Here is a 72,089-nt window from a genome sequence, read left to right on the forward strand (position 1 = left end):
ATCGTTTGTGTCGTAAGAACAATTAAATGCTATCTATAAAATTTAATAATATATTTAAGCTATATATATATATATATATATATATATATATATATATATATATATATAAGGTAAATGTAGAAAAAAAGTATAAAAGGATAAATTTTGAACATATTTTAAAAGACAAAGGACCAATGTTATAAGTTTATGAGGGCTCATTTCATTTACGTATTGATTTAGTGGGCCAGGAACCCTATTTCTACAAACTCATTCAAAACAACTCCATTTCTACAAAGCTTTTTGAAAATTTCCCTCTTTTTGCAAAAAAACTCTCAATACAACTCCTTTAATGCTACCAATAAATCATCACAGATACATAAGCTCAAAATACACCATGGAATCTCTTATCAAATCTCCACTTGCACAAATACTTCATTGTAATTATTAGATTCGTAATATAATAGTTTAGCACATACTAAACAGGTAGAATAAGTTTATTAAGGTGATAATATTTGACAATACTTGAGAATAAAGCCAATTTTTTTCCTAAAATCAAATGTAGATGTGAAACAAAACCTGATATTTCGACAAAATAAATGAAAAGGCAAGTCAACTTTCCATTAAATTGGGCGATACTTTTTTCATATAAAAAGAGCCTAAAGGGATTTGAACTTACAACCCAAGGGATAGGGGTTTGTATACTCTTGAAATATATAAGTTGTGAAGAGCTTATCTTCAATATATAACATGTCTTGGAGGATCTCAATGGTCATAGTTAGAACCTAACCATTCCTGTTGATGGAAGAATATCTATTCAAAAGCCAACATTATCTTCACCAATTGTGTCACTGTAGAAGCAGATGAACTATAAAGGAATTAAAAAGAATGTACTTTTATTATTTTTCTTAGATGGAGTAATGGTTGGTACCAAAACTTACAGAATTTCTAATTAGATAATGTTGTAATCTTCTTCTTCTAGCTACTGTAATAGCAGCTGCAGTGGACATGTCTTCTTAAGACATGGAAAATACTTTTATCAATAGAAAGTTTATTTTGACATTTCATCGAATACCTCATATGCATGTAAAAGAGAAATAGCAATAGTAATCTTTCAATGAAATGGTGAATGTGCCAACAGAGTCGATGTTTGCAACTGGACAAGGTAAAAAAAACATCAACATTAAGGAAAACAAAGATGGAGAATTTTCAGATGTTGAGGGATCTATGTTAATCAAGTTTACTCTGTCTAACAATTTGCTTGCTACAAATGGAGAATTAGGGACCGTTTAAGCAATTGATTAACATGAATTTGTAGTGTATATGTAACATACACGTTCTATTATCGTGTATTGTAATTTATTAAAAGTAAATAATATTGTGAAAGTATTATGTGAAATTAAATGTTGAGTTCTAACAGATAATTTTTACTAGAAATGAAGTAAAACTATGTTTAGAATCACTCATAAAATATTAGAAGTCTTATGAGATTCAAATTAAAAGCCAAATAGTGAAATTTAGCGAAAATATAAAATTTGAAATAAGTAAATTTTATTATTATGGGTTGTAGAGAATCTCGTTAGAAACATTTAGGCGAAAACCTCGACGAAATTCGAGTTATAACGAAGAAGTTATGACCAATCGAAGATCCGCGATAAAACCGACAAACACTATGTCGCGTAAAGAGTGAGTTTCCGATAAACTATTTTTTAGCCTTAGTGATTTAAATGAAAGTTGTAGAACTCGTGAAATTAATTAACTTTCATATAAAGAACTTTTGAATCTGACTTCATATGAGGAAGTTTTGATTTTTCCAAGTTTCAGCTTAGCAGTAGAAAGCTAAAAACTTGAATTTTAGAACGAGCGATATTTAGCCAACACAACCTAAACGAGAATCGAAGGTCTCGTCAATAGTAGTAAAGCAGTAAAAAGTCTGACAAAAACGGATGTCGGATGACGAAGTTATGAATTTTTAACGGATTTTCGTGTCCCGATCTGTTAAAAATGATAATATTAAAATTAAATTCAAAATTAGCCGACGAAGTCTAAACAAAAGTTGTAGAGCATAATTTTAGCTACGCGTGCATATAACAAACGTCAAAAACGGAGCTCGTATGCGAAAGTTATGGATTTTAGAAGTTTTTGGCTCAAAATCCGAGAAATTATGGATAAGAACCGAGAATTTTCGCATGAACAGTAGCCGCTCTACCCAGAACCGATGCGTGTCGCATGCTGATTTGACCGAGGGTGCGGTCCAATGAACTTCCGATGCGCCTCACACGCGTGTCCGAACCTCACCCCTCTACCGCACCGCCTCGCATCCGGAGCCGAGCCTCGCTGGACCTCGCGTCTGGCTGTCACCGAGCTACTTCGCTGCTGACTCACCCCCCCCCCCCCCCCCCACTTGCGTGCCTCTCTCCCTCGCTGCCATCTGTCCGATCTCGGCCGACCTTCGCACCCTATAATAGGGAGGCTGCAAGCCTTCCCGGGTAAAGGGAAATTTTTGCTATTTTTCACCCAAAAATCAATATTCTTACTATTTTGACACCCCCAAAGCCCCGGTGTCAATTTAGCAACCGAAACACGTCACAAAGTGCCCGGAGAGCCCAATAAATTTATCTTTTCGGTTTGAAGATCTACCTTCGTAGAGCCCGGTTTTCAAGAAAACTCCTGGTTTTTATAAAAGAAAGTTATCTATAGTAACGAAGTGCTGCCCAAATTACTATTTTAACCCCGGTTATTTCAAGGTGAGTTCAATATATAGGAACAATTGTATGTTATGTGTTATATGTGCTATGTGCTTTTCAGTGTTATTATTCCTGGTTATTTTCCCGTGATATTCTGGTATTGAATTTAAGTCTTTGACCATGTAGAGCAAGTCTCGTATTGGTAATATACCTTTGATCATGTAGAGCATGTCTTGTAATATTTTTGGTACTGGCTTTGTGCCTTTGACCATGTAAAATGACTCGTATAACTTTTGATATTCGTAATGGGCTAGGTAGGGCTAAAAGCCTGTATATGCTAGCAAAATGATAATCAGAAATTTATATGTCTTCTATGCCATTTGGGCTGAACTTTATTATGTATATAAAGCATTGAAAAGTATATCTTTGAATAAAGACTTTGATTGATATGAACGCCTGTCACATATGTCTTTGTTGTTATTATTGAACTCACTTAGCGTTGTCGCTTACCCTTTCAATATTTTAATACATTGCAGGCAATAAACATCAAGTATAGCCATATACTCTCGGAAGAATTAGAATAGTTTCTATTATTACTTTTGTATTTAAGTTTTAGTATGTATAAAATTACAATATCCTGGGTAGTTTTGTAATAAACTTAAACTTAGTCGGTTTGTATACAATGTTTTGTAACAAGACCATCTTGTATAATAAAATATTATTTTATGAATATTCATGTAGCATGTTTTGGAGTAATGAAGTATATAATTCATGAAAGTATCGAGGAGGGTCTTTCAATCATGGTATCAGAGCGGAAGTTTAAGTGAACTAAATTCTAAGGATTAGTATTTAGACTTAAACTATTGAGAGTTCAATATATGAACTAATTCATTGTTAGTATACGAATACAAACCATAGGAAAGACTTAAGTGAAGTATTAGGTAATAATAAATCATAATATTATAAAATTATTATATTACTCCACATTTTCAGAGTAATGGCTGAAGCAGTAAGTAGTCATACACCAGAAGTTGGTGGGGATCGTCATCTTGATGAGGCAGAAACTCCATTATCCCCTCGTGAGGTGTGAATCATGGATAAACTAACTGGCGTTATCCGACAAACTCTTGAAGAGCACAGGAAGGATAATAATAAAGGCAAAGAGAAAACTGTTGGAGAATCTTCAGGAGAAAAGGCGAGACATCCCTCTTTCAAAACGTTTAAGAGCAGTGGATTCAGAACACAGTACAGAGTTTGCCGGTGTCCTTAATCCTATAGTCGTTCTTACATGGATTCAGAACACAGAGAAAGTATTCCGTATTTCCCATGTGGATAATGAAGACAAGGCTAATTACGCATTTGCAATATTAGTTGATGAAGCCTTGGTCTGGTGGGAAGCAACATATGAAGCTCTCAATGGTTATGACCAGGAGAACTTGTCCTGGGAGATGTTCAAGACTCGTCTGCTAGAGAAGTATTGTCCTCTGGACATGAGGATAAGGTTAGAGAAAGAATTACTAGAACTCAAACAAGAAGGGAAGACGGTGAATGAGTATGAGACTCAGTTCAATCAACGAGCATGAGTCGCTGCAAAGTACATACCAACTGAAAACGATAAAATTCAGTTGTTCTTGGAAGGGTTACGATATAAAATTTGTGATTTTGTGATAAATCGGGATGTTCTATCGTTTGATAAAGCTATAGAGTATGCTCGAAAGCGTGAGCATGACTTGGAGATACATTGTGCCACTCTTTCTGTTTCAAAACTGCCACGTATTGAACGAACTACTCCTGTTTCCTCTATGCCACCACCTCAATGTGTTCGAGCCAATTCAAATTCAAGGATGCAATCTCAGAATGCATCTCGTGGCCGTGGAAGGTCACAATCTTTTTCTCTTCAGTCACCATTATGTAGAAGATGCGGAAAGAATCACCAAGGCCAATGCAGAATAGATAAAGGATCAGTGATATGTTATGGGTGTGGAGAAATCCGTCACGTAAAACCTGTTTGCCCGATGAAGAGTAATACGTGCTATTCTGGCCACATAAAACTTTTTTGCCCTACTCTTACTAGTCAGATCACGGGAAGTCAAGCTTCTGTTCAACAACCGGAAAGAAGTCAAGTCCCTGTTCAACAATCAAAGGGTACTCCAACTAAAAAGGAGGAGGTGCCAAAAGCTAAAGGTCATGCATTCCAGATTACTACAGAAGAAGCACATGAGGACCCGAACGTTGTGACGGGTACATTTCTTGTCAACTCTAGACCTGCTCACATCTTATTTGATTCTGGTGCTTCAGATTCTTTTGTGTCTCATGAATTTGCACATTCTTTTGAAATTGCTTGCTATGCAATTGCACAACCATTTCATGTAGATACTGCGGTAAGTATATCATTACTTGCTGATAAAGTCTATAGGGATTGTGTTATAGAAATTGAAGGCTATAATTTTCTTGCTAATCTGATCCCTATCTCCTTGCCCAATTTCGATATTATTCTCGTCATGGATTGGTTGTCAAGGAATCATGTTGAAATCTTATGTTATGAAAAGATAGTATGTATTCCTATCGAATGGAAGAATCCTCTTTACATCTACGGTGAACAAAGACCTAAAAGCTTAAAAATATTCTCTTTCTTAAAAGCTCGTAAGTTCATATCGAAAGGATGTTCTATCTATCTGGCCTATACAGTTGATACCTCGAAAGAGGAGAAGAAAAGTGTAAATGAGGTTCCCGTTGTTAACGAGTATCCTAACGTTTTCCCCGATGATTTGCCTGTATTACCTCCGGACAGGCAAGTGGAATTCCGAATCGACCTTGTGCTCGGTGCTGCTCCGATTGCGAAGACTCCTTATCGTCTTGCGCCAGCTGAAATGAAGGAAATGATTATCCAACTGTAGAAATTACTTGACAAAGTCTTTATTCGACCGAGTACCTCTCCCTGGGGTGATCCAGTATTGTTTGTCAAGAAGAATGATGGATCAATGCGGATGTGTATTGATTACCGTGAGCTTAATAAGGTGACTATCAAGAACAAGTATCCACTACCCCGCATTAATGATTTATTTGATCAACTTCAGGGTGTTAGCTATTTCTCGAAGATTGATTTGAGATCTGGCTATCATCAGTTTAAAGTTCACGAGCAGGATGTACCGAAGACCGCTTTTCGTACTGGATATGGGCATTATGAATTCCTTGTCATGCCGTTCGGTTTGACAAATGCTCCTGCTGTATTCATGGATATGATGAATCGCATATGTCGCCCGATGCTTGATAAATCTGTCATCGTATTCATTGACGATATTCTAATTTATTCGAAGTCTGAATATGATCATGCCATTCATATTCGTGCAATATTGGAACTTCTTCGAAAGGAGAAATTATACGCTAAATTCTCGACATGTGAATTTTGGCTTCGCCAAGTTCAATTTCTCGACCATGTTATTTCTGGTGATGGTGTATCCGTAGATCCTACCAAAATCAAAGCCATTCAGAATTGGGAAGCACCTCGCAATGCTTCCGAAATTCGAAGTTTCATGGGTCTTGCGGGTTATTACCGGAGATTCATTAAAGACTTCTCTCGTATAGCTGTACCTCTCACTAGTCTTACTCGAAAGGACGCAAAGTTCGAATGGGGTGAAGCCCAAGAAAAATATTTCTCGACTTTAATAGATCTTTTGACTCATGCTCCCATCTTATCACTTTCCAGAAGGTGATAATGATTTCTTTGTGTATAGCGATGCTTCTAGGTTGGGACTCGGTTGTGTGTTGATGCAACGTGGTAAAGTGATAACCTATGCCTCAAGGTAACTGAAAGATAATGAAAAGAATTATCCCACACATGATCTCGAACTCGCTGCCGTGGTATTTGCCTTAAAACTTTGGAGGCATTACCTTTTTGGTACAAGATGCCAACTGTTTACCGACCACAAGAGTCTCAAGTATATATTCAGTCAACAAACTCTGAATATGAAACAACGAGTCATGGAGCTGATCAAAGATTATGACTGTGAAATCCTATACCATCCTGGAAAGGCCAATGTTGTTGCCGATGCACTTAGTAGAAAGGTTTATCGTAATAGTATGTGTTATACTATTACCCACACTACAGTGAAGTTCACTATCCTAGATGAACTAGAGAAATGGCAAGGTGAGGCCTTAAAGCCAGAAAATGTGAAGAAGGAAGGGATGGTACGTTATGCTGATATTTTACTTGATGATCCACGAGGATTAAAAGTATTTAAGAACCGGCTATGGATTCCAAAGATTGGTGATTTTAGATGAAGCTCATAAGTCTAAGCTATCAATACATCCTAGTACAAGTAAAATGTACTATGATGTAAGAGCTGATTATTGGTGGCCTGGACTAAAGAAAGACATTGGAAGATATGTACAGGAATGCTTAGTATGTTTACAAGTTAAAACAGAGCACCAAAAACCATACGGAACCCCAAAAAGTCTTAGTGTTCCTGTATGGAAATGGGAAGAGCTGTCCATGGATTTTATTACCAAATTGCCAAAAGCTGCTACACAGCATGATAGCATTTGGGTAATCGTTGACCGCCTGACTAAGAGTCCACATTTTCACGCCATGCGTGAAATTGCTCCAATGGAGAAATACGCACAAGTATACTTAGATGAAATTGTTGCAAGACATGGTGTGCCGCTAAAGATCATTTCCGATCGCGATACTCGCTTCACTTCTCACTTTTGGGCGAGTATGCAACATGAATTAGGATCTCGAGTTGCACTCAGCACAGCTTATCATCCCCAGACAGATGGTTAGACGGAGGGAACAATCCAAACAGTGGAAGATATGCTTCGTGCATGTGTCTTAGAGTTCGGTGGTAACTGGGACAAATACTTGCCTCTTGTCAAATTTTCATATAATAACAGTTACCACGCTTCAATCAAAATGCCACCATATGAAACATTAAATGGTCTCAAATGCTGTACGCCGTTATGTTGGCGTGATGTAGGACAAAAGATCCTTGGAGGTCCTGAAATGATTCAAGACACTATTAACAAGATTCAAATCGTACGAGAAAGAATGAAAGCGGCCCAGGATCAACAGAAGTCCTATACAGAAAAGAGGAGGCGACCCATAGAATTTCAAGTGGGTGATTTTGTAATGCTGAAGGTATCCCCATGGAAAGGCCTTATGAGATTTGGGAAGAAAGGAAAGTTGAGTCCCAGATTTGTTGTACTTTACAAAATCATCCAGAGAATTGGAAAGCAAGCATATCGCTTAGAATTGCCTAAAGATTTGGCAGGTATTCATGATGTGTTTCATGTGAGTTATCTGCATAAATGCTTGAGCATCTATGACGAGACAGTTCCATTATCCGAGGTGAAATTGGATAATAAATTAAGATATGTCGAAGAGCCTGAAGAGATCGTGAATGAAAGAACAACTAATCTACGCAACAAAGAAGTAGAATTGGTTCTTGTCAAGTGGAAAAACCATCGAGGCCCAAATTATACTTGGGACAATAAGAATGAGATAAAAGCTAAATATCCCCATTTGTTTTAATCAATGTAATTTCGGGGACGAAATCCTCAAAAAGAGGAGCTATTTGTAACATACACGTTATATTATCGTGTATTGTAAATTATTAAAAGTAAATAATATTGTGAAATTATTATGTGAAATTAAATGTTGAGTTCTAACAGATACTTTTTACTAGAAATGAAGTAAAACTATCTTTAGAATCAATCATAAACTATTGGATGTCTTATGAGATTCCAATTAAAAGCCAAATAGTGAAATTTAGCGAAAATATAAAATTTGAAATAAGTAACTTTTATTATTGTGGGTTGTAGAGAATCTCGTTAGAAACATTTAGGCGAAAACCTCGACGAAATCCGAGTTATAACGAAGAAGTTATGACCACTCGAAGATCCGCGATAAAACCGACAAACACTATGTCACGTAAAGAGTGAGTTTCCGATAAACTATTTTTTAGCCTTAGTGATCTAAATGAAAGTTGTAGAACTCGTGAAATTAATTAACTTTCATATAAAGAACTTTTGAATCTGACTTCATATGAGAAAGTTTTGATTTTTCCAAGTTTCAGCTTAGCATTAGAAAGCTAAAAACTTGAATTTTAGATCGAGCGATATTTAGCCAACACAACCTAAATGAGAATCGAAGGTCTCGTCAATAGTAGTACAACGGTAAAAGATCTAACAAAAACGGATGTCGGATGAAGAAGTTATGAATTTTTAACGGATTTTCGTGTCCCGATCTGTTAAAAATAATAATATTAAAATTAAATTCAAAATTAGCCAACAAAAGTTGTAGAGCATAATTTTAGCTACGCGTGCATATAAAGAACGTAAAAAACGGAGCTCGTATGCGGAAGTTATGGATTTTAGAAGTTTTTGGCTAAAAAACCGAGAAATTATGGATCAGAACCGGGAATTTTCGCATGAGCAGTAGCCGCTCTACCCGGAACCGATGCGTGTCGCATGCTGATTTGACCGAGGGTGCGGTCCAATGAATTTCCGACGCGTCTCGCACGCGTGTCTGAACCTCGCCCCTCCACTGCACCGCCTCGCATCTGGAGCCGAGCCTCGCTGGACCTCGCGTCTGGCTGTCACCGAGCTGCTTCGCTGCTGACTCACCCCCCCCCCCCCACTTGCGTGCCTCTCTCCCTCGCTGCCATCTGTCCGATCTCGGCCGACCTTCGCACCCTATAAAAGGGAGGCTGCGAGCCTTCCCGGGTAAAGGGAAATTTTTGCTATTTTTCACCCAAAAATCAATATTCTTACTATTTTCACACCCCAAAGCCCCGGTGTCAATTTAGCTACCGAAACACGTCACGAAGTGCCCGGAGAGCCCGATAAATTTATCTTTTCGGTTTGAAGCTCTACCTTCGTAGAGCCCGGTTTTCAAGAAAACTCCCGGTTTTTATAGAAGAAAGTTATCTATAGTAACGAAGTGCTGCCCAAATTACTATTTTAACCCCGGTTATTTCAAGGTGAGTTCAATATATAGGAACAATTGTATGTTATGTGTTATATGTGCTATGTGCTTTTCAGTGTTATTATTCCGGGTTATTTTCCTGTGATATTATGGTGTTGACTTTAAGTCTTTGGCCATGTAGAGCAAGTCTCGTATTGGTAATATACCTTTGATCATGTAGAGCATTTCTTGTAATATTTTTGCTATTGACTTTGTGCCTTTGACCATGTAAAGCATGACTCGTATAACTTTTGATATTCGTAATGGGCTAGGTAGGGCTAAAAGCTTGTATATGCTAGCAAAATGATAATCAGAAATTTATGTCTTCTAAGCCATTTGGGCAGAACTTTATTGATGTATATCAAGCATTGAAAAGTATATATATTTGAATAAAGTCTTTGATTGATATGAACGCCTGTCACATATGTCTTTGTTGTTCCTCTTTGCTTCTACAATATTGATGTATATATATGGCATAACGTTATATTGTATCTACTATTGAACTCACTAAGCGTTGTCGCTTACCCTTTCAATATTTTAATAAATTGCAGACAATAAGCATCAAGTATAGCCATATACTGTCAGAAGAATTAGAATAGTTTCTATTATTACTTTTGTATTTAAGTTTTAGTATGTATAAAATTACAATATCCTGGGTAGTTTTGTAATAAACTTAAACTTAGTCGGTTTGTATCCAATGTTTTGTAACAAGACCATCTTGTATAATAAGATATTATTTTATGAATATTCATGTAGCATGTTTTGGAGTAATGAAGTATATAATTCATGAAAGTATCGAGGAGGGTCTTTCAATCATGGTATCAGAGCGGAAGTTTAAGTGAACTAAATTCTAAGGATTAGTATTTAGACTTAAACTATTGAGAGTTCAATATATGAACTAATTCATTGTTAGTATACGAATACAAACCATAGGAAAGACTTAAGTGAAGTATTAGGTAATAATAAATCATAATATTATAAAATTATTATATTACTCCACATTTTCAGAGTAATGGCTGAAGCAGTAAGTAGTCATACACCAGAAGTTGGTGGGGATCGTCATCTTGATGAGGCAGAAACTCCATTATCCCCTCGTGAGGTGTGAATCATGGATAAACTAACTGGCGTTATCCGACAAACTCTTAAAGAGCACAGGAAGGATAATAATAAAGGCAAAGAGAAAACTGTTGGAGAATCTTCAGGAGAAAAGGCGAGACATCCCTCTTTCAAAACGTTTAAGAGCAGTGGATTCAGAACACAGTACAGAGTTTGCCGGTGTCCTTAATCCTATAGTCGTTCTTACTTGGATTCAGAACACAGAGAAAGTATTCCGTATTTCCCATGTGGATAATGAAGACAAGGCTAATTACGCATTTGCAATATTAGTTGATGAAGCCTTGGTCTGGTGGGAAGCAACATATGAAGCTCTCAATGGTTATGACCAGGAGAACTTGTCCTGGGAGATGTTCAAGACTCGTCTGCTAGAGAAGTATTGTCCTCTGGACATGAGGATAAGGTTAGAGAAAGAATTACTAGAACTCAAACAAGAAGGGAAGACGGTGAATGAGTATGAGACTCAGTTCAATCAACGAGCATGAGTCGCTGCAAAGTACATACCAACTGAAAACGATAAAATTCAGTTGTTCTTGGAAGGGTTACGATATGAAATCTGTGATTTTGTGATAAATCGGGATGTTCTATCATTTGATAAAGCTGTAGAGTATGCTCGAAAGCGTGAGCATGACTTGGAGATACGTGGTGCCACTCTTTCTGTTTCAAAACTGCCACGTATTGAACGAACTACTCCTGTTTCCTCTATGCCACCACCTCAATGTGTTCGAGTCGATTCAAATTCAAGGATGCAATCTCAGAATGCATCTCGTGGCCGTGGAAGGTCACAATCTTTTTCTCTTCAGTCACCATTATGTAGAAGATGCGGAAAGAATCACCAAGGCCAATGCGGAATAGATAAAGGATCAGTGATATGTTATGGATGTGGAGAAATCCGTCACGTAAAACCTGTTTGCCCGATGAAGAGTAGTACGTGCTATTCTTGTGGTGTTATTGGCCACAGAAAACGTTTTTGCCCTACTCTTACTAGTCAGATCATGGGAAGTCAAGCTTCTGTTCAACAACCGGCGAGAAGTCAAGTTCCTGATCAACAATCAAAGGGTACTCCAACTAAAAAGGAGGAGGTGCCAAAAGCTAAATGTCGTGCATTCCAGATTACTACAAAAGAAGCACGTGAGGACCCGAACGTTGTGACGGGTACATTTCTTGTCAACTCTAGACCTGCTCACATCTTGTTTGATTCTGGTGCTTCAGATTCTTTTGTGTCTCATGAATTTGCGCATTCTTTTCAAATTGCTTGCTATGCAATTGTGCAACCATTTCACGTAGATACTGCGGGAAGTATATCATTACTTGCTGATAAAGTCTATAGGGATTGTGTTATAGAAATTGAAGGCTATAATTTTCTTGCTAATCTGATCCTTATCTCCTTGCCCAATTTTGATATTATTCTCGGCATGGATTGGTTGTCAATAAATCATGCTGAAATCTTATGTTATGAAAAGATAGTATGTATTCCTATCGAAGGGAAGAATCCTCCTTACATCTACGGTGAACAAAGACCTAAAAGCTTAAAAATACTTTCTTTCTTAAAAGCTTGTAAGTTCATATCGAAAGGATGTTCTATCTATCTGGCCTATATAGTTGATACCTCGAAAGAGGAGAAGAAAAGTGTAAATGAGGTTCCCGTTGTTAACGAGTATCCTGACGTTTTCCCCAATGATTTGCCTGTATTACCTCCGGACAGGCAAGTGGAATTCCGAATCAACCTTGTGCCCGGTGCTGCTCTGATTGCGAAGACTCCTTATCGTCTTGCGCCAGCTGAAATGAAGGAAATGATGATCCAACTGTAGAAATTACTTGACAAAGTCTTTATTCGACGGAGTACCTCTCCCTGGGGTGCTCCAGTATTGTTTGTCAAGAAGAATGATGGATCAATGCGGATGTGTATTGATTACCGTGAGCTTAATAAGGTGACTATCAAGAACAAGTATCCACTACCCCTCATTGATGATTTATTTGATCAACTTCAGGGTGTTAGCTATTTCTCGAAGATTGATTTGAGATCTGGCTATCATCAGTTGAAAGTTCATGAGCAGGATGTACCGAAGACTGCTTTTCATACTCGATATGGGCATTATGAATTCCTTGTCATGCCGTTCGGTTTGAAAAATTCTCCTGCTGTATTCATTAACTTTCTTTATTTATTTATCTAAATTATTTGTTTTAATTTAAAAGAGCAAAAAACACTTTAATTTTTATAATTCAATATTTTTTTTATTTTCTTATAAATTCATACTTCTCAAATCTTTATAATTTTTATTTAGGTTTTCTTTTAAATAAACTCATGTAATACATGAGTCTTACACCTAGTGTCAATATAAAGGAAAATTAAGGGCATAAGAGACATTAATCAAACATTATTGTTCATAAGGGCTGGTGAAATTATATATATATATATATATATATATATATATATATATATATATGAGATATGGGTACGCAATTGTAACCACTAATCTTGGAGATAAAAACAATTATAAATTGTTTATTATAAGAAAAATCCAAAACTTCTTTTTTTTTTTTAAATTATTTTCGTTATTAAATTTATCGAATAAAAAAATCACCGTTTTTTTGAAATATGAGTGAAATATTCTAATAAAATATTACACTGTAAATAATCAAATCAAAATTTTAGAATGTTAGAATATTTTAATATTCTATTAAAATTGGTAGATATGCTAAAATATTCTAATATTTTACTTGAATTGTTAGATTTGTTAGAATATTCTAATATTCTATTAGAATTTTTTTGAATATTTATAGTTTAATATTATAGTAGAATATTTTAACATTCTAAAATTTTGATTTGAATATTTACAGTATAATATTCTATTAGAATATTTCACATATATTTTGAAAAAAAAAATGGTACTTTTTTAAATTTCTTTGGATAAAATAAATGACGAAAATAATATTTTAAAAAAATAACAATATACTTTCATCTAACACTGATTATGTAGATTTTTCAATGTACAATGTTGTTATAGTAAGAAATGAAAATCGAAAAGTATATTCTAAGCAGATAAGTTAACTTTACCTGAGTAAAAAAACTCTGAATTTGATTTAGCCTCCCGAGAAACCATCATGTTTTTTCATAGCAACACTTTTTCTATTATTTAATTTATGCAAAATAAACCATTTTATATGAATTTTCACCAATCAATGCCTTAGATTCAATTCATCGAGTGAAAGTGAAGGCACTGTTTTTTGAGCTTCATGTTTGACAGGAGGTGGTAATTGTTAGATTACATATCCATGCTAAAACAATGAAATAGATTCAATAGCAATGTTCAATCACATTTACAACACTTCCAATCACAAGAAATCAGGTTAAAATAAGTTTGTATCCAACAATTCATCTTTTCCTAATATATTACATCAATGGTATATGAATAAACATCCATCTTGAACTGGATTCTACAATGAAGTTAGTTACCAAATTTCACTTGAGCATGTTAATACATATATCTAAGAGGGTTACAAAAAAATTGATAAAAAATATTAGTTTTTTTTTTTGAAAATATATATTTGCACAAAAAAATATGAATATGCATTAAAAATGTATTTTTTAGATTTTTTTTAAATCTTAATTTGGAAATATAAAGTATATTTTCACTTATTTGAAAAAAATTATTTATTTTTATTTTTTAAAATCAAAAAAGATATTCTTTATATTTCGAAATTAACATTTTAGAAAAGTTCAAGAAAATGCATTTTTAATGCATATTCACATATTTTTTTTGCATATTTATATTTTTAAAAAACATGTATGTATGCACATGCATATTTTTTTAAAATTTTTTTATGCTTCTATATGTACGCATAAGAGTAAACATATACAAATACATATACATATACATATACATATACATATGTGTAACATCCAAAAATATGGTCCCAAAAATTTTCAATTTTAATAATAAATAGAATAGTAATTTTCCATATCATCCAAACATTTGAAACAAACCAATATATCAATTTGTCATAAATCAGAGTAAAACATCATAAGAAAATCCTAATGGTGTGTGTGATGCAGTCATTCCGAGATCTTCCCTTGGAACCAAAGTACCTAAAACATAAACTGAAAACTATAAGCACAAAGCTTAGTGAGTTCCCCCACAATACCACATACTATACATATCATGCAATAATGAGATACGGGCCCCGCCCACACCCGGATAGGAATGAGATACAAGCCCCACCCACACTTATATAACCGGCCTCGCCCAAATGACATACACATATAAGAACGAACAAGTATCACACAGACAACAAGTATAACAATATGATCAAACAAGGGACGACCTTGGTGCCTTAGACCCGCAAAACCTAGTGAGGAAACTCACCTCGAATGTTGAATGATAACTGGATAAATCCCGACCCCGAAAATCAGCTCTACTCAACCCCTAAACAGAAACAATCCCTTAAATACCGATTAATAATTCAAAACCCCTTAAAGGTCAAACTTGGTCAAAGTCATAGTCAAAGTCAACATTCTGAGTTGACTTAACTCGTCGAGTTTCCGCATTAATCAACATAATCGTGAAAAGTCGATCCAACTTACCGAGTTTCCCCTTTAATCAGCAAAATCGGGAAAAATCGATCCAACTCGTCGAGTTCACCCATGAACTCGCCAAGTTTCTTCAGGAATTACACCTCTTAATCTATTAAGTTACCGATCTCAAAACTAAAAGGTCAACCACTCAGATCTAAACCAAAATGTCGAATAAAAGGGTAAAGTTTCCAACTTTACCCTTAAGAACCATGCTAATATGTATAGAACCCAAACCCTATGCTTAAAAGGTTAAGGCTTAAACGATAAGCACTTCTTCACCAACAAAAAGCCCCAAAACACAGATCTAGTCCTTAAAGGCTGCAAACACACGTAAACTTTCCAACTTTACTCTCAAGTATGCTTAGAAAAGGCTCAAATGATCAAAAGAAGCCATAAGATGGACTTAATGCATACATGGAGCTCTTAAGACCATAAAGTTGGCACGTTTATGTCAGAAGAGCTCAAGAGGACCATAGATCTGGAAAGATAGCACTTGGGACGACCTTCAACCCCACCAATCACCCAAACATGGCTAAAAGCATCTTAACTAATCCAAAAAGAGATCTAATCAAATATTAAGCAAGGTTAGAACTTTATACCAGAAATATGCTGGAAATGATGCAAAGAATCAAGATCTTGAAGGCTCCAACTTGAATCACCACCTTGCACCATGCTTCTCCTTCTTCTAAGGGATTTAAACACACTAAAATACACTTTCAAAGGGCTCACAACACTCAAAAAGGCTTTAGTGTTTCGAGATTAGGGTTAGGGACTAAGGAGGATAGAAATGAGGCCAACACCTAGGACTTAAGGTATTTAAATAGGGTGCAAAACCCTAAAATTAGGATTTCCTCCTGAGCGACCAACTTGCTGAGTTGGGACTCCTCAACTCATCAAGCTGCCTCATAAAATCTCACAGCCAAAACAACCTCAACACATCGAGTTGGGGCTTCCAACTCAACAAGTTCTTTAGGAAAAATGCAGTGCTTGAAATAAAATCTTACCAGAAATAAGGCGTTACAATTTGCATATACATATACATACGCATATGTATAAGAATAAGTACATGCATTTAGCAATTAAATACATACGATTGCGATTATGTGTATGCATATGCAGAACAACAAGTATATGATATATGCATATGCATAATAATAAGTATATGTCACACCCCAAATCGGAACGGCGGAAACGTTCGAGGGCGGAGGACATCATGTACAATATCATGACAATGCACAATATTAAAACAAGAAACAACATCTATTGCGTTAATAATATAGTTAATACATGTGTGTTCTGTGTATAGTTGTATGACACCAAAAATGTATAACAAGAATAAAAGATGAGTCTTGAACCTGCTCTGTCTTTTAAAACCTGATCCAGTGTACCTGTCTACTTGTTCCCTAAGAATACAAGTTATTTTTAAAGTGAGTATCAACATTTAAGTTGGTAATTTCATAAGTATTTTAGTGTCAAGTGTTTGCATTTGTTTCATGAAAATGTTTCTATTTTTCCAGAGAAAATGTTTGTTTACTTCCCAGAAAATCCTATACTTTCTTCTTAAATGAAAAGTAGTCTTTTACCCATGACCAAACTGTTTATATGTTCTGTTCTCTTGAAAATAGTGTAAAATATATGTTTGTACTTGAAATAGTATAAAACGTATGTTTTCCATATTTTTAAACCATCTTTATTAGAAAAATAGTATGCATTCGTCATGTGAGAATATCACTGTATGAATGTAATGGAAAATAAAGATTTATAGTAGTACTGAATAAAATACACTACTGATGCATTAACTGCCTTGAAACCAAATTGGTTAATTAAGGTTAAAATGTGATTAGGTTATAACCATGCTTGATCGACTAGTATAAAACACGACGTTCTTCAAGCGTCGAAAATGATATGACATTTGTCACCTGTATACCCGTAGGTCCCACTGTAGATAGCAGCAAGGTGTGGGATGGTCAATCCCGTATAGATCTATACACAAACTCACGCTCTCTCTCCATGAGACTCTGGTGACAAAACTTGACATAGAAAGAACATTGCTATGCCATGAAATAGTATCTTGCATTTTAGTTATCTTGTTCTTGTTATAGTATATAAGTTCCTTCTTGTTCTCATAAATGAATGGTATACTTTGTAATGAATAGTAACAGTATGCATGTATTGATTCATGTATGTTTCTATGTTCTAGAAAATAGTATGTATTGATCCTCTAAACTATACCTATTATAGTTTACTAGTATGTTTGTTTGAACTGTTATTGATTAGGAGAATAGACTCAATTGCCCAAAGTATGCAACTGAGTTAAGTATGTTCTTTAAAAATGGGGTTTAATATTCATGTATACATTTAGCATGTACAAATACGATTTAGCCAAAAGTTGGACTAGTGATCCTACCCTAAGTCCACAACCAAATAAGGAACATGAGTTACAGTATTTAACAATAGTCCTAAGTCTGTTAAAGCATACTTATACATAAATATATAAATGAATATGATTTTGATATAAACAAAAATCTAAATAGATTAAAAGAGTTTTCAAAAATGATTTTTGACAGTATTTAAGCATAAGAAATCCTTTTGTTTGTTTCCACATGTAAATGTTTAACACAATTAACTTATGATCTACTTGTATTCTCCCCCTAAAAGCATTTAAAAAGGGTAAATTATAGCAGTATGAACTCACCTTATGTGAGTGATTCGATTGAAGGTTCAATATAGGTAGTTATTTCCAAGAGTTAACTCCTGGGACAAAACCATGTCATAAATAGCAATTCACGCGATGTATTGGCATGAAATTAGTGAATATAACCTCAAAGGTGTTAAAGAAACAACCTAGGATGTAAAAATTACTTACAAAAGAAGTGTTAGAAGCGAAATCGAGTGAATGCTTGGAGTTCACGGCTGGGCTTCGATGTTTACGGCCGCAAACGGTTCATGTCCACTTGAAGATTCAAGTGTTTTCGGCTGTAAACTCAAGTGTGTGTTCTTGGTGAAACCAAGGAGATTCAAGGGTTTATGGCTGTAAACCCAGAAATGAAAGGTGATTGAACGATGAAAAGAAGAACACTAGATGTTCTTTTCAAGATCTGAAGGTGAATAAAATGATCCTCGGATGATAGTTGAGAGAAAATTTGGGTTTTCGGCTGAAGATCTTGAGAGAAAAGCTTGAGTATCGGTTAGAAAAGTAAAAGTGAGGATTGTTTTCAGATATATATATATATATATATATATATATATATATATATATATATAGGGTAGAGTTTTCGGTCTGAAGGAGTTAACGGTCAGAATTGTGTTCACAGCCGAGAATGTGGTTCTCGGTTGCGAGACATTTACAGTTGCGAAGGGGTTTTCTTTTCCTGCGAGGCTCCTCAGATTTTTTTAAATTTAAAATTTCCACACCCCTTTTTAACTATGTGTTTAATATTTAAAGGTTATTAATCTAACCTTAAGATTACATCTAAGCACAAGTTTGACTTTTATTGGATAATTTAAAGGTTATTAATCTAACCTTAAGATTACATCTAAGCACAAGTTTGACTTTTATTGGATAAGTTTGACTTTAGCTGACCAAGTTTGACTTTTACAAGATTGAAATTATGGGTTGTCACATCATCCCCCCGTTAAAGGGATTTTCATCCTGAAATTAAGTCATTATAGATACATATGCACTAGGGAAAAGATGAGGATACTTAAGTTTCATTTGATCATCCCACTCCTAAGTGAATTCAGGTCCTCGCTTTGCATTCCAACGAACCTTCACTATCGGAATACGGCTTTGTTTGGTTTTCTTGACTTCCCTATCCATGATCTCTACCGGTTCTTCCATGAAGTTGAGGCTCTCATTGATCTTGATTTCATCGAGTGGGATAACAAGAGTCTCATTAGATAGACACTTCTTTAGGTCTGATACGTGGAAGGTAGGGTGTACGTTTCTAAGTTCTTGAGGTAGTCGGAGTTTGTAAGCTACACGGCCGATTCTAGCAAGAATCTTAAAAGGCCCAAATGCTCAATGCACCTTGGATTTAGTTTGCCACGCTTTCCGAAGCATATCAATACCTTCCAGGGTGAGACCTTCAATAACTCAAGGTCACCAACCTGAAATTCCAACGGTTTCCATCTTTTCTCAGCATAGCTTTTCTGTTTGTCTCTAGAGGCTTTCAATCGTTCACGAATCTGAACAATCTTTTCTGTCAATTCCCGGATGATTTCCGGACCAGTGAGAGTGCTATCAGGAACTTGTCCTTTAGCTAATTGTGTGTCCACCTCATCCCAACATAGAGGGGATCTGCACTTCCGGCCATAGAGGGCTTTAAATGGAGCAACTTTGATACTGGTATGGTAATTGTTGTTGTATGAAAACTTCACCAATGGTAAATGGATGTCCCACGCTTTACCAAAGTCGATCACACAAGCTCGCAACATGTCTTCCAATGTTTGTATCGTCCTCTCACTCTGTCCATTAGTTTGTGGGTGGTAGGTTGTACTCATGTCCAACCTAGTTCCCAGGAACTTTTGTAGTGACTGCCAGAATCTTGAGGTGAATCTACTATCTCTATCAGTGATAATAGATATTGGAACACCATACAGTCATACTATTTCCCTAATGTATGCTCTTATCAAGGAGACCCTATTCACTATGAGGAGACCCTCTTCTACTTGATGTCTTATGAAGTGATATTTTATGTCGATGTGCCTGGATCTACCATGATCCTTGGGTTTCTTGGTTAAGGCAACCGCACCCTCCTTGTCATAGAAAATCTCCATAGGCTCCTTTACAGCCGGTACAACTTCAAGGTTTCCGATGAAGTCCTTTAGCCATATTGCCTCCTGCGATTCTTCGCTTGCTGCTATGTACTCTGATTCGCACATTGAATAAGCTACAATCTCTTTTTTGGAACTTTTCCATGTTACTGATCCTCCATTTAGGGTAAATACCCAGCTCGACTGAGAGCGAAAATTATCTCTGTCGGTTTGAAAGCTGGCGTCACTATACCCTGTCACTCTCTAGTCATCACTCCCACCGAGGGTAAGGACCCAATCCTTAGTCCTCCACAGGTACTTAAGAATGTTCTTTACTGCAATCCAGTATGCTCTACCGAGATTCCCCTAATATCAACTAACCATGCTCAAAGAAAAAGCCACATCAGGGCGAGTAGATGTCATAGCATACATGATCGAGTCAACGGTGGAAGCATATTATACTCAACTCATTTCTTCTATTTCGGTATCGGTACTCGGACTCTGAGTCTTACTCAGTTTGGTATTGCTTAGGATAGGAAATTCTCCTTTCTTGGAATTCTCCATGTTGAAACATTTTAATACGTTGTCCAAGTAGGTACTTTTACTAATTCCTATTAGTCTTTTACTCCTATTTCTCAATATCCTTATCCCTAGAATGTAAGCAACTTCTCCGAGGTCCTTTATAGCGAAACACTTCCCAAGCCAGGACTTAACCTCCTGCAAGGTTGGAATGCCGTTTTCTATGAGAAGTATGTCATCCACATACAACACCAGGAGGCTAACTATACTCCCACCAACTTTGACATATATGTAGGACTCATCTTCGCTTCTCGAAAATCCAAACTCTTTGACTTTCTCATCGAAACAAAGATTCCATCTGCGAGATACTTGCTTTAATCCATAAATGAATTTCTCAAGCTTACACACTCTATTAGGGTACTTCACATCTACAAAACGCTCTGGATGACTCATGTAGACATCCTCAGCGAACTTCCCATTAAGGAAAGCGGTTTTGACTTCAATCTGCAATATTTCATAATCATGAAACGCAGCTATGGCTAGCATAACCCTTATAGACTTTTGTTACTGGTGAGAAGGTCTCGTCATAGTCAACTCCAGGAGTTTGAGTAAAGCACTTCATAACCAATCGCGCCTTATATGTGTGTACTTTCCCATCCATGTCGGTCTTCTTCTTAAAGATCCAATTGCACCCGACCATCTTACGACCTGGTACATTTTCAACCAAGTTCCAAACTTGATTGTCATACATCGACTGAATCTCGATGTCCGTTGCCTCTTTCCACTGAGCAGACTCAGGGCCTGCCATAGCTTCCTTCTAGTTAGATGGCTCATCCAAATTTACTAGTGTACTATCACTGATAAATGTATCACCTTCCGTAGTAATATGAAAACCATAAAACTTCGGTGCCATCCTAACTCGAGAGGAACGTTGAAGAGGTAATGACTCGTCAACTGGTCCAACAGGAGTCCCATCCTCAGGTTGATTGCTAGTGTTAGAGGTTCCTTCATCGCTTAACTCTTGAAGCTCTTCAAGGTCAATTTGCCTCCCACTATCCTCTTGGCATATGAGTTCTTTTTCACCAAAGACACCCCTTTGCGCTACGCAGGCCACGTTCTCACTAGGTCTATAGAACAAATATCCAAATGATTTTTGTAGGTAGCCGATGAAAATACAACACTCACTATAAGGTTCGAGCTTGTCGTGAGACTCTCGTCTTATGAAAGCCTTGCAACCCCAAACCTTGATATGTGCTAATGAGGGAACCTTCCCTGTCCACATTTCGTGAGGTGTATTGGAAACCTTCTTAGTTGGGACTAGATTAAGGATATGGTCTGCAGTCTCTAAGGCATACCCCCAGAATGAGATAGGTAATGAAGCTCGACTCATCATGGAACAAACCATGTCCAACAAGGTTCTATTGCGCCTCTCAGCTACACAATTCAGCTGTGGTGTCTTAGGCGGCATCAATTGTGAAACAATTCCACATTTATTAAGATAATCGTGGAACTCGATACTAAGATACTCACCACCACGATCAGATCGGAGTATCTTTATCTTCCTGCCCAATCGATTCTCAACTTCTTGCTTAAACTCTTTGAACTTTTCAAAGGTTTCCTACTTGTGCTTGATTAAGTAGACATATCCATATCTACTATAATCACCGGTAAAGGTTACATAGAAGAGGTTAGCATCCCTTGTGGTGGATCTGAAAGGTCCACACACATCGGTGTGTATGAGATCCAACAGACCCTCACCTCTTTCACAAGTACCAGTGAAAAGGTGACTTGGTCATCTTTCCAAGCAAACAAGATTCGCACAACACTCCATCCTTTTGGAGTTGGGCTATGCGCTTCTTGGTGACATGTCCAAGACGACAATGCCACAAGCATGACTTATCCAAACCATTGGATGAATAAATATGCAATACATTATTTCCTAAGTTGTCTACAACCATCACAGTTTCATATATACCATTACAAGGCAATGCTTCAAAATAAATTTACCATTATAAAAAGCATTAATAGAACCAATTTCATTGTTAAACGAAAATCTAAAACCTTGTTTATACAAACCATGAAAAGAAATAATGTTTGTCGCCATATCTGATGAGTAGCAACAATTATTCAACTCTAAACCTAACATATTACTAACCAATAAAGAATAAACTCCAATCTTGGTGACAGACGACACTTTGCTTTTCCTCGTGATCAAGTTCATCTTCCCGTGCTCCACATCCCTGCTTCTTTTTAGACCTTGCAAATCAGAAAAAATGTGAAAACCACATCTTATATCAAGGACCCAAGAATTAGCATGTGGTGAGTTGTTAGATTGCGAATGTGGGATTTATCTTCGCATCCTTAATGTCCTGCAAGTATTTGGGGGCAACTTCATTTCCAATGCCCTTTTTCATGACAAGGGAAGCACTCTACTTCCTTTGGATTGGATGATGGAGCAACAAAACCACCTTTGGACCCACTAGACGAGGATCTATCATGAGACTTTCCCCTGTGATTCTTGAAAAGAGCTTTTCTTTTCTTTCCCTTCCCATGTCCAATTGCCAGGACTGGGGCAGCAACAGTAGGAGTGGGTATAACAAAATTTCCTTTTAAACTACTTTAAGCAATTCTGAGAAGACCTTGAAGCTTGCTTAGAGTGACTTCCTCCTTGTTCATATGATAAGTCATTCTGAACTGATCATAACAAGGAGGCAAGGAGTGTAGGATAATGTCAATAGCCAACTCTTCGTCGAAATTGACATTCAACTTTAACAAGCGGTCCACATACCTTTTCATCTATTGCAAGTGGGTCGTGATGGACTCTCCATCCTTTATTCTCGTTGTTATCATGGAGGCAATGATTTCATACCTTTCTTGTCGAGCACTCTGATGGTACCTTTCCATCAAGTATTGGTGCATCTCGAAAGGCCAAAAGTCCACATAGGACTTCTGAAGCTCCGAAGTCATAGTGGCTAACATGATACACGAAGCTTTTGTCACGTCCTTCATGAGCCCTATACTCAACTAGTTGTTCAAGAGTAGCAGTTTCTTCATCAATCTCCTTTAGCTCTTTGTCGAGGACATATTCCTTTTCCTCATAGCGAATGGCCATGCAAATGTTTCGAATCCAGTCATTGAAATTTGATCCATCAAAAATGACCCTCCCACATAAGTTCATGAGGGAGAAAGAGCCAAAAGCATTTGAGGTTGAAGCATTGTTTGAAGTAGACATCTGAAATGAAAGAGACAAGTTTCAGTAGATAGAAATTCTATAACACCATAAATTTCCAAACAAAAATTTTCATTTTAAAATCACATTAATTTCATTAATCACAACCATAAAACCCCCTTAAAATCGAGTTATCAAAACACATGTTCATAAATTGTTTAAAACACAATCTAGGATGCTCCAAAACATATCTCCAACTCGTGTGTGTACAATCAAGCCGGTACCTTCCCGTGATCCTGAGAAGTACCTGAAACACATCACACATAACATGGTAAGCATGAAGCTTAGTGAGTTCCCCAAAATACCACACATATCTCGTTAGCCTCTCATGGCTATACTCAAATAAGACCCTCTGTTCAATGTGTCTCAGTGGGACCCTCTGGTCCCACAACTCGGGTGGACCCTTCGGTCCTTACTCAGTAAGCTCAGAATAATACACAACATAAATTACAAAGACATAATGCAGGATATCACAATACTCAATATAAGCACATAAGACCCTTCAGTCACACACATAGTTACCACTCTAGGTATGTATAGTGAGAAGACTCAATGCGTAAGCATGCAAGGAACTAAATACCCCTCAAATAATCTAAACCCCCTACATGTAATAAGCATCTATAATTAACACTTAAAGATCACAACACTAAATAAAATCATGTTAGTCCCCTATTTAGCTCTTAGGATGGCTAAAAGACCATTTTACCCCTCCATGACCTCCTTCCCTCAAGTTTGACCAAACCCTAAAGTCAACAGAAGTCAATACTCGAGTCAACTGTCCATGTTGACCCAACTCGTTGAGTGCATCTACGCGACTCGTTGAGTCCCTTCGGTTCCTCAGAACCCTCATGAAGGTCCAACTCAACTCGCCGAGTTACAATGTGTTCAAACTCATCGGGACAAACTTTAATCGAATCGTCGAGTCAGCTGATCGACTCACCGAGTCCCTTAAGTCGAATTCTCATCCAGATGTTTTAAGGTAGAACTGATACCCCATACTCTGGATCTATCTTCCTAAGGCTCGAATATCATGTAAAGCTACAAGATTTACGTGCATGCATGGAACATTAGGCTCATAATGCCAATACAAGCTCCAACAAGGGCTAGATACACAGGAGCTTGCCTCCAGCTCAATAAAGCTCAGGTCTTTGGACTCATAAGGCTCCCTACAGTCCAGATATAAGGTTTTAACCTCAAGCCATGCTTAAATGACTTAATGACACAAGATGGATGGGAGAAAACCCTAAAAGTTCCGTACACCAAGATCTCATAAGGAAATGATCAAGTTAGCATCCTTTTACCTCCAACTGAAGCAAATCCATGAGGAATCTCTAGATCCAAAATCCTCCTCTTGATCCAATCTTGATGCTCTCCACTTCTCCTCCAAAAGATCTCAAAGATGCCCAAGATTAAGTTTTTTTCCTCTCTTAGCTCACTCTAGGCGATTAGGGTTTCATACAGGGGAGTTGGGTGGCTGGTGAGGCGGAAATAAGGGCTTAAGGCCCTTTAAATAGGACACAAACCCGAAGATTTAGGGTTTCCTCACACAACGCCAACTCGGCGAGTCGGCTCTCTGACTCGTTGAGTTGGCCATTAAACCCACGTGGCCAATCCGAATCTACTCGACGAGTCGGGCATACAACTCATTGAGTCACTCATTTAATCCCAAAAAATAAATATATAAATATTATACATGAGAGTCAGGACGTTACAATTCTCCCCCACTAGAATCAGACTTCGCCCTCGAAGTAATGGTCTGGAAACAACTGAGGGTACTGCTCGCGCATCTCGGACTCTGGCTCCCAAGTTCACTCAGATCCCCTGCAGTGCTCCCTCTACACCTTAACTAGTCACACCTCCTTGTTCCTTAGGATCTTAACCTTTCTATCAAAAATTGCTATCGGTCTCTCAATGTAATTCAGGCTAGCATCCACCTGAATGTCCTCTAAGGGTACTAGTGCCGTCTCATCTTCTACACACTTCCTCAACCAGGACACGTGGAAGGTGTTATGAATCTGGCTCAACTCTGCAGGTAGCTCCAACCGATAAGCTACATTCCTCACTTTGGCAGCCACTCTGAAAGGACCGATATATATGGGGCCCAACTTGTCCCGCTTCCTGAATCGGATCACCCATTTCCACTGGGATACCTTCAGGAGGAAAAATCTCCAACCTGGAACTCCAATTCGGATCGTCGTCGATCTGCGTAACTCTTCTGGCGACTCTGGGCTGTCAGTAACCTCTATTTGACCTGCTGAATCTGCTCAGTCATCTTGAGCACTATCTCAGTGTTACCTATCACCCTCTGCCCTACCTCTCCCCAACATATGGGAGTCAGACACCTCCTCCCATATAAGAGCTCAAAGGGAGGCATGCTAATACTAGAATGATAGTTGTTATACGAAAAATCAGCCCAGGGCAAATAAGTATCCCAACTTCCTTCGAAGTCTATAACACATGCACGCAACATGTTCTCTAGATTTGAATCGTCCACTCACTCTGCCCGTCTGTTTGTGGGTGGTATGCGGTGCTGAAGTGCAATCATTTACCTAACTCCTCATGAAACCTCTTCCAATAGCTGGAAGTAAAACGCACATCCCGATTTGACACTATCGAAGTCAGAACTCCATGACGTGCCACCACCTCTCTCATATAGATCTCAGCCAACCTCTCTGTAGAAGAGCTCTCACTAATAGCAAGGAAATGAGTGATCTTCGTCAAACGATCCACAATCAGCCATATTGTGTTGACACCTCGCGCGGTTCTCGGTAATTTGGTGATAAAATCCATGGAAATCTGTTCCCACTTCAACTAGGGAATCTCTAGAGGCTGTAACGGGCCATGTGGATGCTGGTGCTCTGCCTTAACCTGACAACATGTCAAGCACCTCTCAACTACCCATGCCATATCCCTCTTCATACAGGGTCACCAATAATCTCTCTTTAGATCCAAATACATCTTAGTGACTCCTAGATGGATCGAGAATCTCGATCTATATGCCTCCTCCATCAATATACGTTGAGCTCCACCTGTATAGGGCACCCAAATCCACCCTTGGAAAGTCATAAGCCCTCGACTATCCGTCTCAAACTCTGAAACCTGTCCAATCACTTGTTCCCTATAAGGTTCTTGGGCCTCACCGCCTCTACCTGAGCCTCTTGGATGGTATCTAAGACTGGAGTCATCACCATCATCCTCATACACACATCTCGGATCAGAGCACTTTCTACTTTGTGGCTCAAGGCATCGGCTACCACATTAGCCTTGACAGGGTGATATAAGATCTCACGGTTGTAGTCTTTCACTACATCCAACCACCTCCTCTGTCTCATATTTAGGTTAGGCTGATCCATGAGGTATTTTAGACTCTTGTGGTCCGTGTATATAGTACATCGGACTCCGTATAGATAATAGCGCCAGATCTTGAGGGCGAACACCACCGCCCCCAACTCCAAATCGTGGGTAGGATACCTTGTATCATGAGGCTTCAATTGCCTCGATGTATAAGCTATCGCATGCCCTCTCTGCATCAACACCGCACCCAATCCTGATATAGATGCATCACAGTAAACTACAAAGTCATCCACTCCCTTGGGAAGGGCTAACACTGGAGCTTCACACAATATCTAGTAAAGAGTCTCAAATGAGGCCTACTGCTCGGCCCCCCAGGAAAAACTAACACCCTTTTGGGTCAATCTGGTAAGAGGAACAACAATCTTGGAGAAATCTCTGATAAATATCCGATAGTAACCGGCCAAACCTAGAAAACTCCTGATCTCAGACGGGGATCTTGGCACCTCCCATCTCATAACTGCCTCAATCTTGGCCGGGTCAACCAATATCCCATTCTGATTAACAAGGTGCCCCATGAATTGGACCTCTCGTAACCAGAAATCACACTTGGAGAATTTGGCATAAAGCCTCTCCGACCTCAATACTCCAAGAATCTCTCTAAGGTGCTCCTCGTGCTGCTCTCTGGTTCTCGAATACACCTAAATATCGTTAATGAACACGATCACTGATTGATCCAACATAGGGCTACACACCCGGTTCATGAGGTCAATGAACAATGTCAGTGCATTGGTGAGCCCAAAGGCATCACCACAAACGTGTATTGCCCATAACGAGTCCTAAAGTCCATCTTCTGAATATCCTACTCGCAAACTCTCATATGATGATATTCAAATCTCAAATCAATCTTGGAAAACCAAGATGCCCCTTGCAACTGATCGAATAAATCGTCGATCCTCGGAAGTGGATAACGGTTCTTGACCGTCAGCATGTTCAACTTCTGGTAATCAATGCACATCCAGTGTGAACCATCATTTTTCTTGACAAAAAGGATTGAAGCTCCTTACGGTGAGATACTTGATCTGATAAACCCCTTCCCCAGCAGCTCCTGGAGCTCTGAGGATAACTGCTGCATCTCTGGTGGCGCAAGTCGATAAGGTGCCTTGGCAATAGGTGCCGCACCCAGAACAAAATCAATCTGGAACTCCACCTGCCTCTCGGGAGGCACTACCGACAAATCCTTGGGAAAAACATCCGAAAACTCGCACTTTATCGAAACCTCGGAGATAGAGCTCGGCCTCCCTGTAGCAACTCGTGTATCCATCAAATACGCCAAAAAGCCCATACAAACCTACTGTAGACTCTGTCTCGCTCTGGCAGTAGAGTAGAAAGTTGATCCAGATTTTGTACCCTCGCCATACACCATAAGCACTCCCCTACTAGGGTCTCGTATAGTCACCATCTGACGCTCATAGTCGATCATAGCTCCAAATTGACCCAACCAGTCCATGCCCACTATGACATAGACGTCACCCATCATGATAGGTACCAGGTCTATCGGGAACTCGACACCAAAAATATCTAGTACACATCCTTAGAATACATCAGTAGTGAAAACTACATGCTTGTCGGCTATAGAAACCCTGAGAGGTAGACTCAATACCTCACGTCGGATATTGATGTTGTAGTGGTGTTGATTATGATGGCATGTGCGGAATTAGAAAGATCTAGTAATTCATCATACAAATTCAAGAACACAAGGAGTAAATAAATCTTTGTTAGCTCTTATTAGATCTAGAAAGATTATACAAATGGGTTTGTATACAAATTCTCTCTCTAGTCTAACACTCCAAATTGACTCCTTTTTATAATGGGAGTCACTCACTTCCTATTTATAGGAAAGACTTAACCCATTTACACATACAAAGAGGAAAGCCTAAAACATTACATCCAAGCATGACTTTGCACCCTAACATTCTCCCCCTCAAAGTTAGGATTGGATGTCCGACTTTAATCTCCAACGAGCTAGCGCGATCAAGACCAAACTCCCCCTCGAAGTAACATCGGTCTTCAAATCCGCAAATGAATATTCGAAAAACCCGAGAAGCTTCGAATACCCATCATTCTCCCCCTTTTTATAATCAAAAAATGATTATAAAACCCACTAAGGATGAGAAGCGCCAGAGGAATAGTCTTCACAAAACTCCCCCTTGATGTGTACCAAAAATGAATCACCAAAAATCTTGCACGGAAAAACAATCATGAAAAAGCCATAAAAATTTTCAATTTATGAAATTTTTTGACTTTTTGGGTGAAAGTTGCAAGATTTTTCAAAAACCGGGTAGAAATTGTCACTTTCTGAAACTTGCAGGGACCCGTTGCTCCCAAAACAACAAAATATGCAAAACTCTCCCCCTTTTCCAAAGCTGGGTAGAAAGCGTCAATTTGCACAAACTGCATGGACCAAAATTGTAAAATTCTTCAATTTCTCAGAAAATTAGCCTAATTTCGAAGTTGGGTATTTTCTGCCAATACTTCGAAACTGCAGGGGCTAATAGAGAAATTCTGTCATTCTTCACAACTTTTGTCACCATTTTGAAATTGGACCATTTGTGTCATGTCTTCGAAACTTGAAATACCTATTTCCTTACTTCATTAATTGTGCAGGGACCCAATTCGAAAGTTTCATGTTCTTCTTCCCAATTCGTTACAATCGTACGAAAATTTTTCAGGAACGAAGACTTGAACCAGGTAACAAAAGTACTAAAATTTTTCACCAACACCCTTCACGAGAAACTTCATCTTCAAAACATACGAAAAAAAAAATTGACAGCCCTTCGTATGAAATTTTGTTACCCCTTCGTTAACAATAACCTAAACACACCCTTCGTACATTATCAGCTATTCCAAATCTTCGTTTTAAAAGAACAATACTCTTCGAATGATTCGAATTACTTTTATAATCGATCCCAAATAATCTTCAAAATCCAAACACATGGACCCTTCGATTCTTGTTGTTCTTCATTTTTTTTTTTACAAACACAGGAATCCTTTGTATCTTAATCACCAACACACCCTTCGAATCCTTCATCCCCAAAATCTAACATTTATTCGTTATCAAGTATTAACCCTTCGAAATCATAAGATGCGAACCAAAAATCGATTAACCCAAATTCCAAATTATCCACTTCGAGTTCGTTCTTCAATTCTTCGACTTTAACATCAAAACCAAAATCGATTTCACATCAGCAACCCAAAATCAAATATTCGTTCTTACAGTTCATCGCCGGAACTCTTAAAATTAGCCGACATCAACATCATCGACCACAAAAACGAACTTTCAACCATCGATTTCTAAATCTTCGAATCTTAACATTACAGAGACCACATCGACAAAAATCGACTCCAAACATTCGAAGAATTCGCCCCAATTCCAAAATCGAAGATATCAAGAATCCCAAATCATTCGCTTTTTCATTCACCCTAAACACATCAACAAACGAAATCAAGTAAACCCAGTTATCGAGTCCAACACTTTCGGAATTTTCAATCAATATTCATAGATCCTTGATATCGATTCCAAATCAAAATCAATTCCCAGTAACATACTCGTTATCAAATCTCAGTAACATCAAACTCGTTGATTTCAATCGGTCTTCTTCCCAAATCGATTATTCATATTCATCAAAATCAAAGAATTGATTTGACGATTTCTATCCTATGACTTGAAGCAAATCGATTTCATCATATACAAATCATTTGAAATCGAATCTCACAACCAACAATCATTGATTATTAGGAACAAAGAGATGAAAGCGGAACGCAAGAACTAACGTATAATCAAATGCGTTACTTGTACAATCGAAACGTACAACTCATATAAGCATATGACGATGATGCTTATCGAATGGATTTGAACTATCGACCAGTATCAATTTGGTTTACTCAATATCAAATTAGAATTGCCTACAATTCGAATTCAGTCAATCCTAAGTTACGAGATTTCCTGTTGCGAGACCTCAAAAAAAAAAAAAAAAGAAAAAAAAGAAGAACGCTTCTAGGGAAAAATATGAAATTGATATGAAAGAGTCACGATTTTGTAAACAATCAGCAAGTTATATTCATATCTCAAAGAGATGAAATCGAAACATCTTTTGAATTGAGAGCAAGGATAATCAAATATCAAGATGCGAATGAATTGATTTTGGGTCAAAACACATCTAATGGATTAACGATTGGACTAGATTTCAAATCAGGTATATCAACAGTAATGGATCGAAAATTTGGGCTTCAATTCAAAATAGATGAACAATGAGATGCTTATAAAATTGGATCACATACTTGGGCTAATGAACAGTAACTAATTATGTGATTAGATTGGACTCAAAATTTGGATCAAAATGATTAGATAACATGATTTGGCTTGATCTATGAAAGAAAATAGATTGGATCTACAATTGGGTTTGAAACAAATTCGATCCAACCGAGACAAAACGATCAAAAATGAAAAACGCAAAGTACGAATTGAAATCAAGGACATTTTGGGATCCATTTGAGAATTTGAGATACCTTTTTGACGAATCGAGATCCATTTTCAACGAACAAATCAAATTTGGAAGATCTTAGTTCTTTTGTCGGAATGAGAAAATCTCCAAATCGAACATTGTACCACCCACTATGCGAGATGTCCAACTCGTTCTTCGTGTTCTTTAACGATCCAAGAACATCTTCAAAAGAACCACCAACACATTTGGGTTTTGACTTCGAATTTAATGCAACCTTTGGAGATTGTTGCTTTAGAACCCAAATTTGCTTCACGGATTTCGGCTTCACAACATTTGACGATTTTTGTGAGTAAACCCGCTTGTTTTTGCGATTGATCTTCTTCTTCTTTTTCTTTCTCATCTTTTTGCATCTTGAAGACTTGAATTCATGAACAAACCCACTTTCCACAACATCAACTTTGTGAATTTGAATCAAATCTTTTGGAGTTTGATATTTGTGATTTTCTTGGATCACCGGCTTCCGATAATGAATCATTCCTTCAAACGAATCACAAGAACACAAAATATCATCGGTTTGAACTCCAATTGAGCAAAAAACTTTTTCATCTTGAGAATCAACTTGAACTCCTTTTTCTTGAACATCAAGAACATCACATTGAACTCCTTTTTCTTGAACATCATCATCATCAAGAACACCATCCCGAGCTTCACGACAATTTGCATAATATTCAAGTTTATTGCTTCCATATTTGCATTCAGCACGAGAAATTCCTTTTATGACTTCTCCATCTCTTCTATTTCTTCATCTCTTTTGATATGTTGTAATCAAACGATCAAACAAATGTTTGGTTCGAAAAATTGGACAACTAATTAATTCTCCAACTTCATTCTTTTCTCTATTTACAACAATATCACATTCACTTATCAATCCAACAGTTAAGCTATAAAGAAGATATTCAAATGAGCATTCACTTTGAACATCATCACTACGTATCATCCATTTCTCCATGATTACAAGAACTTGAAATTTTCTAGAGAGAGAAAGTGATTTTGTATGGATTTTCTAGAGAGATAAAGTGATACAAACAAATATTCTAGAGAGAGAAAGTCGAATTATGGATCAAATCAAGGAAAAATTCGACTTCTAGAATACAAAAACACTCTCTAAACACGAAGATCAATGAACAATAAGAATCAACAAATCAAAATAGCCATCAAGGATCAATTCTTGATGAGATTCAAGAACACCCGCTCTGATACCAATTGTAGTGGTGTTGATTATGATGGCATGTGCGGAATTAGAAAGATCTAGTAATTCATCATACAAATTCAAGAACACAAGGAGTAAATAAATCTTTGTTAGCTCTTATTAGATCTAGAAAGATTATACAAATGGGTTTGTATACAAATTCCCTCTCTAGTCTAACACTCCAAATTGACTCCTTTTTATAATGGGAGTCACTCACTTCCTATTTATAGGAAAGACTCAACCCATTTACACATACAAAGAGGAAAGCCTAAAACATTACATCCAAGCATGACTTTGCACCCTAACAAATGTGACGACTAAAAGCTAAAGATACAAAGGATCGACTCTCACCCGAGTCAGATAACACCAAAGTAGGTATAGAACTCACAAGAAAAGTACCTATAAATAGCACAAAATAAGCACAAAAAATCTCAAAATAATATAAATAAGGAAATACGTACCAACCACGACCTCAGGTGCTACACAGACCTCCTCCGCTGTCAGCTGAAAAGCTCTCCCACGAGCGCTTGGAGCCTCAGCCTTCACCGGTCGACTATCAGTAGCACGCAAAGTAGTAGGAGTGGAACCCTAGGCAGATCCCTGGACAAGCTAAGGGCACTCGGCCTTCCTATGGTCAGTCTGGTTGCAGTGAAAGAAAACTACAAACCCCTTGGGGGCAATCCTTCGCCACGTGCCCCTGATTGCCAAATTTGTAGCAAATCCCTACCCGACAAGATCCCTCGTGACTCTTGTTGCACTTGGCACAAGTGCGGCCCTTCTGGCCCCTAGCTCTCGCATCAGCGAGCTTTTCCCGCTTCGTCGCCGGCTGCGACTGTACCGGTCTCCGGTCTCTCCCCTGGGACTCCCCCTCCTCCCTGGCCTGTAACTCTAGCTCAATCTCCCTCCGTCGGGCATTCGTATGCAACTCGGCCAATGTCCGGTAAGAAGAGTTCGCCATGAACTCTCGTATATCCCTCCTCATAATACTCAGATAACGACTCACATAAACCTGCTTAGTAGACACGTGCTCAGGGCAAAACAACGCCCTCTCATGGAACATCCTCGAAATCTCAGTCACAGTTTCTGTCTTCTGCTTGAGAGACAGAAACTCCTAGGCCAACTGTTCCCTCTCCACCTGGGGAACATACTCATCTCGGAACAACTGCGTAAAACTCTCCCATGAACTTGCAACATGCTCTACAGGGGTAAAGCTGGCTTTCACAAACTTCCACCAGTCCTTCGCTCCCAAGCGAAGCTGGTTCATCACAAACCGAAATCTAAAATGCTCTGGGCATGAACACATGTAAAAACATCCCTTGATGTCGGAGATCCATCTCATAGCAGCAATCGAATCCTATGTCCTATTAAACTCTGGTGTCTATGTGTTGCTAAATTCCTGGAATAACAACGAGTCACCTCCATGTGGTCTAACAGCGGTAGCTGCAGCAGCAGTGGCCTTAGTAAAAATGGCATACCGCTCATCAAATGTCATGATCAGGGTGCTCTTAATAGACCCAAAGATCTATGGTATCGCCTCTCGAATGGCTGCATCCACCTCCTCATGGATGATCATGTGGATCTTCTCATCACCAACTCCACTTCTCTCGGGGTTGTGGTGTGTACCCATCATGATGTCTCTGAAACACAACAATAAAATCATCAGAGGCTCGCTCAAGCATACTCAAACTGGATTTCCCGCCCCTACATGCTCCTTAGTACCCTAAGGATTCTTACTTGGGCTGCATACAAATCCGGTGCTTTCAGTAGTACGGGCCCAATACTACCTTCCACACCAACATGTAGTCACCTCAAGTCCTCCTCCTAGGATTTCAATTCACAAGTACTCAATCTCTTACGGGTATTAGGCTACTCTCTTAGTAGACTCCTCATATACTCATCTAGATATCTCTCCTAGATTAACCCTGGACTCAAAACTCGTTTTAGGTGATTCCTGCTAGATACTCCTACTCAGCACATACTCAAGGAAACCACTGATAGCAGCAATTCCTAGGCTAAGGCATCACAAATCAGGCAACTCTATCCCTAAATATGAAATACCTAGCCCATCCTCTAACATGCATCCCTAACATCTCATAAATATCTCATAACACAAATAAGTAAGAGTATTTTGGGAAATCATCATTCGGGCTTTGGCTGATTGTACACATTGCTCCAACTCGTTTTTCTCTTAAGACTCTTATTCGTTTTTAAAAAATCATTTCTTTTGAAAATTTTCCTCAAATCCTCAGTTTGAGTCCAGACACACCCGAAGGTATCCTTTAAACCAAGGCTCTGATACCAACTTGTAACACCATAAATTTCCAAACAAAATTTTCATTTTAAAATCACATTAATTTCATTAATCACAACCATAAAAACCCCAAAAATAAAGTTATCAAAACACATGTTCATAAATTGTTTAAAACACAATCCAGGATCCTCCAAAACATATCTCCAACTTGTGTGTGTACAATCAAGCCGGCGCCTTCCCGTGATCCTGAGAAGTACCTGAAACACATAATACATAACACGGTAAACACAAAGCTTAGTAAGTTCCCCAAAATACCACACATATCTCGTTAGCCTCTCTTGGATATACTTAAATAAGACCTCCGGTCAGTGTGTCTCAGTGGGACCCTTCGGTCCCACAACTCGGGTGGACCCTCCGGTCCTAACTCAGTAAGCTCAAAATAATACACAACATAAATGACAAAGACATAATGCAGGATATCACAATACTCAACTTAAGCACATAAGACCCTTTGGTCACACACAAAGCTACCACTCTAGGTAAGTATAGTGAGAAGACCCACCTCGTATGCAAGCAAGGAACTGAATACTCCTCGAACTGTCTAAACCCTGCCTACATGTAATAAGCATCTCTAATTAACACTTAAAGATAATGCTCTAAATAAACTCATGTTAGTCCCTCTTTAACTCTTGGGATAGGTAAAAGACCATTTTACCTCTCCATGACCTCCATCCCTCAAGTTTGACCAAACCCTAAAGTCAACAGAAGTCAATACTCGAGTCAACAGTCCATGTTGACCCAACTTGTTGAGTGCATCTATTTGAATCGTCGAGTCCTTTCAGTTCCTCAGAACCCTCATGAATGTCCAACTCAACTCGCTGAGTTACAGTGTGTCCATACTCATCGGGACAAACTTCAACCAACTCGTCGAGTCAGCTCATCGACTCATCGAGTCCCTTAAGTCGAATTCTCATTCAGATGTTTTAAGGCAGAACTGATACCCCATACTCCGGATCTATCTTCCTAAGGCTCGAATATCACGTAAAGCTGCAAGCTTTACGTGCATGCATGGCACATTTGGCTCATAATGCCAATACAAGCTCCAACAAGGGCTAGATACACAAGAGCTTGCATCCAGCTCAATAAAGCTTGGGTATTTGGACTCGCAAGCTCCCTACAATCCAGATATGAGGTTTCAACCTCAAGCCACACTTAAATGACTTAGGTGCTATTTGTTATTTGGAAAAAAACATTTTCAGACCTCTTATTGCTGCTCGACGCAACACAAGCGTGACGCTTTTCATCTCGTAGATGTTTGTTTTTTAGAAGTCTTCAGATTAAAAAACCTCTACGCGTGTTCTTCTTGGCATAACCCTTGTTTGGCCTCTTCCTACCTCTTCTAACCTCTTCTTCTTCTTCTTTTTTCTTGCTAAAATATTCATTATATATTTATTAAATCTTATTTCACATTTTGTATTGAATAATAATAATTTGTTGATTAATATCATCATTTTTTGTTAAAATATCATTATTTTGTTGAAATATCATAAATTTTTGCTAAAATGTTATACATTATTATACTTTTGGTATTAAAAAACTATTTTCGGATTATAAAATTAGTTTATTTTAATTTTTTAATATCTACAGCAGCATGCAGATGTTAAAAAAACAAACAAGCTTCTTATTGTAATCTGCAGCCGTTTGGTCCACCCCTTCTACTGCAGAGGGTTGCAAAGGTGGTTCTCAGACTTTACAAGTTTTATCTTCAAAAAAGCAAACAGCACCTTAATGACACAAGATGGATGGGAGATAACCCTAAAAACTCCCTACACCAAGATCTCATAAGGAAATGATCAAGTTAGCATCCTTTTACCTCCAACTGAAGCAAATCCCTGAGGAATCTCAGGATTCAAAAGCCTCCTCTTGATCCAAGCTTGATGCTCTCCACTTCTCGTCCAAAAGATCACAAAAATGCCCAAGATTAACTCTCTTTTCTCTCTTAGCTCACTCTAGTCGATTAGGGTTTCATACAGGGGAGTTGGGTGGCTGGTGAGGCGGAAATGAGGGCTTAAGGCCCTTTAAATAGGACACAAACCTAGGGATTTAGGGTTTCCTCACACAGCGCCAACTCGATGAGTCGACTCTCTAACTCTTCGAGTTGGTCATTAAACCCACGTGACCAATCCAACTCTACTCGACGAGTCGGGCATACAACTCGTCGAGTCACTCATTCAATCCCAAAAAATAAATATATAAATATTATACGTGAGAGTCGGGATGTTACAAATTCCTTAATATAACACCTAAATGAAATATTAAGGCAAGGACTGTGACACCCCGAAATTTTCATTCGTACAAACCCAAAAGTCAAGCACTTCAATTAAAAGTCAATTACATTTCTGATAATTGTTAGCTAGTTTAAAGTCCGTTAGAGTGTTTTTAGTATTTATTCTTCAAATGAACGAATGAAAGGAAGTACCTTCTCGGGTCTTGGAGTAACAAACCCACAATTAACACCCTAATAAAGAGTTCACGGCCAAACTTTTGGAGTTTGGGCCGTAAACTTTCTAGTGGCCGTGAACTCATGCCTTAGGCATGAGTTTACTCCCCATTCCCTTCATTCCTCACTTCCACTCTCAAGAACACTCCCTATTCTCTCTCAAGTAGCATCCCGTTCTTCACCCGATCTTCCGAAAACGTAAGTGTTTCTCGACTTGATTTGTTGCTATAACCTAACATCTAGTTGTTATACATCATTTCATCCATTCATTATTGATTAAACTTAGATCTTCAAGTGTTCTTCAAAACACCAATAACACACACTAGTGTTCTTGGACCTTAAACACCCAATCAAGCTTCTATCTTGTAAGTACACTTGCCCTAGCTTCTTGTGTGCTTAATATGAACTTGTTTACACTTGAAAATCACCAAGAAACATAAGATCAAAGGAGTTTACGGCCAAGGGATGTTCTTGGGCGTAAACCATTCTAAATGGGGTTAAATGGACCCTAGTCCCTTCCTAAGCCTTGGATGCTAGCCTTGATCCTTGCTAGAAGTGTTTAAGACCTTAAACAACAATCAAAACATGTCCCTAAAAGAGTTTACGGCCGTAAACACATAAGGAAATGGTCCTTAGGCCGTAAACTCTATAAAGGGGTGATATTGTGCCACTAATGCTTCCTAAGGCTTGGACTTGATCATTGGATGCTCAATCTTGACTTATAAGACCTCAAAACACCCAATGGCACTTACTACCATGAGTTTACGGCCGTATACTCATAGGGGAATTAACCTTAGGTCGTAAACTCTATAAGGAGTGGTCCTTGGTCCATAAACTCCAATGTCATGCCATACCACCTTTAGATGCAACCCTTCGGTACCTACAGCACTTGAATCAAAGTGTTTCCATGTCCTAGGGCATCTTAACTTGGTTAATTAGTTGTTAAATGACTAATTGGATATATATATGTATTTCATCATATGTTAACTAGGACCATTGTGTGTGTTCAAGTCTCCACTTGACACCTAGCACCTTGTCCAACACTTCCGTACAATCCACTCACAATAGGTGAGTTCATACCCCTTAATTAACCTTTTAAATGTTTTTAAATGTTTATAAATGCTTTTATGGGGGGGGGGGGGGAATACACTTTCAATCATGATAGTTATTATATCAATCACATGTGATTAATAACTATCAAACTATGAATTTGCTACACTTTTAGCTGTTTTACCAAGTATACTACTTCAAAATGATTTCTCAAAACATCTTTTCATACTAAACTCTTTATCAAACTGTATTTCATACTATATCTTTCCTTTCAAACTCTGTTACAATTATGTTTCAAACAAAGGATTTCTTATTCTTTAAAACTGTCTTATCAAACAAATTGCTTTCAAATCATTTTAATAACTGATATTAAGTCATCAACTCTTATTTGTTAAAATTTTCAAAGGTTTTACCAAAACTTCTTTTATACTTTTATATCGTCAATTGCATGCCTATATATGTATAGATAAGTTATGTTTAAAGGACTTAGGACTGCTAGCTCGCTTTAATTCCTTTTCCTTGTTTGGATGTGGCCTTAGGGTATCGGTTATTTGTCCGAATGTCTTCTAAATATTAGTTATATATTACGTATACATATATAGACATAAAAGTTCTATCAGTCAATTCAGTACCTTTGGGTACCAAAGGCATACTTTCGGTTATTCACATACATTACTAGTAACTATAATAGGTATAGTTAGGAGATACTATTTACTATTCCTAGTACAATTATTAAAACCATGTCTAGATATGTATAGTTATATAAATAATGTTGGAAGGACTTAGAACTGCTAACTCACCTTATTTCCTTTTCCTTGTTTGGATGTGTACTTAAGGTATCGGTTAGTTGTCCGAAGGTCATCTAAATCTTACTTATATATTATGTATACATATGTAGATATAAAGGTTCTAATCAGTCAGTTTAGTACCTTTGGGTAGCAAAGGTATACGTTCATATATGTCTAGTAAACTATTATAGGTATAGTTTTGGGTATATATATATATATATATATATATATATATATATATATATATATATATATATATATATATATATATATATATATATATATATATATGATTACGTAACATAAATGTGGATTTCGACCTAGCGATTCGTTACGGAAGTCACCTTTAGTTTCCCATAATCTCTTCTAAGGAGAACTTTTAGTATGGGGACTATTAATCACATTATTACTTACTTTCAGCAGGTATCGTGAGAAGACTACTTACTTACTTACAGAGGGTCTCGTGAGAAGACTACTTACTTACAGCGGGTCTCATGAGAAGACTACTTACTTACTTTCAGCGGGTCTCGTTAGAAGACTATTTACTTACTTTCATTCGGGTCTTGGTAGAAGACTACTTTTTATACTAGTAGGAAATATGGGATTTTATAGGGTTTTCATACTTATACAAAATTTTCCTCAAAATAATTACAAGTCTTTTATTACAAGTTTTATTTACAAATAATGACATTAAATACTTATGAATTCTCCAGCTTTATGATGATACTCGCTTTCAAAATAACTTGTATTCTCAGTTCACCAATAGACAGGTATGATGACCAGGTTTTGTGAAGACGGAGCAGTCAAGACTCGTCTTTTATTTTGAATATTCATTATATTGTATTATTCTATTAAAGAACACACTTGTATTTAAAATTTTACTATTAATACAATGGATGATGTTGTTGCTTGTTTACTACTTTGCATTGTTGTGATACTTTACATGACGTCCTCCGCCCCAGAACGTATCCGTCGTTCTTGGTTTTGGGGTGTGACAGATTGGTATCAGAGCATTGTTTATAGTGAATTGAATATATCAACCCATAAAAGATATACAGACTAAAAATACAATGGGATTAAAATACTCTGACCAAGAGTTTATACCTTTAAGTACTAAAATACTTAACTAAAAGTATATATATCTACATACCTACATACTTACTATAGAACAGTATCATACTAGAACATAACAAAAGTATTTAATTGTTGGGCACAACAGTCAAAACTGGGTAGTTATGTAATCATATCTGGAATGAATATAGCCTGATCAACTATATTTATTTGAGATATGGTGAACGTGTGTTCGGGGATGATAGTGGTGTTGCGACAAACCTAAAACTTACCAGATACTAGGTCCAAAGGAGTCTTTAGAACAAAACGTAAAGTAAAATACTATCTGAGTATTTTGAGATACTATCAAATAACAAAACTACAAGTGTACAGTAACAAGAAACCTAAGAACCAAACCCAAAACAGAGATACTATAGGAGTATCTTCAATAACTGTAAATAATTATATGAGAATTAAAATACCCTTACTGGTCGGTCTATAATGGAAAAGTTTATACATCCTAGAGTTATATATAATAAAGATCTCATAGACTTAGAATGTGTGGTTTCGCTTCACTTCCTTTTCCTTGTATGGATGAGGATTGGAGTAGTACCGCATATTTGAATGACTATTAGATCCGGGTTATATATAATTTGTATACCCTATGTGATTATAGAAAGATTCAATGAGGATCTCAAGTTAAAATTTGTACTAGAAATAGATTTAGTATTCTCATAGATTCTCTAGACATTCCCATTCTCGCACCGACAACTTGACTAAGGCACCACCTCACTAAAATAGTCAATAGAGAGAACTTCGAGAAAGAATCAGATAAAGAGTACGAAGCTAGTGGGATGCCAGAGGACACCAAAGGGACATAAGTGGACATCAGATTACTTTCGTCAGGAGTAGGATAGAGAACAAAGGATACCACTCGCAAGTCATGCGAGATGGAAGAAAACCATACACGTCACATTAATAATTAAAGAGCCCAATACGACCTAGTGAGTTGGTGAATACACTACTCACCTTCTGTGATAGGCTTAAAGTCTTTAAAATTACATCTTGAATATCAATGATTTTGACAGCTGGATTGGTTCCCGACAATCCTTGTCCAAATACTTTCATTCTTCTATCATTAGAACCCTATACCATTCATACTATCCCTTGTTGTTGAACTATGGCGATTTAGTTCATAGGACACATTCATTTTCTGTACTATTGAATTCTTATCATTTTTGATTTTTTTAACCTTATAGTTGAAAGATGCCTCCTAGAAAGAATCCAAGACGTAACAATGGTACTGAAGCACCGATACCACCCCCACCACCACCTTGTCAGTTCGATGCTGCTATGTTCCAAGCAGCAGTCACGGCGGCTGTAGCGGATGCCATGACACATATCAACACTTTCGGCGCTACTGGTTCGAGAATTGGGGCATTTCCTTCGAACTATGGCAAGATTCATGGGCACTCACGAGAGTGCACCTATAAAGATTTTACGAACGACAAACCCCTTAATTTTAATGGAACTGGAGGGGTTATGATATTAAGATAATGGATAGAAAAGACAGAAGCAGTCTTTGAGATCTGCGCCTGCCTAGAGAACAACAAGGTCAAGTTTGCTACTTGTACCTTTTCAGAAAGAGCTTTAACATGGTGGAATGGCTACGTTAAGGCACTGACTCTAATAGTGGCAAATTCGATAAGCTGGGAGAACTTAAAAATAATGCTGATGAGAGAATATTGTCCATGAGGGGAAATTCAAAAACTCGAGCAGAAACTCTGGAATCTTGAAATGGTTAGTTATGATATATCAACCTATACCAACAAATTTTGCGACCTGGCAATTCTTTGCCCAGATATGGTTGCTCCTGAGAGCAAGAAAATAGAAAGATATATTTGGGGAATGTCGCCTCAAATTCAGTCAAGCATGTTAGCGTCAAGGCCTGATACTTTTGATAGTGCCAAAGAACTAGCACAATCCATTATTGACCACGAAACTATCAGAACCCAATAATTGTTGTACAAGATCAACAAAAGGGAAACAACAACAGTAAACAAGGTTGGAACAAGAGGAAAGACGAGTCCTCACAAGAATCCTCAAGGAAACAACAACTAGTTACTGTCAATGCTGCTACAGTACCTACAATAGTCTCTGCTAACCCATTACCAGCAAAGTCTTATGCTGGTAGTCTCCCAAAGTGCAACAAATGCAACTATCACCATCATGGACCTTGTCGGGAAATGTAGTGCTTAAACTGCAACAAAAAGGGACACACCATCCGTTGCTGCAATACTCCAGCAAGGCCAATCAACCAAGTACCCAACGCTGGTGTGGGCCAGGCTTGCTACGGATGTGGCGAGGTGGGTCACTACAAAAGAAACTACACGGGGACAGGGAATGTTGGCACAGACGGAAGGATGCTAACGATCACCGCCGCAGGAGAGACTACTCTGGACCCACGTTAAAAATCTATTACACTCAGTAGCGTTTATGTTAGAATCCTAAACTTTTAAAAACTAGTTCAACTAGAGTCTTATCTTTTGTGAGATCCCATCATTGTTAGGGACTCTCATACTGCCTATACTGGCTTTTTGCAGTATACTTTGTTCACAGCTGTAACAGCATAGCTGAAACTAAAGTACTGAACACTCTTTAATAGATTGCACCGTATTGTTTTGTAATACCTTTTCATCAAGTATAACGCCTGTAATTTCGAGTAGTTCGACGTTGTCATTTGACTTGAGTCGATTTGATCCTCACAGTGCCAGTTTCATGCGAAAATCCTTTTCTAGTAATCGACTCTCTAGAGAAGTCGTCGTTCCAGAACTCCGAGGTGCTCATGTGCAGAGTACCTTATGATTCGTAGCCTTCCCGAAGTAACCTCAGCAAACCTCTCTGGAAAACTACTCGTACAGTACGTCAAGTTCAATCCAAAGGCCCATACAGTTAACCTATCACGGAGGAAAGTATACGCTAGGGTGGTACATAATCAAGAGTCTACAGGTTTAGAATTGATGATTCCGCTTTAACTTCGTTTCCTTATTTGGATATGAGCTTAGAGAAGAATCATTTGTTCGACTACCTTTTCAATCTTAATTATATACGAATCGTATACCCGAGACGGTGATTGATGAACCATGTATGAGTTCTAATATGAATTTCAGGACGGAGACCGTCTCCAGACAACGAGTAATTGTGCTACTATACAGATAAACTTAGAAGCCAAACTTAGAACTTCCCATCGATTAGGAAAGGAGATGGAGATGGAACAGAAGTACCTATTCTTTTCATGATTCAGGAGTATTCACTTTCGAATATGAATTTCGGGACGAAATTCCCTTTAACGGGGGGATGATGTGACAACCTGGAATTTTCATTCGTACAAACCCTAAAGTCAAGCACTTCAATTAAAATCCAATTACATTTCTGATAACTGTTAGCCACTTTAAAGTCCGTTAGAGTGTTTTTAGTATTTATTCTTCAAACGAACGACTGAAAGTAAGTACCTTCTCGGGTCTTGGAGTAACAAACCCATAATTAACACCCTAATAAAGAGTTCACATCCAAAATTTTGGAGTTTGGGCCATAAACTCTCAAGTGGCCGTGAACTCATGCCTTAGGCATGAGTTTACTCCCCATTCCCTTCATTCCACACTTCCACTCTCAAGAACACTCCCTATACTCTCTCAAGTAGCATCCCGTTCTTCACCCGATCTTCCGAAAACGTAAGTGTTTCTTGACTTGATTTGTTTCTATAACCTAACATCTAGTTGTTATACATCATTTCATTCATTCATTATTGATTAAACTTAGATCTTCAAGTGTTATTCAAAACACCAAGAACACACACTAGTGTTCTATAAAAGGGTGATATTGTGCCCCTAATGCTTCCTAAGGCTTGGACTTGATCATTGGATGCTCAATCTTGACTTATAAGACCTCAAAACACCCAATGGAACTTAGGACCATGAGTTTACGGCCGTAAACGCATGGGGGAATTGACCTTAGGCCGTAAACTCCATAAGGAGTGGTCCTTGGGCCATAAACTCCAATGCCATGCCATACAACCTTTAGATGCAACCCTTCGGTACCTATAACACTTGAATCAAAGTGTTTCCATGTCCTAGGGTGTCTTAACTTGGTTAATTAGTTGTTAAATGACTAATTGGATATATATGTGTTTCATCATATGTTAACTAGGACCATTGTGTGTGTTCAAGTCTCCACTTGACACCTAGCACCTTATCCAACACTTCCGTACAATCCACTCACAATAGGTGAGTTCATACCCCTTAATTAACCTTTTAAATGTTTTTAAATGTTTATAAATGCTTTTATGGGGGGGGGGGGAATACACTTTCAATCATGATAGTTATTATATCAATCACATGTGATTAATAACTATCAAACTATGGATTTGCTACACTTTTAGCTGTTTTACCAAGTATACTACTTCAAAATGATTTCTCAAAACATCTTTTCATACTAAACTCTTTATCAAACTGTATTTCATACTATATCTTTCCTTTCAAACTCTGTTACAATTATGTTTCAAACAAAGGATTTCTTATTCTTTAAAACTGTCTTATCAAACAAATTGCTTTCAAATCATTTTAATAACTGATATTAAGTCATCAACTCTTATTTGTTAAACTTTTCAAAGGTTTTACCAAAACTTCTTTTATACTTTAATATTGTTAATTGCATGCCTATATATGTATAGTTATATAAGTAATGTTGAAAGGACTTAGGACTGCTAGCTCGCTTTAATTCCTTTTCCTTGTTTGGATGTGGCCTTAGGGTATCGGTTATTTTTCCGAATGTCGTCTAAATACTAGTTATATATTATCTATACATATACAGATATAAAAGTTCTATCAGTCAATTCAGTACTTTTGGGTACCAAAGGCATACTTTCGGTTATTCACATACATTACTAGTAACTATAATAGGTAAACTTAGGAGATACTATTCAGTATTCCTAGTACAATTGTTAAAAGCATGTCTAGATATGTATAGTTATATAAATAATGTTTGAAGGACTTAGAAATGCTAACTCGCCTTATTTCGTTTTACTTGTTTGGATGTGTACTTAAGGTATCAGTTAGTTGTCTGAAGGTCGTCTAAATCTTACTTATATATTATGTATACATATGTAGATATAAAGGTTCTAATCAGTCAGTTTAGTACCTTTGGGTAGCAAAGGTATACGTTCATATATTTCTAGTAAACTATTATAGGTATAGTTCTGGGTATATATATATATATATATATATATATATATATATATATATATATATATATATATATATATATATATATATATATATATATATATATGATTACGTAACATAAATGTGGATTTCGACCTAGCGATTCGTTGCGGAAGTCACCTTTAGTTTCCCAGAATCTCTTCTAAGGAGTACTTTTAGTATGGGGACTATCAATCACATTATTACTTACTTTCAGCGGGTCTCGTGAGAAGACTACTTACTTACTTACAGCGGGTCTCGTGAGAATATTACTTACTTACAGCAAGTCTCGTGAGAAGACTACTTACTTACTTTCAGCGGGTCTCGTTAGAAGACTATTTACTTACTTTCATTCGGGTCTTGGTAGAAGACTACTTTTTATACTAGTAGGAAATATGGGGTTTTCTAGGGTTTTCATACTTATACAAACTTTTCCTCAAAACAATTACAAGCCTTTTATTACAAGTTTTATTTACAAATAATTACATTAAATACTTATGAATTCACCACCTTTATGCTGATACTCGCTTTCAAAATAACTTGTATTCTCAAGTCACCAATAGACAGGTACGATGACCAGGTTTTGTGAAGACGGAGCAGTCAAGGCTCGTCTTTTATTTTGAATATTCATTATATTGTTTTATTCTATGAAAGAACACACTTGTATTTAAAATTTACTGTTAATGCAATGGATGATGTTGTTGCTTATTTACTACTTTGCATTGTTGTGATACTTTACATGACGTCCTCCGCCCTAGAACGTTTCCGCCGTTCTTGGTTTTGGGGTGTGACAAGGACCCAACACAATATTTCAAAATTCGAAAGAGGGATGTTGTAATCCAATTGCAAAATATTTGAAGGTAGGTAAATGATAATTTACCAATTTCACCACCCAAAACTAAAATTTTAAAGAATTAAGTTTTATGAAATTCCTAGTTCTTTGAGATTCATTGAACTTTTCAATGACATGTTTAAATCTCAATTATGCCCTTCAAGTTTGTGACTGGAATACCGAGGATCACGAACAAGGTGTGAATAACCATGCAAATTTGCTTGGCACTCTCGAGTCATTTACCACCTAATTAATGTGCCGGTTAAACACACACGCTCCATTGATCTATGACAATTTTCGAGCTACCCTTTGTCACCCTTGTTAGTCCATATTAGTGTACTGGTTAACCACACACGCTCCACTAATGACTTGGAAAGGTGCAAAGTGCAATTTCATGGAATAGCACCATTTTCACATTTTTCGTAAAGTAACTAAGATTGGGAATTTATGAAAACATTTAGTTAATTTTATAATTATCATTATACTTTTTAATGAGAATTAATGTCCTATCCTACCCGTTCGGCTAGCGACCCTCCACTAGTCAAGGAAGCTGTGGGTGAGAGTTGATACCCATTTAGTCGCCATTTTATAGGTAATTTCCTTATATCCCCCTTATAGACCAGCTTCGTGAATGAGGCCTACTAACGGTAAGACTGACTGTTTTATATGTATATATATATATATATATATATATATATATATATATATAGAGAGAGAGAGAGAGAGAGACATATATATATATATATATGTCTCTCTCTCTCTCTCTCTCTATATATATATATATATATATATATAGTTTTAAGCTTTTAATATTGTAATAGTATAAGGGTTGAAATTTAGACTTTTACAATTCTAGAGTTTAGAATTTAACGTGTCATAATTAAGACTTTTCAAATTCCAAAACTTGAAGGAAAAATTTGAAACTCTTCAAAATCTTTTAGATCAAATTTTTTAAACTAATAAAATAATCATCTAACTTTATCTCTTACTAATTTGACTTAATTCAACACATATAGCAAGACAATTCAAATCAAATAATACAAATAATCAACTTATCATATAATCAAATTATCTTAAAATTTTGACAATTGTCCTTTAATTGGATGAGGATAATCACTACCATATCAAAAAATTCAAAATTTATGATACAAAACAAATTGTGGTAATGATCCTAATCCAATTCTGGCCAAGAAACTCGAAAAACTGCAAATAGATGATCCAACTCATCAAGTTCGTGGCATGGAATCGTCGACTTGGACCAACTCGTCGAGTCTAGCAGTCATAGGTAAAAAAATGAAGTTTTTTCAGCTTTTAAAATAACATGATTACATCAATATAACAGAAAACACACCAGGCTCTGATACCACTGATGGGTTTTGAGCACTATAACAATCCTATGGTGCACATACAACCCTAATGCTTTGGATCTAAGTTTTCTCAAGATATACATGCAATTTCATTTTATCCAAAGCATATACCCTAGCTAGCATGCAATTGAAGATATACAAACTAAAATTTAACTAGTTAGATGAATACCTCTTAGTTGTAGCTTGTAGTTCTTGGCCTTTCAAGTGCTTAGTACCTCAAGTATGATACCTCTAATGTGTTACAAACACCAAAAGCAAGAGGAGGCTTATGAGAGAGAGGTTAGGAAGCACAAAATCAGCTAAGGTTTCATTATGGAATGCATTCGCCGATTTTAGGGAGTTAGGGGTTGCTTTTATAGTGTGGAATTCTTAGGGTTTCTTCCATGCAAATCCTAATTCACCATGACTCTTTACATTTCATAGGCCCTTTGGATTAAACCTTCATGGACTCTCATATAGGTTTAGCCCATCCCTAATCAACATGAATCATTAGCCCAAACTATAAGTATTCCTGATTACCTAATCAGTCCCCATAAATTTAATTAGTCTCTTTTGATCACTTAATTAATTCCAAATTAATTCTTGATCAATACCAATTTAATAATATGATTTCTCAATTAATATATTATTAATATAATATATTAATAAATCACAAATAACATCTTTCTCAAATATCCATCCTATCAACATGCTGTGGTGAAGGTAACCAAAAAGGACCATGCTACTATTGGGTTAAGTATATACCAATTATATGTATGAGCTTAAACACCTAATTCAACAGTTACAGATAACAATAATATGAATAACTAAAATAAATACAATTGTAAAAGAAGTGTGAAATTGACCTAGTATCATGAGAGTCTTCAAACATGCATATCTTCATTTGGGAGCATATTTTCTCAGGTTTTGCCTACAATATATTGAAACAAAACAAATTTTTTTTGTGTATAAAAAATGTAAATTAAAAAAATATACCTCAGATAAGAGCATATCAATTATAGACTTTCCATATTACTCAACCAAAGTCTTGCATTCGTGACTCGTTAATCCATGAGCACCAATAGCTTGATTAGTAACAACAACCTAAAAAAGAGGTTCTGACCAACAAAATATGCATGTCTGAATGTGTATAAATTGTTAGGACATGATTTGTGGTTTGTACTTTACTTTACATAGATTTTAGAGTTCTTGGTCTAGGACTGAAAACACCATGAGTTCGGTGGTGTCTAGACCAAAATCACCATGTGATTTCGGTAGGCTTAATGATGCTTTCGGTTGGGCTTTGGATTGGGCCTTTGTAATTAGGTCTAGGTATATATAGTATTGTTTCAGCCGTGAAAAATGTTGGTCATTCTAATTAGCTGATTTCGAGTTTAGAGAGAGACAGAGAGAACTGAGAGACATAGAGATCTTATGTACTAGACTATTGATCATACAATGTGCATTGAAGATTCGATATTGTGTTCTTCATTTGTTATAATTTTTTTGCGTTAATCATTAGATTGGAATTTCGCACTAATCTAGTGATTTCTATTGATACGTTAGATCGGGTTTTACAATTGGTATCAAAGTAAGGATTGGTATCAATCGAATTGGTAAAATATTAAAAGGTTTCTTGGAGTTTCTGGTGTTTTTGAGTTCTTTTTGATGAAAATTGTTGTTGTTGTTCTTCATGTTCATCATTTTCTTAGTGTTTTTCACTAGTTTTGGAGTATATTGCGTTAAAGATCGTTTTTAGTAAATTACCAAATTTAGGATTCATTGGATAAGGAACACGATCAAAACCTTGATTTCGGTTAGGTTTAAGAGTCTTCTGCGGCCAACTGATTGAATTCAGTTAGGGTTTTCATGTTTGACATCACATTTTCTCGACCAGCTCCTCAGACTCAACTTCGGAGCTCTCGCTCTCAGCCTCGGAGTTCTCGGCAGTGACTTTGTGCTCTCTGCTAGGTTAGCTTCACTTCTCTGTATTCTTTGAGTCTCCGGTCAACGTATTCGATCTGCATATTTGGCTTCACATCTTTGGTTCAGCTTCTCGGTTCTTGAGATTTCGGCTAAGGTTCTCGCTCAAGAAACCCCGTTCTCGGGTGTTGACTATTGGTGTTTTCGGTCAAAGGGAATTTATTTTTGGTTTTCAGACACGATTTAATTGCACAATCATATTTTTTTATTCAATAATGAGCTATTACAACAGTTCAATCACAACTCTAGATACCAAAGAGGTAAGTAAAACCTCATGCTCTTAATCCTGTGAAGATAAAATAAATAAATACCTTGAACAAAATGAATTATTATTTAGAGAGATTTTTTACCTTAAAAATGAAATTTATGAAATTAAGAAAGTCAATAAACCTCTTAAAGAAAAACTAGAAGCACCAAATGTGTTCACTATTGTTTTGCCAAAGTGAAAATTGCAAACTTAACTGCCGAACTTGATGCATTAAAAGCTAAATTTAAATATGCTGATTTTAATTTTAATAAATTCGATGTGTCAAGTGAGATAGTTGAGTCAATGATAGAAAAACAATTAAAGTGGAAAGATAAACAGGGTGAGGGTCTAGGGTATCAAAGTGTTCCACCTCCTTTCAATGATAACTATACTCCACTCCTTGAAACCAAAGAAATAGAGAAATACGTTCAACATGGTCAGCCTATTGTAACTGTTTCAGTTAAGACTGAACAATCCGGAAAAACTGAGAATATTAATGTGAACGATACTAATGTTTCTACTTCATGTACAGATAAAGTAACAGTGCAAGATGGGTTCGAGCATAAAAAAATAATTCTAGTTCTGCAGAAAATGCTTCAAAAACTTGTGATGATAATAATCCCACTATTGAAAAATTCAAGCCACAAAAATTTGTTAAACAATATAATAAATGTGCATGTGCTTGTGCTTGTGAAAGTTCTTTGAAACAAACTTCATTAGGAAAAGGATTAAGTCACAATCTTATTTATTTGAAAAGACAAACTTGTTTTAACAGTAGGAATCTCGGTCACATTGCTAGAAATTGCCCACATCGTTCATATGTTCCCTACTATGAACAAGGTTGGCAGAACATGCCAAGGGGGGAGATCTTCCAAAAGAAATCCTTTGAGGTCACATTCAAGAAATGGTGATTGGAATGCTAAAAGACCAAAAAATAGACTTTCCAAGACAAGAAAATTGATTTGAGAAACACCTAAGTCAAACCAAGATCGGTAAGGTCAAAGTCATCTCGGCGATCAGTCTTAAGCTCCAAAACAAGTGCTGAAGCATCCATCCGTTTAAACAAGAAAATGGTTAAACCTGACTACATATGGGTACCAAAAGTTTCCACTCCCAAATTACCTAAAAATTATAACATCTCTTCATTTTATGTGTTTGATAAACAGGATATGACTTGGGAACACGTATCATGCGTAGATGGAAAATGTCAACTCAGTTTCAAAATGGACTGGATTCCCAAAACCAATTGATCCCGCACTCTGTGCCGAAGCAGCTATGGAGGAATATCATCAGGCTTCAGTTGATAGTGGTTGTTTTAGGCACATGATAAGAGACATCTCTCATCTGCATAACATTCAAAATTTTTATGGAGAGCATGTGTCCTTTGCAGGAAAGGAAAAGAAAAGATCACAAATGGGGATTTCATCAATTGTTGAATTAAGAAGAAGAGACTCAAGGAGATTGTGTCGGAATTTTCTGTGCAAAAAGAGATCTTGAAAGGAATTGGCAAAATTACACTTCACACTACTTTCACAAGGAATTGAAGGCATGAAACCATACAAATTGCCAGTTAGGCAGTTTGTCTTTAAGAACTCTCGTATTCACGAAATTGAAGGCATGAAACTGTACAAGCTGTCAGTTAGGCAATATCTTTCTTAGAACTGTCATATTTAAGGAATTGAAAGTTTGAAACTGTACAAATTGTCAAAATTGGTATTTTCAATTATCTTTACCTAAGAATTGTCATGGCACCAGGGCGATTCACCCAATCGGGAAATAGATGTCGCTGAACATCCCGCCCAGGGTCTTGACATTTTTTTGTCATGCAAAACTGCGGAGACTCAAATGTATTCTCGGATACATTCTGTAGCACCTGGTTTCCGGTATGTGAGTTTTATTTGAGCATTGCCCTAATTTAGCCTTAGACTCGGCGAGTCATAGGGTCCGACTCGCCGAGTAGGGACGAGACTCAGGACGCGTTTTAAGTAGGCGACTCGACGAGTCCATATCCTGGACTCGGCGAGTCACCGCTGCGAGATGAAACCCTAAGTTTCAAGGGTTTGCACCCTATTTAAGCTCTCATTCCGCCCCAACTCGTCCCCATTCACCCCCAGAACTCCCCCTACATCGTTTTCCCTTGTTTCCTTGAGAGTTTGAGGTGTTCTTGGTGTGTTCTTGAAGGTTTTGAGGAGTAAGAGGAGTAGATCAAGAAGAGAAGGAGGAGATCAGCCATCTTTGTGTCATTTCAACAGTTCCTTTGAGGTATAACCCGTTTTCCCCTTGATTCTATGCTTAAAACTTCATTTGGGTCCTTCTTGGTCAATTCCCCAAGTTGGTATGTGCATTATATGTTGTAATAAGGCGTTTGGCCTTTGGATCTATGCAAGACTGAGCTCCAGGAGCTCAGATCTGTTAGCTTTTTGGCCCCATGAGGCTTGTTAGCCCTAGATCTACCCTTTTGAGACATTTTGAGCCTTATAACCCATTTTGTTGAATATCCACACGTAAAGTTGGAAACTTTACGTGTGATTCGTGCCCTAGAAGTCCAGATCTATGAATGGCATGGACTGGAATCGAGCAAATCGGTATGTTTAAGGAGTGCATGGTGACGACTCGGCGAGTCGCATAGGTGACTCGGCGAGTCTGGTCGCGAGTCGTCGATTTGGTCCCTTCTTCATGTGTCGAGTTGAGCCTTGAGTCACAGGGGGTGACTCGGTGAGTAGGGAGCTGAACTCACCCATGTTAGGACTCGGCGAGTCAATGCCCTGACTCGGCGAGTCCAAGGCAATCTTCATAGCTCAAGAACAGACTCGGCGAGTTGTTCATACAACTCGGCGAGTCTTAGCAGAAAGTGTTCATCGGATGAAGATGAACTCGACGAGTTGTTCATACAACTCGGCGAGTAGGATGAAGGTGATTGAATGACAGTTAGAAGGTGAACTCGTCGAGTCATAGCCCGACTCGACGAGTAGAACCAGGGACCCAGGACATTGGTTTGCTAGGGACTCGGCGAGTGGTGATCCACTCGGCGAGTCGGGTCAACTGAAAGTTGACTCCAGCTTTGGCTTAGAGTTTATCCAGGGGTAAAATAGTCATTTTACCCAAAGGTCGGTTAGCAGTGTTTGATTGAGTATGTTGTGGGAATTGCAGCCGGAGGACTCCCGGAGCAGCAGCAGCCGGCTAGTTCCCGATCAGTTCAGCAGCTACTTTGAGGTGAGTTACCTTCCAGTAGCGGTGGGTCTACGGCCACAATGCCGACCCACCAGTAGGAGTTGTATGTTAGATGATTGTCTTTGTGATATCATCTAGGTTTGCTACTACCTGATGTGTTATATGCTGGCATGATATGTTGTATGTGATAGTAGTAGAGTTCGGTTGTTAGGACCGAAGGGTAGTCGGACACCCCAGATACGTCCGACAGTATGTGATGATATGTTTGCATGCTGGCTTGTTATGTTATATGTGATCGTAGTAGTAGGGGGTGAAATAGTCCCCGAGGATCGGTTGTTAGGACCGATGGGTAGTCAGCACCCCAGAATGGCTTGACATGGGTAGTCAGCACCCCAGAATGGCTTGACACGGGTCAGACGGCACCCCAGAATGGCCGTATGGGTAGGTCGGCACCCCAGAATGGCCGTACCGGGTAGTCAGGCACCCCAGAATAGCCTGGCAGTATATATGTTATGTGTTTGTATGGTATGCGGTACGTTGGGGGAACTCACTAAGCTTTGTGCTTACGTTTACAGTTTTGTTTTCAGGTACCTCTGCATCGAAGGGGAAGGAGCCGGCGCGGTAGCGGCACGTCATACACACACATTTCGGTTTCCGCATTTATGAGATTTACTGGGACTGTACTCTGATATTTTGATGGGATGTATGGTGTGGCTTTTTAGAACATGGTTGCAATGTGTTATGGTGTGAACAAACAATGTTTTTAATTATTAATGTTTTCTAAAGTAATATTCTAAAAATGAAATTTTCGGACGTAAAAATTGGGTTGTTACAAGTTGGTATCAGAGCCCTGGTTTGAGGGATTCGGACACGCCTTCGGGAGTGTTTGGACTCAAATCGAGGGATTAAAAGATTTTTCCAAAAGAAATTGTTTTTTTTTTAAAACGGAAGAGAGTCACAAGAAAGAGTAAAGTGTGTGACGTGCGCGACCGGCCGAGCTCAAGTAAGTATTCCCCATAGTACCCATACGAGTTTATGTTATGTTTATCAGCTTATTGAATATTGCATGCTAGAATAGGCTAAGGATCTAGGAGTGATGCCTTATGTGCCTGTTTATTTGTTACAGCTTATTGAATAGTGCATGCTAAAATCGAGTAGACAGCAGTAGGGTAGCCTGTTTAGGTTATGCCTGATAGTATGAGCTTAGCATCCTATGTTAAGTGTCATTTCTTGTTCTAAGAACAGTTTTGGCTTGAGTCTGTTTCTCCTTATCCGAATGCTGCTTGCTTCGTGCTCGGTGGGATTCTGAGTAATGGGAGTGAGCCACTAGGTAAACACGTCACACCACATGTAAGCAGGGTTGAATAATCCCAAAGTGTTGGAACTGGCCCTATTGCGCAGCTCTTGTTTGAGTCCAACCGTTGTAGGGACGGATCTTTCACTTGAAGGATTATCTAATCCTCATTACATGTGATGGTGTTTAGGTGGTGGCTAACTGGCATTATGAGGAGACCTACAGCAGCTGAGGACCGGTTGCGTTGAACTTGGGTTTCCCCTAGGGCAAGCCCAGGACGAGAATAGCAGAGAGTAGCAGTAGTAAAGGGGAGCTGGTGGAGTCGAGGAATTCCTCGGAGACGGTACGGATAGATGTGGAAGGTAGTATGGGCCCGTACTACTGAAAGCAGAGGATCCGTACCCGAGCCGAGGAAGGCCAAGACGAGACCAAGGAACCTGTAAGTAGTTGAGATCCCTCAGAAAGTAGCAGTACCACTAATGGTTATATTGATGTTTTACAGAATGGTGGTACTTCGACCGAGACCGACAGAGGGCGGGTCAGGAGAGGGGTCAGGTTCGGGATCTGGCACCGAGCCGATTGAGGAGAGGCTACGTGAGTTCATCACGTCGGAGATCACTAGGGGCATCCTTGAGTCGACCCCCATCATCTTTGGGTCGATCAAGGAAGGGATCATGGAGTTGATGGAGGATCGCCTACGGGCATTCAGGAGCGACGTGGCCTCCAGCCAGTCAGGATCTCGCACGCTGTCCTTCAAGGACTTCAGGGGCAGTGGTGCGCCGGATTTCCATGGGGTGAAGGACCCCATTGTCGCCAGGCGGTGGATTGCGGATATCGAGTCCGCCCAGTTGATCAGCTTCTGCCCCGAGGGGTCGAAGGTGAGGTACGCAGCAGGGTGTTTACGGGACCGGGCCCGAGATTGGTGGGAGTCAGTGGGTGACTCGATGGGAGCCTCGGCTATCGAGGCAATGACCTGGTCGGACTTTGTGGCTAGATTCAGGGCAGAGTTTGCGCCAGCGGTCGAGCTTCAGCAGCTGGCCAGGGAGTTCTTAGACATGAGGCAGACGACAGAGACCGTGGCGGAGATCACTGCCAAGTTTCGGGAGAGGGCTTTATTGGTGCCCCAGTATGCAGGTGACGAGGATATGAGGAGGACTCGTTACCATGATATGCTACGAGCTGACATTCGGGAGCATGTTAGCTTTTCGGCTTGCCCTACCCTGGACTCCATGATTGCCAGGGCTAGGGAGAGAGAGATAGATTTGGAGCACATCCGGAAACGTAGACTTGAGGATAGTCAGGCATCGGGGGCTTCGGGGAAGAAGCCCAAGGGATCAGATGGGAGGCCGAAAGGCCAGTCGGGACCGAGCCGCTGCAGGAGGTGCGGCAGGCCGCACGAGGGGTCGTGCAGGATGGGATCGTCAGGCTGCTACAAGTGCGGCAAGTTTGGGCATATCAGCAGGGAGTGCCCTGCTCCTGCGACCGTTATTCAGACATCGGAGTTGCTGTGTTTCCACTGCAACCAGAGGGGCCACAAGAAGGCCAATTGCCCCATGTTGACAGCTTCAGCGCCAATAAAGGCGCCAGCTCCAGCGACCCTGCGGATCACGGATGGCCGTCAGGGCAAGGCAGAGGCTCCAGTGGTGAGGAGTCGGGCATTTCAGTTGACTGCCGAGGAGGCGCGCGCCGCACCCGATGTGGTGACGGGTATGATTCCTTCCTTCTATCTTTTATTTTACGTTGTTACGATATTGATATGTGCTCCGTGTGTATACATGTGTATTAGGATCGTTCCATGTGAATGGCATCCCGGTTCAGGTATTGTTCGACTCGGGTGCATCCCGATCGTTCGTCTCTCTTGCCCTTAGCAAGAGATTTCATGAGACCTCAGGCGAGTTAGATTGCCCGTTAGAGGTAGAGATTGCGGATGATCGATCGGTGCGAGCATCGATGGTGTTTCAAGAGTGTGTCCTGCGACTATTTGAGGAGTGTTACCTGGTAGACTTGGTTCCCATTCCATTGCGTGGGAACAAGGTGATTATTGGTATGGATTGGTTGAGCCCTAATGGGGCAGTGATAGATTGCGCACAGCAGCTAGTGCGAGTCAAGACCCCAAGCGGGGGAGAGTTAGTGATTCATGGAGAGCGGCCGCAGTGTGGACCCACTGTATGTTCAGCAGCGAGGGCTAGGCGCTACCTTCAGCAGGGATGCGCAGGTTATGTCGCATACATGATGGACACCCGGGAGGCGGGTAAGGCGACCGTGAGCGAGGTCCCGGTGGTTCGAGATTTTGCTGATGTTTTTCCGGAGGAACTACCTGGGATACCTCCGGAGCGACAGGTGGAGTTCAAGATTGACCTCGTTCCCGGTGCGGCTCCGATAGCCAAAGCACCGTATCGGTTGGCTCCTCCCGAGATGCAGGAGTTGTCTACGCAGCTGCAGGAGCTGCTGGACAAGGGATTTATTCGGCCGAGCAGTTCGCCCTGGGGAGCCCCGATTCTGTTTGTGAAGAAGAAGGATGGGTCGCATCGGATGTGTATAGATTATCGGGAGCTGAACAAGGTAACGGTGAAGAACCGTTACCCGCTTCCGAGGATTGATGACCTCTTTGACCAGCTTCAGGGTGCATCTTGGTTCTCCAAGATTGATTTGCGTTCGGGTTATCATCAGATGAGGGTCAGGGAGGAGGATATGCAGAAGACCGCGTTTCGGACGCGCTATGGCCATTATGAGTTTGTGGTGATGCCGTTTGGGCTCACCAATGCTCCTGCCGCGTTCATGGACCTCATGAACCGCGTATGCAGACCGATGCTGGACCGGTCTGTGATAGTCTTTATCGATGATATCTTGGTTTATTCCAAGACCCGGGAGGAACATGAGGAGCATTTGAGAGAGGTGTTAGAGACCCTGAGGAGGGAGAGCTTGTATGCCAAGTTCTCCAAGTGTGAGTTTTGGTTGCGGGAGGTGCAATTTCTGGGGCATCTCGTCAACCAGAACGGGATTCTGGTCGATCCGGCCAAGGTCGAGGCCGTGATGAGATGGGAGGTTCCGAAGTCACCATCTGAGATTCGGAGCTTCCTAGGATTGGCAGGCTACTATCGGAGATTTATCCAGGATTTCTCCAAGATAGCCGTGCCCCTGACGCGGTTGACGAAGAAAGCCGTGGTCTTTCGGTGGGGACCCGAGCAGCAGGCTGCATTTGAGACACTGAGACAGAGATTGTGTGAGGCGCCGATCTTAGCCCTGCCAGAGGGCGTAGAGGATTTCGTGGTTTATTGCGATGCGTCCATTTCTGGGTTGGGCGCGGTGCTGATGCAAAGGGGGCATGTCATTGCTTACGCTTCGAGGCAGCTCAAGCCTCACGAGGCGAACTACCCGACGCACGATTTGGAGTTGGGGGCGGTGGTATTTGCCCTCAAGATTTGGCGACATTACCTCTATGGGGTCCGGTGTACCATCTACACGGACCACAAGAGCTTGAGGTACCTCATGGACCAGCCGAATCTGAACATGAGGCAGCGTCGGTGGTTGGATGTGGTGAAGGATTATGATTGCGAGATCCTTTACCACCCGGGAAAGGCCAATGTGGTGGCCGATGCGCTTAGCCGCAAGACGGCGCCGATCAGGGACGCCTGTTTGAGGATGACTGTGGTGACTCCCCTGTTGGAGCAGATTCGGGAAGCTCAACAGGAGGCTATCAAGGAGGAGCATCGGAAGAGCGAGCGTGTAGTAGGTCAGGTTTCCTCTTTCGATTATGATAGCCGAGGGTTATTGACACTACACCATAGGGTGTGGGTGCCGTATCACGGGGGCGTGCGCCAGATTTTGATGGAGGAGGCGCACAAATCCCGATTCTCTATTCATCCCGGGGCGACGAAGATGTATAGGGATCTTCGTCTAGACTATTGGTGGCCCTGCATGAAGCGGGATGTGGCATGGTACGTCGAGCGGTGCTTGACCTGCAGGAAGGTCAAGGCCGAACACCAGAGGCCGCATGGCAAGATGCAGCCGTTGGACATTCCACTGTGGAAGTGGGAAGATATCACGATGGATTTTATCACGAAGCTTCCCAGGACCGCGCGTGGAGTGGATTCGATTTGGGTCATTGTGGATAGATTGACCAAGAGTGCTCACTTTATTCCGATTCCGGAGAGCATATCGGCCGAGAAATTGGCCGACATCTATATCAGGGAGATTGTGGCACGACATGGGGTGCCAGTATCGGTGATCTCGGACAGGGATGTGCGTTTTACTTCCAGGTTTTGGAAGAGATTCCATGACGAGTTGGGCACTCGTCTGCATTTCAGCACCGCCTTTCACCCGCAGACAGATGGACAGAGTGAGCGGACCATCCAGACCTTGGAGGACATGTTGCGGGCGTGTGTTCTGGATTTCGGTGGTAGCTGGGATACCTATCTTCCCTTGGCTGAGTTCTCCTACAACAACAGCTATCACGCGAGTATCGACCGCCCTCCCTTCGAGATGTTGTACGGACGGAGATGTAGGACCCCGATATGCTGGGGTGAGGTTGGCCAGAGAGTTATGGGAAGCACCGAAGTGGTGCTCAAGACGACTGAGAGGATACAGCAGGTCCGGAGCAGGCTTCAGACTGCTCAGAGTCGACAGAAAAGTTATGCCGACAAGCGTCGATCCGATTTAGAGTTCCAGGTCGGGGATATGGTCCTCCTGAAGGTGTCGCCGTGGAAAGGCGTCATCCGATTCAGGAAGCGGGGCAAGTTGGGCCCGCGATTCATCGGACCGTTCAGGGTCTTAGCCCGGGTGGGCAGGGTAGCATATAGGCTGGATCTGCCAGCCGAGCTTAGCCACATCCACAGCACTTTCCATGTTTCGCAGTTGCGGAAGTGCCTAGTGGACGATTCTGCAGTAGTACCTTTGGAGGATATTCAGGTTGATGACAGCCTGAACTACATCGAGCGCCCAGTCGCAATCCTCGACAGGAAGTCGAAGGATTTAAGGAACAAGAGGGTGGAGCTAGTGAAGGTGCAATGGCAGCACCGCAAGGGTTCAGAGTGGACTTGGGAGCCGGTAGACGAGATGATGGAGCACTACCCCGAGCTGTTTCAGGATCAGGCCGCAGACTTCGAGGACGAAGTCTAAAATAAGTGGGGGAGATTTGTAGCACCTGGTTTCCGGTATGTGAGTTTTATTTGAGCATTGCCCTAATTTAGCCTTAGACTCAGCGAGTCATAGGGTCCGACTCGCCGAGTAGGGACGAGACTCAGGACGCGTTTTAAGTAGGCGACTCGACGAGTCCATATCCTGGACTCGGCGAGTCACCGCTGCGGGATGAAACCCTAAGTTTCAAGGGTTTGCACCCTATTTAAGCTCTCATTCCGCCCCAACTCGTCCCCATTCACCCCCAGAACTCCCCCTACATCGTTTTCCCTTGTTTCCTTGAGAGTTTGAGGTGTTCTTGGTGTGTTCTTGAAGGTTTTGAGGAGTAAGAGGAGTAGATCAAGAAGAGAAGGAGGAGATCAGCCATCTTTGTGTCATTTCAACAGTTCCTTTGAGGTATAACCCGTTTTCCCCTTGATTCTATGCTTAAAACTTCATTTGGGTCCTTCTTGGTCAATTCCCCAAGTTGGTATGTGCATTATATGTTGTAATAAGGCGTTTGGCCTTTGGATCTATGCAAGATTGAGCTCCAGGAGCTCAGATCTGTTAGCTTTTTGGCCCCATGAGGCTTGTTAGCCCTAGATCTACCCTTTTGAGACATTTTGAGCCTTATAACCCATTTTGTTGAATATCCACACGTAAAGTTGGAAACTTTACGTGTGATTCGTGCCCTAGAAGTCCAGATCTATGAATGGCATGGACTGGAATCGAGCAAATCGGTATGTTTAAGGAGTGCATGGTGACGACTCGGCGAGTCGCATAGGTGACTCGGCGAGTCTGGTCGCGAGTCGTCGATTTGGTCCCTTCTTCATGTGTCGAGTTGAGCCTTGAGTCACAGGGGGTGACTCGGTGAGTAGGGAGCTGAACTCACCCATGTTAGGACTCGGCGAGTCAATGCCCTGACTCGGCGAGTCCAAGGCAATCTTCATAGCTCAAGAACAGACTCGGCGAGTTGTTCATACAACTCGGCGAGTCTTAGCAGAAAGTGTTCATCGGATGAAGATGAACTCGACGAGTTGTTCATACAACTCGGCGAGTAGGATGAAGGTGATTGAATGACAGTTAGAAGGTGAACTCGTCGAGTCATAGCCCGACTCGACGAGTAGAACCAGGGACCCAGGACATTGGTTTGCTAGGGACTCGGCGAGTGGTGATCCACTCGGCGAGTCGGGTCAACTGAAAGTTGACTCCAGCTTTGGCTTAGAGTTTATCCAGGGGTAAAATAGTCATTTTACCCAAAGGTCGGTTAGCAGTGTTTGATTGAGTATGTTGTGGGAATTGCAGCCGGAGGACTCCCGGAGCAGCAGCAGCCGGCTAGTTCCCGATCAGTTCAGCAGCTACTTTGAGGTGAGTTACCTTCCAGTAGCGGTGGGTCTACGGCCACAATGCCGACCCACCAGTAGGAGTTGTATGTTAGATGATTGTCTTTGTGATATCATCTAGGTTTGCTACTACCTGATGTGTTATATGCTGGCATGATATGTTGTATGTGATAGTAGTAGAGTTCGGTTGTTAGGACCGAAGGGTAGTCGGACACCCCAGATACGTCCGACAGTATGTGATGATATGTTTGCATGCTGGCTTGTTATGTTATATGTGATCGTAGTAGTAGGGGGTGAAATAGTCCCCGAGGATCGGTTGTTAGGACCGATGGGTAGTCAGCACCCCAGAATGGCTTGACATGGGTAGTCAGCACCCCAGAATGGCTTGACACGGGTCAGACGGCACCCCAGAATGGCCGTATGGGTAGGTCGGCACCCCAGAATGGCCGTACCGGGTAGTCAGGCACCCCAGAATAGCCTGGCAGTATATATGTTATGTGTTTGTATGGTATGCGGTACGTTGGGGGAACTCACTAAGCTTTGTGCTTACGTTTACAGTTTTGTTTTCAGGTACCTCTGCATCGAAGGGGAAGGAGCCGGCGCGGTAGCGGCACGTCATACACACACATTTCGGTTTCCGCATTTATGAGATTTACTGGGACTGTACTCTGATATTTTGATGGGATGTATGGTGTGGCTTTTTAGAACATGGTTGCAATGTGTTATGGTGTGAACAAACAATGTTTTTAATTATTAATGTTTTCTAAAGTAATATTCTAAAAATGAAATTTTCGGACGTAAAAATTGGGTTGTTACACATTCTCTACAGGTAAGGAATTAATGGTTATTGGCACTAGCGTGATGCACCTCGTAAGGCATGTTAATCATTGAATGTCCTGCCAAAGGGCCTTGACCTCATGTCATGCTAAACTGTGGAAATATGTCTTCGGATATTTTTGTCACATGATGGTTTTGTGAGTTATTCCTAATTAACTCTCACTGACACTAGAATGGTACACTCAACTAAGATTTAGAAACCATCGAACGTCTCGCCAAGGGCCAAGTTAACTTGTTAACTTGAAAAACTGTATTGAGATCTTTGATCGAGGATATATACAGGGGATAACATCAAAAATAGCCATGATGATAGTCTCATTTTCTTTCTGCTTGAATTCTCCTAATTCGAACAAGCATTGCTTCACAGAGCTCTTTCTAGTCTTCTCACTTCCCTGATACTTCTCTTTCAAAGTATCCCAAATCTCCTTTGCTGTTTTACAACCACGTACGTAGTTATCAACCACCAGTGGAAGAGCACCACGAAGTTCATGCAAGCATTTCTTGTCATGTGCCTTTTGTTTGTCTACTTTTAGAACAACATCAATAGATGAACCAACAGTTACAACCTGTTCTAGCCTCCATTGACAATATTCTCCACTTGTAATGCAGTGCCACAAATCTTCATTGATCCCATTGAGATCATCTTCCATTTTATCCGCCTATTGCTTATAATATTCAAGAATCAGCATCGGAATTTTGGTTGAAGAACCGAGAAGATGAGAGAAAGCAATCATTGTATTCATGTTGAAGTTTGCCATTAATGTACAGACAAAATGATGAAAAGCTTCAAAAAGAAGAATCTGATGAATGAATCTTTCAGAAAACAATCAACGAACACTTGATTTATCAAACAAAAAGCAGAATCGATTTAAAACAATTGATCAGAAAAGATTTTCTAGATCAAAAGTGCGGAATATTTCTGAATCAAAAATAGCGATTCAAAACTTTTGAAAACATGAGAAAATCAAAAATCAACTGAAAGAATCATGCTCTGATACCAAATGTAGTTCGTATGAATCAAGTGTATAGAATCAAATCAAAGTATGAATTGAATCAAAAACCCAAAACGTAAATATAATATGTTTGGTTCTTTATTGCTTTTGAAAGAGTAAAGTGTTTCAAGGTTCACAAAAATTACTCTAACTCCAATACCTACCCCTATTTATAGGAGTTATGAGAAGCACACAAAAAAAATACATAATGACTAAGACACTTAAGCTTCAAACTCTAAAATGCCCTTATGAAATACATACTTTCGAATACATGAACATAGACTTTGAAACTAGACATGAAAAAAGATGCTTTGACATTTCATAACATATTTGAAACTCTACAAGCCCGTTATGTTTTACTGAAACCAAGTGGGCCACAAGAACGCCAACTATTCGATGTTGAGGGGAGGAGCAGTGAGTGCACTTGCTCCGACTACTTCTAGGATCACTGATGGTCGTGATGGAAGGAGCCCCAACAGAGAGGATCCAAGAATTACAGTGACAGACAGGGGAGTCCAAGACTCCAACAGGTGATATTACGAGTACGTCATCTTTTGCTTTCTCTTTGGCTGCATTATTTATGTTGTTTAGAATTATGTATCGGTTTGGGTAAGCGTTATTTTTGGTTTAATTATTTGATTTATTTCATCAAGAGTTGTTATATGCCATTTACATGTCATGAAACATTAGTGGGGGTCAATAAACGGGGTTGTATCTTGTGGAGCCGATTTTAGTGTGTTCGATGGTTGTTTCAGTTCTTTGTCAGGATCAGTTCAAGGGTATCATTTGGAAGGTCTATGGTCAGGGTCAGTGGGTTGTTTTTTTTTCAGTTAAGTCAGGGTTCAGTGGTTTTAGCATTTGATCTAGTTGGCTTGGCATTCATTTATGGAAAAATTTTGGGTTCAATCACTACCGTTGCTAGGGATGGAGCGGTAGCAAGAAAAAGGTGGTGGTAGTGGCGTGAGTTTGGTTAGCAACTGGGAGTGTTAGGAAATTAATCTATCGCTAGGGTTTTGGGGTTTTTAGATTTGCTAAGATTTCAGGGAGTGTTCATCTAGTCTCAAGTGTTGTGCGGTCTTTAGGTTTGGCTACTAACGAAACACTAGCATTGGTAAGCATAGGATGTCAGTGATTCAATCATAAGGAGTAAAATGTATTGGGAATCCTTCAACCTTGTTTGCAGGGAGAGCTTCGATGAATTCAAGTGGGGGAGAATTGTTACAATTTCTAGAAGCTGAATCAGACGTGTGACCCGGATGAATTTCACATTTCCGTTGGGAGGGAAGACGACTCAAGTGGCCGTCTGGATGGAAGACTGCGTGAGTTGGGAATTCGGGAAATTTCCAGCAGTTGGTTTGCACCTTCTTGGTGATGGATAGTAGGTTTTGATGGACCCGGGTTGGGGTTCCAAGCATGACCTGAGCCCTAGTGTGGGCGCATAGTCCGGTGCGTGTTCGATGCAGGATGAGTATGGATGGATTCATCGATGAGCGGTAAGACAAGTGGCCATGGCAAGGTAGGAGTATATTAGGACTGCAGGGTGGCCCGTAAAATTCACTAGGTTGGTAGATAGTGTAGGAGTGTTGTACAACTGCGGGGTGGCCCGTAGCATTCACTAGGTTGGAAGATAGTGTAAGAGTGTTGTAAGACTGCAGGGTGGCCCGTAGCATTCACTAGGTTGGCAGCTAGTATGGGAGTGTTGTAATACTAAGGGGTGACATGTAGCATTCACCAATATTTGTGTAGTAGTGAGGGTATGGAATATCCATGATTAGTCATGGATTCCTTCAAATGGATTACACCAGGGTTGGTCGGTTTGAAAATTTATGTCAAGGCCACAACATTAATGGAATTAGGAAAGTGGTAGGTTCATTGGAGACCAGGTGTGATATAAGACTACATTTGGTCGTGTAGCTTTCACTCTTAGCATGGGATTTGGTGGTGGCAGTTGGATTGGGTTGTTATGATTTTTTGAATTAGAAAGATTGATTAGAGCCATAAGTGGCGAGATAGCGAGGGCAATTATTGCCAAATGAGGCTTTCATTCGAAGACTTGTTCTTTGGAGGAAGGCTTTGAGATCCAACATTAGCATCTCCTTTTGGTGGCTTGGAAGGTATAAAGTTCAAACCTTTCCATTTCATTTCATGGATCTACTTCTTAGCACATTTTTGGTCATTTTGGTTTTTTTGGTTGGTGATTGGGAGTTAAGGTCGTTTTGGAGCTTGTCTTTGTCGATATGGATATTTTATGGGTTCCTTGGGGATAAAGGTACAAACTTTATGGTGGTTTTGGTCCCATGCATGTATTAAGTCAAGTATTAAGCTCCTTTGAGCTCTAGAGTCCCATTTAGCCATGCACACACATAAATTTGGCACATTTATGTGATTAACCACCTTGGGGAAGTCAGATCTGAGTTTGGATCAAAGTCTTAATGGATTAAGAGTTGATTTGGAAAGTTGGCCATGGCTGGAGAGTACGATGGGCATACAAGATTGTACGTTGCACGTACAAGCCTTTCATGTTGTACGCTGAGCATACAGGTTGAGTACGCCCCGTGTACTTATCATGCTTGGACTTCTTTGTTTTGGGCATGGTTGTCTTGGGCCATGTTAGGCTATCCTGATTTTATGGTTGGGATTTTGTGACTTTATTTGACTTTCTTAGGTGAAGGCCCATGAAAGGAGTTGGGCCCAATTTGGAAAATTGGGCCATATTTGGGCCTTAGATGCTTATTTTGGATTTTGGGATTTTGGACATGTGGTTTACGCCTTGGCCTTGGGCCAAGTATGAGGAAGGGTAAAAAGGTCTTTTACCCTAATTTGGACTCATAGTGTTGTTGGATTTTAAGCACTATAACACTCCTATAATGCACATGCAACCCTAAATGCTTTGGATCTATGTTTTCTCTAATTATACATGCATATTTTCAATTCTCTAAAGCATTGTCCTAACTAGCATACATTTGAACAACTGAATGGTACAACCAGTTATATGACTTACCTTTTCGAAGGACTTGTAGTCCTTGGCCTTTCAAAGCTTGAGCACCCCAAGTGTGATGCCTCTAATGCTTCACAAATACCAATATGCAAGAGGAGGCTTGAGAGAATAGGTTACTTGCACAAAATCAACTTCACACTCTTCAAGAATATTGTGGCTATATGTGTAACCGATTTTGGCCATGAGGGGTTCCTTTTATAGTGCTAGGGTTACATCTTTTTAAACCCTAATGACCTTTCATATTACTTAGGCTCCTTAGGTTAAAACCTCCATGGACTATCGCATTGGTTTAGCCCATCTTAAATAACCATGGATCATTAGCCCACACTATAAGAATCATTGATTTACATAATCAATCCCCATATATTTAATTAGTCTCTTTTGATAAGAAAATTAATTCCTAATTAATTCTTGATCAATACTAATTAAATAATATGATTTCGTATTAATATATTATACTTGCAATATATTAATAAATCATAAATAACCTTATTCTCAAAAGTCCATCCTATCAAATTGCACTGGTGAAGGCAGCCCAAAAGGACCATGCTACAATTGGGTCAAATACATCCTAGTTATAGTTATGAACTTAGACACTAAATCGAACAGTCTCCCACTTGGATAAGTCTAATAACTATAACTATCTATGCAGCTTTAGGATCCGACTTAGCAATCATAAGCTTTCAAAAGCCACTATCAACTCTGACCTAGTCAGTGACGCGCCCTTTAGATAAAGGATCATATATTCCTCTGTTCTTAAGATATCTATACGGACAAATACATGGACGATAGTCAGACTTATTGTCCTGTAATTTTTTTCCCGATTCCCGATTCGTCTGACATAGAACATAACTGAAAGCATCAATTTAGTTCTCACTTGGCCCGATACATCGTCAAAACAGAATCATCGAGGGGCCAAAGTTATCGCTTTTAATCCTCGTAGGATAAAAGGAACAGATAAACTCCGACATTATATGCTTGTACTAACTACTCATTAAGTCATGCACAACGATACATTTTATAACAACAAGTTACTGATGCGTTTTCGTATCATCAATGCACAACCAACTCATAGTCAACAACTCATATGTGTGACAACCCAAAAAAAATTTACCCTGTACACTTATTTAAATCTACCAAAGTTAGACTCATTTTGCTATTGTTTAGCGCGGTTTATGGTCTATTTGAGTAATCTAAACCTAGTATAATCAAGGTAGGACCCTAGAAATGGTTTAACTCGAGTCGTAGGAAGAAAACTCGGGCCAAACACTCCAACATGTGGAGTGTGCGGCCGCAGTGAGGCCACACACCTGAGTGTGCAGCCACACACCCGAGTGTGCGGCCGCACACCCATCCCGGTCATCCACTCTTGCCTATATAAGCCATCCTTAGTCTCTTTTGAACACTTTTCTCTCATCTTCAAAGCTGAAACACGTTTTTCTCTCAAGTATCATCCAAATCTTCATCTTGTTCTTCATAAAAGTAAGTAATAATTCCTTTGATTTGTTGATTCTTGAAATTAACTAGCCTTCTTCCCTACTTTGATCTATGAAAGACACGTTTTTGGTCTTAGATCTTCAAGAACGCCAAGAACACCAAGAGCACACACTAAAATTTTTGGAGTTTAACCATACTTCTAAGCCTCTAGATTGTTTAAACACTTATCATAGCTTGTTATATGCCAAGAACACTTGAAGATCTTCTAGAAAAATGCCATTTCTTATGATCTTCAGAAGTGTGCGGCCACACACCCGAGTGTGCAGCCGCACACACCATGCGCAACCATACACACCCCTTTTAGTCCCTAAAATGGCAATAAACTCCATATAAGGCTATAACATGAAGTAAGAAACCTCCCTTGATGAGTTCTAAGGCATAAAAATACGTTTTGACACACTTCATAGGGAGTGTGCGGCCGCACACACACTCTGGCCGCACACACAGGCCGCACACACTAAAATGGTGTATTTTGACCATACACTCCCTTGTATAGCCACACACCCCTTATAATTGATCATATATGGTTGTAACACTTCAATATAAGTGTTTACTAGTCCTAAGGTGGTCCCAATTCAATAAATAGTTGTACAAACACTAATTGTAATAATACATATGTTATTATATGGTTAATAGGATTCGTTTGTGCTCAAGTTAGCAATTGACACTCAACCTCCTAAACCGATACTACCGTCGCGTCACTCACTACAGGTGAGTTCATACCCCTTAATTAACCTTTTAAATGTTTTTAATTGTTTATAAATGCTTTTATGGGGGGAATACAAGTTGAATCATGCTAGTTATTATATCAATCACATGTGATTAATAATTAACATGCAAATGGATTTACTACACATTTAACTGTTTTACCAAACTTATTACTTCAAATGACTTTCTCAAAAATTTTTACATGCTTAAAACTCTTTATCAAACTGTCTTATATATTGTATGTTTCCTTTCAAACTCTGTTACAATTGTGTTTCAAACAAAGGTTTTCTTATGCTTAAAACTGTTCTTATTAAACAAACTGCTTTCAAATCGTTTTACAAACCGACATCAAGTCATCATTTCTTAGTTATAAAACTTCTTTTATACTTTTATATTGTCAAATGCATGCCTATATATGTATAGTTATATAAGTAATGTTTAAATGACTTAGGACGGCTAGCTCGCTTTATTTCCTTTTCCTCATTGGGATGTGGCCTTAAGGCATCGGTTATTCGTCTGAATGTCGTCTAAACATTAGTTATATATCATGTATACATATATAGACATAAAAGTTCGATTAGTCAGTTCAATACCTTCGGATAGCAAAGGTATACTTCGGTTATACACGTACATTACTAGTAGCAATAATAGGTATAATTAGGAGATACTAGTTACTATTCTAAGTACAAGGAATCACACAAGAGTCAGTTCATTCATGAGTCTATACTAAATACAATACATACTATATAAAGAGATACAATTACAAAGGTACAATTACAGACATACTAATACAATACATATGTTATAGAGATACAATACATGATAACATAAGAGAACACACAATAAAGGATACAGGGAGTAAGATACAATACACGACAAGGTGCTATAGCATGGAACAATTACATGATCTAACTATACCAATGAATCACTAACGCATTGTTTTAAACAAAATGTGATAGTTATATTGGGTATACATGATCATAATAATGTGGATGTTCACGGCTTGCAATCATTGCAGGGGTCGCGTTTGGTTCCCAGAATCTCTTGACAGGGGAGCGTTTAGTATGGGATCTATTATGCCTTAATACTCAATTAAGGCAATTAGTACAATAGTAGTCACTTATTATAAATATTGCAGTACTTACACTTTACATACGACAAATACAAAAGGATACAATTCCAGTTAATATATTATTATTACCTTTACTATGTGTCATATTCACATAATCGATGAGGTAGATTAGATTTGAATAATAATAGTTGTACAAGGAAAAACCTTCACTTAAGTAGAGGTTCAAACTTTCAAAACAGTCGGGTCTTGGTAGAAGGCTACTTTCAAAACAGTCGAGTCTTGGTAGAAGACTACTTTTTATACTAGTATGAAATATGGGATTTTCTAGGGTTTTCAAATGTTTACAATTACTTACAAACATTTTCTTACTTTTACAAACTTTTCTCCAAATATTTACAAGTCTTTACTTTACAGTTTTACAAATCATAGACACATAAATACTTATGAATTCACCAGCTTTATTGCCGATACTCGCTTTCAAAATAACTTGTATTCTCAGGTCACAAATAGACAGGTACGACGACCAGGTTTTGTGAAGACGGAGCAGTCCAGACTCGTCATTTATTTTGATTATTCATTATGTTGTTTTATACTATGAAAGAACACACTTGTAATTAAAATTATACTATTAATGCAATGGATGATGTTGTTGCTTGTTTACTACTTTGGATTGTTGTGATACATTACATGACGTCCTCCACCCCAGAACGTTTCCGCCGTTCTCTATTTTGGGGTGTGACAAATTGGTATCAGAGCATTGTTTATTGTGAATTAAGTATATCAACCCATAAAAGATATACTAACTATAAATACAATGGGATTAAAATACTCTGACCAAGAGTATATACTTTTAAATAATAAAATATTTAACTAAGTATACATACCTGCATTGATACTAAAATCAGTGCCACCATAACAAGAACAAAAGTATTACGATTGTTGAATATCACAAGTAAGTTCGGGGATGTATGGTTAGTCCTGGGAATGGCATAACCTGATCAACTATGCTGGTCCGAAGAGTGATTAGCACATGCCCAAGAATAGTTGTGATGTGGCAACAAGTCTAAAAACTTACCAACACTACCACAATGAGAACTCTAGAACAAAACATAAGTATAAAATACTATAGGAGTAATTTGTGCTACTATAATTACTTACTTGAGAAATAAAAAGATCTTCATTACTAGGTCAATAGTTGCTAAGTGGATCCGCTAATGTTATATGTAACTAGGATGTCATAGACTTAGAATCTAAGATTTTTTGCTTTACCCCTGTTTATTGTGAATTTAGAGTTAAGGTCACTTATTCGAAGGCCTATCCTATTTTGATTACATATAACTGATATGCACTTTACAAATAGTGATGTAACTAATGAAGATTATCTAATAATTATCTAGTTAGTTCGCCTAATTATTATTCCTTACCCCAATTCTCGCATAGATAACATGGCTGGACTCCATCCCCACGAAAACCCGTACCTTCCGAACGAAGGCAATGTTGGATGGTTTGGAGAAGAACCAGAGGATGATCATCCAATCCCTTTGAATGATCACCATGATGAAGACCTTTCGGATGATGCTAACTCCGAACCCGAAGTTGAGAACCTACCCCTGATGGCTCCTAACTCAATTCCTAACCCTCGTCCGACTTTTCATGGCCCGACACCTCCTTGGGTAGAATGCTTGGAAACATGGAGCGAAGAGCAATATCAACCTATGTCGTTTAATGGAGACCGAAGCTTCTACAACTTAAGAGAAGGAAGCTCAGCAGACAAAGTTCTGCCAATCCTGGTCTGTAAAGTTGCCAAAACGAGATTCAGGGCAGGACAGCTCTCCATCGTATCGCAGAGGTTGATGCCAATGCAAGAATGCATACCATCCACACCAATCACCTTGAGCACACTCATGAGAGATCTGAGAGAGACCATGAGACCCTACTACAAGCACTAGCTGAAAAACGAGCTAAAATCATAGAACTCCGAGTACGCCAGAGGGTGTACGAAAGACACCTGCTTGATATGGAACGTCAACTAGCTGAACTAAGAGTTCACCAGAGGAACGACCATCACCAGTAGGAAATGCTTTACTTTCCTTCTTTGTTTTAAGGAATCATTTTCTTGTCTATGTCCTATGTGGCATTTTTCTATGTTACTATCTTGTATTGTAAGTACGTTTGGTTAGACCTTCCTGCGGTCAAAGAGTTTTCTATTCTGGATGTGATGTAAGACCTACTCCAAGGTCAAATTTTCCCAAGCTTATTACATATTAAACATCAATGATATTGAAAGTCGGCTAAATTCTATGTCACTCTTTGTTTAAATACTTTCATCATACTATCGTTGGAGTCTATCTGAAACCCACTCTAGTCAAGTTTTTGGACTAGGGAAATTTTTGCTCAGGGATCATTCCCAATTCTCTTTCAAAGGTTGGATCATGTTATTCACCAACCAATAATACCCCGGGTTTGAACGACAAACATCTTGAGACCATTCTACGAACTTACTTCTACTCTATACTAGGACTGCATCATAGGGATGTAGGTCAAACCTTCGAGAACATACTTCTACTCTTTACATGAACGATCAAAATACATCTAGGTTCAACCGAAATCGCTCACAAACTCGTTTTCTTTCCGTGTAACCGAATCATGTCGCCAAAGAAAAGTAATCAACCCATCAACCAAACACCAACTCTTCAGATTGATGCAGCTACCTTTCAAGCTGCAGTCTCAACTGTCGTGACAGCTGTTCTGAATCACCTTAACGCTAACAACGCAAATGTTAGCGGGATGGTTATCAATAATTCCAATCAAGGTAACAATCAAGTACATCATCGAGTAACGAACTACCACGACACTCCGAATCTCAAATCCAAGTGTAACAAACGAATATTCT

At 39.1% G+C, this 72,089-nt stretch overlaps 2 protein-coding genes across 2 annotated transcripts; both read left to right on the forward strand.

Annotated features, from left to right (window-relative positions):
* The first annotated feature begins 3,660 nt into the window (after nucleotides 1–3,660).
* Nucleotides 3,661–5,560, forward strand: LOC111880411 (uncharacterized). The gene is made up of 5 exons (XM_023876840.1): nucleotides 3,661–3,747; nucleotides 3,797–4,207; nucleotides 4,289–4,685; nucleotides 4,962–5,044; nucleotides 5,213–5,560. The coding sequence occupies exons 1-5, from the start codon at nucleotides 3,661–3,663 to the stop codon at nucleotides 5,558–5,560; spliced, it is 1,326 nt and encodes a 441-aa protein (XP_023732608.1).
* A 5,079-nt stretch (nucleotides 5,561–10,639) lies between these two features.
* On the forward strand, nucleotides 10,640–59,647 carry LOC128126864 (uncharacterized; the record flags this gene model as incomplete). Its single annotated transcript, XM_052765012.1, has 7 exons — nucleotides 10,640–10,726; nucleotides 10,776–11,186; nucleotides 11,268–11,639; nucleotides 11,853–12,380; nucleotides 56,906–57,484; nucleotides 57,539–58,240; nucleotides 58,460–59,647. Coding segments are annotated over exons 1-7 (3,867 nt in total), but the record flags the coding sequence as incomplete, so codon positions are not given.
* Between the last annotated feature and the right edge of the window lie 12,442 nt (nucleotides 59,648–72,089).

The sequence above is a fragment of the Lactuca sativa genome, chromosome 6, assembly GCF_002870075.4.
Source record: "Lactuca sativa cultivar Salinas chromosome 6, Lsat_Salinas_v11, whole genome shotgun sequence".
Lineage (NCBI taxonomy): Eukaryota > Viridiplantae > Streptophyta > Magnoliopsida > Asterales > Asteraceae > Lactuca > Lactuca sativa.

Bases quoted from the DNA above. Each gene is read 5' to 3' on its own strand.
- LOC111880411 (XM_023876840.1), top strand. From the start codon at position 3,661: ATGGCTGAAGCAGTAAGTAGTCATACACCAGAAGTTGGTGGGGATCGT. The intron at 3,748-3,796 runs GTGTGAATCATG...AAACTCTTGAAG, and splicing joins CTCCATTATCCCCTCGTGAG to AGCACAGGAAGGATAATAAT. The intron at 4,208-4,288 runs GTGAATGAGTAT...GATAAAATTCAG, and splicing joins TCAAACAAGAAGGGAAGACG to TTGTTCTTGGAAGGGTTACG.